Genomic DNA, 72,089 nt, shown 5'->3' with positions numbered 1-72,089 from the left:
GGCATGCAGGAGGTGGCCAATTGATTTTCTCCCTCATCTGTTTCTGTTTCTCTCTCCCTCTAAAAAATATCGATAAAGAAAAAAAAATAGCCTTGGCCGGTTTTGCTCAGTGATTAGAGCATTGGCCCGCAGACCAGAGAGATCCGGGTTCAGTTCCTGCTAAGGGCGTGTACCTTGGTTGCAGTTTGTCCCCGCCCTGGCTGGGTCGTGTGGGTGGCGACCACTAGATGTGTCTCTTTCACATTGATGTTTCTCTCTCTCTCTCTCCCTCCCTCTTTCCCTCCCACTCGATCTGAAGATAAATGCAAAAATGTCCTCGGGTGAGGATTACGAGAAAAAAAATTAAAAATGACAATGAAGTAAATTATCTGCTAGCACACAAGAAAATTATTATTCTCCCACATACTATATTATAATGCCACACTGACATTTGACAGACTCCTTTGAAAATGGAATTTTACCAATGGCTTAATTTTTATCTTTATTGACAGATAAGAATGTTTAATTGTTGGTATTCAAGATCCATTATAAATTTGTTCCCTAGCCCAGACACTTTTATTCTTTTGACACAAACTGTGGCCAAAAAGATCTCTCAACACAAACTCAACTACTCTTTCAGAAAAGTGTGTATTCTTGAGAATTCACAAGACGGTGTATGTATCTGTGTTTAAATCTTGATTCATGTCTTTCGAGAATTTTTAGAAAATATTCTATCATTGTCTCTTGGAATATACCGCTCTTCGATTTGCTGACATTTCCTCATGAGACTCCTATTTGGTCTATGATGGACATCACCTTCTCTCTGCTGCGTCTCTTAAACAATCTTTAAATTTTTTTTTTTTACTATAAATTATTTTAAACATAAAATAAATTATAGAAAACAATATAATTCACACCAGTAAGTCAACTTTGTCAAAACAGCATTTTGCCATATATGCTGAAGTTATACATATTTTTGAGAGATACAAAATTACAGATGTAATTAAAATCTCCTGAATACCTTTTCTGAATCTATTTTCCTTCTTGCCTCTCCCAAGTTAATGATTCATTTAAAAATATTTTTGTATAAAAATATGTCCTAAAATTTCATGTCAAAGTTAAATATTTCAGATACACCAATTTTCTTCATGTCGATTGCTTTTGATTTTAGTATATTGTTTAAGAAATTCTTAATTTAAGGTCATAAATAAATAAAGCTATCCTTTTTCTGACATTTAAAAAGTTTTTTTCTTTTGACATTTATGTACTTAAGCCATTGAAATCTATGTTCATGTAGAACGAGGTAAGGAAACACTGCTAATTGTTTGCGTATAAATGAGCATCAGTTCAAGCACACTCTGTTAAACAGTTTCTTCTTTTCCCACTAACCTGCATGATCAAGCCCATCCCATATCGAATCCCTCTTGGACCAACTTCTGGCCTTTGTTCTGTTTCACTAGCTTATTTTTCTCATTCTGAGGCAGTATCATTGTTTTAGTTGTTACGGTGTTCGATGAGTTGTTGATACCTGGTAGGACATGTTTTCCTTTAAAATTATTCTGTTTTCTTTCCCCCATAACAGAGGACATTTACCTTTTTTGGGTTTTAAAGGTTTCACAGCAATGAAGGTTAGCGAGGGTATAAACATGAATAAATATCAGTCTGTAGTTTGGTCATTTATCTGCTATTAGAAAAAAATTAGGCAAATAGCAATATTTTGCCTAGTTTTATAAGCTGATTGATTTTATAAGAACAGTCACCATGCATGAAATCCTCTGGGGCTTTTTATTCCCATAGTTGAGTCTTTTAACAGATAACGCACTGGGGCTAGTGGCAGGGGATCAATTTCCCAATAAAGTTCATTTAATTTATATTCATCATCGTACTTAATCACACATTTCTTTATTGGCCGTGTGTGCAAAATCACTGCAGGGGCAGGTTTCCTGCTCGGGCTTCTGCAGGTGTACCGTGTTCACACCGGGGTCTGCTCCCTGTTTATATTTCCTCTTTTATTCTGAGTCGCAGTATTTCCATGACCATTTCCATCACTGCTTTTAATCTCTAATTAACTTCTTTGAAGATATGGATATACTTTCTTTCAATTAGGATGATTACAATGGCAATTTAACAAATTTAAATGGTGATACTGAATTGACTTGAAAATTCCATGAGCAAAGAGGCAATATTTCAGTTGAGTTGAATGTTAAGCAAGAGTTTCTGATCAATACAGTCCACATACCACATGTACAACCTCTAAAAACTTAGAAATTATGAGAACATAATGAGATTTTAGCAAAAATTATAATTAATCTTACATTTCAAATTCATGAAATATGTGCAAATAGTTGTAATTGTTCTGTTTTAATCCTCACCTGAGGACATTTTTTTCTGTTGATTTTTAGAGAGAGCAGAAGGGAAGGGGGGGGGTAGGGAGGAGAGAGAAACTGAGAAACATCAATGTGAGAGAGACATTATCAATTGGTTGCCTCCCACTTGTGCCCCTACCAGGGCTGGGATCGAGCCTGCAACCCAGGTATGTACCCTTGACTGGGAATCTGAGCCCCAGACCCTTTGGTTTGTGGGCTGATGCTCTAACCACTGTACCACACCAGCTAGGGCAGTTGTAATTGTTTTAATTGCCAAACAGACTCAGAGTGCTTCATAGACCGTGAAGAACTGCCCAGGGTCTGAAGAAAACCCTTTGAAAAGCGTAGTCTGTCCTGAAGCACTTACTTTGGTGTTGAAAAGTTTGTACTGTGTTTCAGGGAAGTAGAATTTCAACATCTGAAGTCATGTAAGTTGGCAGAAGAGTTGTACTAAGCCAGCTGGAGCCAGATCTACATTCTGACATGCGTTACCTTAAATTTCTCTGTCACCCTGGAAATCCCCTTGATGTATCATCATACTATCCATGTGCTTTCAGTGAACAACAGCCATTTATCCCAGGAGAGTCATTTTTGTGATCTGAGAAGTTTGTGTAGATATTTGAATCATATTTTTAATTTTTGAGAGTAATCATGCTCCTAGTTTCAAAATTTTTTAAATTACCAAAAGGTTGAAAACACACCACCACCCACACAGTTTCCATGACCTTCTCACACCCAAATCCCACTCCCTGAAAGCAACCACTTTAAATTTTAGCTTTTGTTCCACTGATATTTACCTCCATATGTTTATATATTTCTTGCTTTCTCCTAATTCACCAATTTTAAGCATTTTTTAATTCAATTGTTTGTAATAGCAGATAATTTTGCTCTCTTACATCCTTCCTCCACCTCTTTTTTCCAGTATGGTATGATCACAAGATTTAGTTGAATTCATGTAGTGTTTCTCTTTACTGGACCAAGTAGGGCACAGTGACTTTTCTTGTATACCCCGCCCCCATGCCACCCCCACAGGAATTTAATGTCTTATGTTTTTATTTGCTTGGCATTCTTCAAATCTTTTATTCCAAATTGTTTTTTCAGTTCAGTCTTTCTAGTCCTCCTATAACTCAGTGTTCACAGCCAGGATTGATGCTCTACAAAGCAAAACACAACTTTCCTCTTCCATCACACTGTATTCCTGTTGTAGCCTCTTGGACATTTCCTAGGCTTATTTTCCAGTTCTCCAAGTGGTGTCTTTAATTCTGCTATTGTTAATTGCTCAGAGCTCCTTATTTGTTCTTACAATTCAATACAAATGGAATCCAGTTCCTTGACTGTGGATGTACCTCGGAGGATGGCCTCCTGCCTGGCCCCCACCTGTGCTCACGCTCTCTCTCCTTTAAGCTGGGGGTGGGGCTGTCCCTGTACTTGCTGGTGGTCCTAGGTCTCCCATTCTCCGGTGGGTGTGAGCACTCAGAGGCTCGTTGAAAGCTCCGTGTGCATAGTGGGTCTCTGTGACCACGTGGGCAGCTTCACTGAAGGGCTGTGGGGTGTTCAGTTGTCATTTATTTGTTGTTGTTGGTCCCCCAAAGTTAGTATGTTTGGGCCAGTTTTTGAGCGGAGACATGGGGTTTTATTGCTTCACATATACTTTCTCCGCGTTGAGTTGCCAGAATCGCTCAGGCCTTTTTAAGCACCGGTTTGCATTCCTGCGCCTTTCAGTGCTGCGGGGCGAAGCGACCTGTTGCCCACAGACCTCCCTGCACCTGTCGTGCGCTGGTGTTTCTGCGCTCCGACGACCCCTCCCCTCTTCACCTCTGATGTACAGGGTTTTAGGGAACATGCACTGATTCTAGAATCATCAAAATTTTTGTTTCTTTTCCAGTTTTATTTTTGGGCTTATTTAAAAGCAAGGGGTCAAAAGGTATTTTCTTTGCCATTTTGTAGCCGGTGGTGAGATTAGTCTTGTCTGAGCTGATGCCGCCTCCTTCCACCTCTGAACTGTCCAGAGCCCAGCGCGGGGTGTTCTCGGCCGGGGCGAGGCGCACGCTGCTCGCGGGTACAGGTCCGGCTGCTCCGCTGACTAAGCCAGACACCCCGTGGCTGCCAGTAGCTCGGGGACCGGTCCGGGCTCCACCCAATCACGGAAACGCCGTTCCTGGGCTCTCGCGATTTGGGGAGATTTGACTTATTCTTAGGCAACTGGCAGGACTATTAACCGAAAAGATGGACCCCGGAGGCCACTCTCCAAGTGGCAGTGAACTCGTTACACGACGCAAGTGAAAGCTGTGTGACCGCTGCTCCGGCGGGACCGCTCTCGGAGCGGGAGGGGGCGCCCGGGCGCCGCTCACCCCACGCTGCCTTCCCACCTGGGTCTTGGACTAGATCACAGTGTCTCAAGGTCTTCAAGAAGCCAATAACCACTTTAAAAAATCACTTGAATTTGAGCACTTAGCTATCTATATTTATATCTATACCTAGCTCTTTATTTCTGTATCTATGTCTGTATATTTGACCTTGTTAGGAACTAAAGATATACATATATAAGTGAATTTTCTAGTTAACTCTAATATTATTTATGGATTGCTATATATTTTCTTATTTTCCAAAAAGACTTTATGTATACTAAAAGGCACACATGATCACTAATCTCTCAGTGCCTTAGTTTTTAATTATCTGTTAATGCCCTTACATTTACGAGAAGTGGATCACACTGTCAGCCTTGACCCTGGTACCAAAGCAAGAGAGGAAAGGTGATCAGTTATATGATTCATAGCGCCCATAACTTAAAAAAAAAAAAAAAAAGATTCATATAGCCCATAACTTTGTTTTTATTGAGTTTTTTAGAGTGAGAGAAAGGGAGAGAGAGATAGAAATATCCATGTGACAGAGAAACATGATCCGCTGCCTCCTACATGCCCCCTCCTGGGGACCGATCTCACATCCGGGTCATGTGCCCTGACTGGGAATCTGACTGGGACCTCTCAGTCCATGGGACGATGCTCATGAGCCACACCAGCCAGGCTAGAGCCCATAACTTAATCAAGAGACAGTATTATTCCTTGTAATAAAAAGAGAGATGTGTCCCCAGGTCCTAATATTTATTATTTCCACCCAGTTTCTCATAGTTAATGAAGCAACAGGTTTTATTGGGCAGTGTCTTGTCATCTCCTTCAGTCACATAAATAAGTCAGAGCAATCTGGGGCAGCAGCAAACCTGCAGAAGGCAGGACACTGGTCAGTAACACACTATCTTCATGGCCTGCTTAGTCTGGGAGTAGCTTTGAGAATGTCTTAGGAATGAGCAGATAGCTTATCTTCTAGGCCTCAGTTATCTCGCCTTGAAAACGAAAGGCAGGCCTGGGGTGGAGCGTGGCATATGGTAAACACTCCGTGTCTATTTCATAAGAGAAGGAGCGATGTCCTTTATTTCAGCCATTTTTTAGTAACAAGCTTATATAATGGGCAATACACTTTCTGCCTTTTTGCTTTGTGGGTTCAAAATATAATTTAACAATTTTCCTGATGACTCGGTTTCACTGAAATGAACATCAGTGATGACCTCAAGGGATGCTGAGGTGCCTAAGCCTGTTTGCTCCCCAACTCTGATGTAGAATGTTGTTCTTTTATTCTGATGTATGTTTTTGAAGTTCTCACTTCTGCATCCAAAGCAGTTGTCAGGTTTATTTTTTGTTGTTGCCAGTGTACCTACTTCTACCAGCCTTCTTTCTTCTCTCTGTATAGTTGCTTTTCTTCTGATTTTTTTTTTTTTAAATTCTCACCTGAGGACATTTTTCTGCCCTTTGTTCAGATAGAGTGGGAGGGAGAGAGAGGAAGAGAGAGAGAGAGAGAGAGAGAGAGAGAAAGAAACATCGATGTGAAAGGGACAAATCGAGTAGCCGCCACCCACACGACCAACCAGGGCCAGGGACAAACTGCAACAGAGGTATGCGGCCTTAGTGGGAACCGAACCCGGGTCTCTCTGGACCCCAGGCCGACGCTCTAACCGCTGAACCAAACCGGCCAGGGCCTTTTCTTCTGATATTGAAAAAGAAGTTGCCCTGGCCGGTTTGGCTCAACGGTTAGAGCGTCGGCCTGAGGTCTAGAGACACCCGGGTTTGGTTCCTGCTAAGGGCCCATACCTCGGTTGCAGTTTGTCCCCAGTCCTGGTTGGTTGTGTGGGTGGCAGCCACTCGATGTGTCCCTTTCATGTTGATGTCTCTCTCCCTCCCTCCCTCCCTCCCTGCCTGCCATTCTCTCCCTCCCACTCTATCTGAACAAAAAAATGGAAAAATGTCCTCGGGTGAGGATAAAAAAAAAGAAAAGAAAAAGAAGTTGGTTAATTAGGATGTAAGAATTGTATATAAAAAAAAATAGAAGTAAATAAGCCCCGAGTGATGGCCAGAGAGATTCTATGAGTAAAATGCACAAGATTTTGTGCATATGTACTTTCGTAAGATTCCTTTGGAGGCTTAGATCACTTGTTATCTTCCTTTTTTTTTCTTGGCTGTGTTTTGGATAGTTTAATTTGCCAGATAAATAGATGATCTTGGGACAAATGAAATATTAATCTACACAGGATACAATGTCATGCTGAGTAAGGTGTCAGCGGAGAGCTTTCTTACAAAATATTTCATGAGAAAGAGATTGCAGAAGTGTAGCTGGGAAAGTCACCTTGTTATATACATTATAAATCAGTTAAGCAAGAATTCCAGGTGAGGGGGGACCAGATAAACCAGACTGTCACATTGAGTCATCCAAGTATATTGCCAAGAGGTATTGAAGGCCCTGGGCTTGGAGCTTGAACATCCTAGATACCCATCTGTCCCCACCTGAAACATCACCTGCTTGCCCTTGGAAAGAAAGTTTGGTGGTTAGTCAAAGCCTTTCTTTATCATTTTCGCATTCCATGGGTGGAGTGAGAACATTCCTCTCTCCTCTGAAATTTGGGCAGTTGTATCCAATTTCGCTTAGTGATTTTATTGTTTACCCTAAACATTTTTAGGTACCTAGAGACATTTGGGACTAGCACAACAAAATGCATGGACACGATATGACCTTAAGGGCTTCATTTCTTAGCAGCATGAACAAGGTTAACTGAGGTCAGTTTAGTTTAAGTGGATCACAGCAGTGCAGTAAACTTGAGAAGTAAGATTTCCAAGAGAATAAGGGATCTATAGTCTGTAAAGAAGAAGCAAATCCTTGAGATATTATTTTCTCGCAAAATACAGTGTGGCCCAGCGTGACATAGTAAAGAATGCATTGAGAGTATTTTTAAATGTTATAAAATTTAGTCCCCAGTCTCTACCTATGTGGGCTTATTCTTCCCATTTTAATCAGATAATCATTTGCTAGCAATTAAACTTGTTGATACTGCTGCCAAATGATCAATGAAATCGAATGTTTCAAACACTGATCCACTTATTCCTTTAAAAACAAAATTTATTTTTTACTCCTGAAAATTTTTCCCCACACGTCCATCACCTTGGTCTTTATCAAATTCTTCCAAAAAAACCACAAAAACCCTTCTTTCCTGTAAAAACGTGCTTCATGGTGGGTGATCATTGCATTGTCAACTGGCTTGCACAATTTACTTTAAGGTCATGTTAAATCTACATTATTCAAACTATAGATAAATTGCTTAAAATGAGGTCAGAGGTAGCCCAAAGGAAGTAACCTTCTTCAGTGAGCCACCTGAGCCCACTCCCAGAATTCAGTGACCTACACACACAAGCCATGTTCACAATCAATTCAAATGCCCTCCGGTGAACCAGCCGCCTGCGGCTTTCTTTCTAACCTCATCATTCAGAGAGGTTGGGAGCCATCAGGACTGGCCGTCCTGGTGAATGGCAGCCAGGCTCACACTGAGGATGGGAGTTAGGGAAGGGACCGGATCTTTGCTCATGGACAGTGTGAGGTAAAGAAAGCCCTGCTAACCACTGTACCTAAGGTGGGGCAGGAGGAAGTTCTTGTCAGGAAAATTGCAACCTTCTTATACACTTTTCTCTCTTCCTCACATGCTGGAACTTGTACGTTTGCCACCTGGAATTTGCTAAACTCCACTTATGTAAATTGTCCTTTTAAGAAGATTAAAATATACAGAGAACTAGAAGTTGTAAGTGTAGGGAGACTATCTTGGTGGTTTCCCAGCCTATCTGATAATCCTATTCAAACATAAAGAATTGATAACCATTTTCCCAAAATTAATTTCTGTTGTTAAATTTATTCATATTTATTTCTCTTTTATGTGGAGCACTAGGAAAAATATTAAGATGTTTACAATGATCTCTATTGATGGGCAAACAATCAATGCACAAACCTGTTTCCAAATTAATGCAGATTAAAAGGCAGCCTATTCAAAGTTCTCATTTTGAACAATTTATTCTGATAGCCATTTGGGGGGAAAATGCCCCCCCAAAACCCAACACAGTTAATAATAAGGAGCACATCAACCACTACTGAGACTAATCCTGAAGAAGGGTCAATATTTTTCTGCCCTTTGGTGTATCTTCTAAATTTTAGAAAGACATAATTTCTAGATTATAAGCTTTTTGTACACCTAACAATATCACAGAGATGATTTTAATAAATTAATTTCTGTTGAATTGATTGTGAGCTGAAATGATAATGTGCTCTATAAGATAAGCATTTTGATTTATTATCACTGAAGACTGTGTTTGAATTTATTATCTAGCCCTGGACAGTAACGCCTTGTTTCTGTGCCATGTGGGATGTGGCTGTGTGGTGTACATGTTAGACATGAACTAGTATTTGTCTAACCATCTGAGGAGAGTTGTTTTCCCAGCTGAGGTATCTTTCCCTTAGGAAGGTATAGATAGGATAATTGTTTGCAAATCAGATGATGCTTTGCTGCATTTAAAAGTTTATTAGGTTAAAATAATTTGAAATAAACAGTGCTCAAAACAATGACTTTTCTCTCTGTGGCAGATAGTGTTTTCCAAAGATATCTAAAGATAACTCGAATCCCACATTATCTTCTACAATGCGATCTTGATACTCACTCATCAAGAGATAGAGTTTATTTCTCTATGTTCTTAAATTTGGATAAGCCTTGTAACTGCTTTGACCATAAAATACAGTGGAAGTGATGCTGTGCTAGTCCCTGGTGTAGCCCTTAACTGTGTTTGATTTATTATCCACCCTGGATAGTAAGAAACTGGTTTTGCACTATGCTTACTTTTGACACGCTACCCCTCAGAGCTTCTGTGCTATATATGAGAAGCCCAAGTCAGAGTCACCTGGGCAAGCCATGTGCTGTGCTCTAGTCCACAGCCTGGTGGCGTCCCCGCAGTCGCTGTGACTGTCAGCATGTGAGTGAGCCCACTAAGATGTCCAGCACAACGGACCCTTCAGATCACTAAGTTCCCAGGTGACCTCTGACCACCACTGCATGAGAAATCCCAAGGAGGATCCACCCAGCTGAGCCCGGCCAATCCGCAGAACCATAGACAGTACGTTACCTTATGAAATGGTGGATAGACATTATAGAAATGGATTACACTTGACATATGAAAACCACATTAGCCCATTTAAAACATTTTCTTTTGAAGTTGAGCTCCAAGGGCTACGTGTAGCATTCCTTATTGCTAGACTATACATTCCTCCAGGTAAGGAAATGTGACTCTTAGCTTTGACTCTCTAGCGTTCAGTAGAGTTTCATACTTAGTATGCTGGTGCTCTAGTTCCTAGCCCGGCGACCTCCCAGCGGTCACCGTGACTGTCAGCATGTGCGTGAGCCCGCTAAGGTGTCCAGCACTGTTCAGTAAACAGTTGTCAAGGAAATACCTCTTCCCTCTCACATTATACTCAGTCCGATTTTCCTACTCATTGAAATCCTTCTTCACTTGCAATGAGTTATTTTATAAATTGAATTCATAATTTTATCCCATGATTGCCAAAGAATGTGCTTCTGATAAGATGACAAGTTTCAACACATATTTGGGAGGTGATTAGTAATGTTAAAACTTATATAAGGTTTTATGAATGTTATACACACACACACACACACACACATCTTTATATAGGTCTTTATACATAGAACAGTCTAAACATTCTTTAATTTTTGACCCCATTGACTCAAACAAGGATAAAAACGTTTATTTTTATATCTAAACTAAGTGATAAGACTATAGATTTGCTATTTATCTTCTTCTGATAATCTCAAATATTTTATTTTATTTATTTATTTAAAAATATGTTTATATTGACTTTTTTAGAGAGAAAAATTGAAACATCGATGTGAGAGAGAAACATCATTGTCTGCCTCCTGCATGCCCCAAACTGTGGATCGAGCCTGCAACCTGGGCATGTGCCCTGACTGGGAATTGAACCGGGACCTCTCAGTCCATGGGACGATGCTCAGTCCACTGAGCCACACCAGCTGGGCATATTCTCAAATATTTTAAAGGCCTGTTAGTAAACAATTAAAATGATAACTTGTATTTACTTATTCATAAAAGAAAGTCTGCTTAATAGGGCTATTTATCCAGACTTTGTTAGTATTTTCTTTCGAGGAGTTACTACAGTTTAATGTTAGTCATACAGCAACAGTGAAACATTCCTGAGGTAGATTCCACGTGGTGAGCCTGGGCTTTACAGTCCCCGTGAGTCTGGATTTTAGAGTAAGCTCCACCCCTCACTGCCAGGTGATTACAGTCCAATTGCTCAACCTCTCTGCTCAATTTTCTGAAATCTCATAGAGATTACAAGGTGCTTGCACTATGTCTAGGGTATAGTAGATAATCAACGAAATCCCTTTGCCCCTCTGTTGGACGCAGGATCAGTCCAGTTCTAGAATGAACAAGTTCCCTTTCACATAGCATCCATCTCGTCGGTGATAATAGATGTGTCAGAGAAAGTAGTTGCCCTAAGCTCGAAGTCTTCCTGATTATAATAATCACATCGGTGAGCTAATTCTTGACTCTCCTGTTCTCTTTATTCTAGTTTCAGTCCTTATTCTACTATTTAGGCATCCCTGTTTGATTTCAGCTTTCTTTCTTTCCTTCCTCCTCCCTCCCTCCCTCCCTCCCTCCCTCCCTCCCTCCCTCCCTCCCTCCCTCCGTCCCTCCCTTCCACAAATACTGTTAATACATAGTGGGCACCATTGTCTTCTCTGGAGAAAAAACAGTAAATAGTACATCTCTGTTCTTATGGAGTTTGCATCCCAGCAAGGGAGACAGACAATAATACGTAAACATGAAATGCAGTCTATTGTAAGATCGTGAAGAAACAAAGCCGGGTTTGGGAGTAGAAAGTGAGGGAGGGTATCACTCAGGGTGGCAGTGGCGGCCTCTCACGGAGTGGCTGAAGTGAGCCACACCAATACCCTAGAGCTCAAAAGAGCCAACACTTCACAAAGGCCCGCTTTGTGTTATGCTCACTTATCACAAAGAAATCCTCCCAGCCCCACCAGGAATGGGAGCTCTCTGCAGGTGGATGGAACCATAACTCCCTAGGTGGTCATATTCCACCAAGACTACTTTTGAGGTGGAGAAATCAGCCTGCAAAGTGAGAGAGAAGAAAGTGCTGTAGAGCGATGAGCCCCTAACAGCTTCCCAGACTGTTTCTCGCCTTGTGGGTGCGGCTTCATTCCCGCCCTTGGGTTCCGTAAGATTCCTGTGCAACCTTTCAATCGATCTTTCCCGCTTTGCATTGAGGTAGTTCAAACTGGACTTGATGAAATCAAAAAGTCTTGACCAATTATTGCCTCTTCAATGCCTGAGGGATATATATATATATATATATGGTGGTTAATTTTAGGTGTCAACTTGACTGGGCTAAGGGATGTCCAGATAGCTGGTAAAACATTATTTCTGGTGTGTCTCTGAGAATGGGTCTGGAAGAGATTAGCATTTGATTCAGTAGACAGACTGAAGAGATAGAGCACCCTCACTAATGTGGGCGAGGTGGGAGGGCATCATCCAATCTACTGGGGGCCTGAAGGAAACAAAAATCCAAAAGAGCAAATTCTCTCCCTCTGCCTGATCCCAGACATCCATCTTCTGTGCTTAGCTCCTGGTTCTTGAACCTTCAGACTCTGGAATGTAAACCAGCGACCTGTAACACGTCTTGTTACAGGCTTTGGCTCACGTGGCTATGGAGGCTGAATATATGTATACAGGAGTGGGAAAAATGAGTTTACAGTTGTGAGGATATGAAACACAGAATTTACTCCTGTATTATTGTTCATTAATGTGTAATTTTCCATAAGAACAACTGTAAACCTACTTTTGCCCACCATATATATACACTATTCATATTCTATTGGTTCTGATTCTCTGGGGAACCAGAGAATAAGCCGATCCCTCCACCCCACTGCTTTTCTCCAGAGATGCCTCAACACTGCCTGCACCTTTGTGTCTCGTCCATGTGTTTATTAGCTGTGCACACAACTTTTCGCAAAATTCCTCCTTCACCTTTTACTTCTCTCTCTTTTCCATTTCTATGATTTTTGTAGTCTTTTTCAACACCTTTTCTTTCCATTAACTTTACATGTTGCCTTTTTATTGAGTGTCTGTGACAATTTCTCACAACTCCTCTCCTCTCACTTCTTACGTTGGAAAAAATCCTAAGATCACAGAGCAGAGGGATTTTGCTCAATTGGGCAAATCTGCGTCTGTCAGCAGCCTGGTAGGCTCTCCTGTTCGCGGGCTCGGTTTCCTGCTCCCACGACGCTGATCGGGTCGGAACCTACAGCCGGCCCAGCGCGAACACTGCGGCCAGAGGGAAGGTTCTGACGTGCGCTCTGGAGGCCCTGCTGCCAGACCTTTCGCGTGCACCGGCCTCCGAAAGCACTTCAGAGTGTCCTGTCCCAAAGCTGGGTCTCTCCGCTGGGCTCCTGTTGGCCGAGGCGTGGAACCATGACCAGAAATCGCGAGCAACACTTCCCCGGGTGACAGCTTTCCTCCGGAGTTCTTCCTGTCCCCAGGCCACTCGACCCACGAAGTTCTACCCGGGGCAGGTGGTTGCTCACGTGTGGGGATGACTCTCTCTACAGGGGCCTGCAGGGGTTCGTGCTGAGATTCCTGGGGGGCTGCAGTGAACAGCGAGCGGGAGGCACCCGTGTGCAGCTTTGGCAGTTGGCCTCGCCCCTTCTCCTGGGAGCCATGGGACAGGGTTCATCCCCCTCACAGAGATGTCTAAACTCGAGAACTTTGACCCAGCCCTAGATTCTAGAATGTACGCAGAGGCATACATGCTAATGTAGTTCTAGGAAGTGCTCAGGGTTTGTGGTTCCCCCAAGTGAACGCAGTTCTCCATCTCAGGTACATTTTCAGGGACATGTGTTGAGTGCTAGGTCTGCCCTAGGTACTGGGCTAAGAACTGTAGACACGGTAACACATTTAACTCTCACTATGAATGTTTGAGGTGTGAAGACTCATTAGGATTCCCATTCTAAAGATGAGGATGTGGCGCCCAGCCAGTGTGGCTCACAGGTTGAGCATTGACCCATAGACCGAGAGGTCGCTGGTTCGATTCCCGTCAGGGCACATGCCCAGGTTGTGGGCCTGATCCCCAGTGGGGGGCATGCAGGAGGCAGCCAGTCCATGTTTCTGTCTCTCTCTCCCTCTCCCTTCCTCTCTCTAAAAATCAATAATAAAAAAAGGAAGATGAGGATATGGCTTGGCATATCTAAGGCTGCACAACCAAGAAAGTGAGGGGATTTAGACTTAGACCGTGCAATTCCACAGTCATCTTGACCACTATGCTATGCTGTCTCCTCGAAAGCAGAAAATATAAATTATTTACACACAAATGAACCCTTGACAATGGTCTTGTGGCCCAGAAGGCAATAAGTCTACGTTCTGTATGTCATTCTATTTTGTGGGTGCTTCCTGTCCCGGGGCCACCCTTCCTCCCAGCGCCCCAGGTATACTTTCACTACTTTCCCAATTGTCTGTCACCCGAATTTCCAATTTGACAGGGCTCTCGAGAATCTTATATTTTGTGCCATCCCAAGTTATTTCACAACTCTTTCCTTTTCCTTCCCAAGAAGGAACACGAGGTCCCGTGGTGACTTTGGCCCAGAATCCTTCCCTTGTACTTAGACTGAGCCTATCAGTAGGTCTCCCCACAGTCCATCCACACTGCACAAATGGCCGGTGATGCAGTAATGGCATGGCTCTTTGGCAGCTCAAAAGATGGTCTTGCTAGAAAATAAATATATTTCCCCCCTCCCCCACCCCTCAGTGACTCCTATGTCACTGCTTCCTGTTAGAAGACTTTGGAAGCCCTTGGCACCGTTCAACAGCATCATGGGGATATTTTTGGTTTTGTTTTTTTTTCAAATGTCATTTATGGTAGATGCAATGTCTACTTGATTAATTTGCATGCTATAGGTCTTGTATATTTAATCTGGTAAGAGAATGCCTACTTTTTTTCTTCTTCTGAAGTTGAAATAAAAAATGGGTCATGGAACTCTTACCCATTAAGAACTGTCAATTAGGAAAATGCCCTTCTTGCTGGAGTTTGATGCAGTGACTTTTATTTTATTTTATTATTTTTTTAACCTCACCTGAGGACATTTTTGCATTTATCTACAGATAAAGCAGGAGGGAGAGAGGGAAGAAGAGAGAGAAACATCAGTGTGAGAGAGACACATTGACTGGTTGCCACCCGGGGACAAACTGCAACCAAGGTACATGCCCTTAGCGGAAACCGAACCTGGGTCTCTCTGGTCCGCGGGCCAACGCACTAACCACTGAGCCAAAATGGTCAGGGCTGATGCAGTGACTTTTAATGTATTCTAGTTGATGGGACTGGTTTGTTCAATTGGTTCGAACATCATTCAAATGAGGCCAGGGGTGTACATCCCATCTCTGTAGGTCCATGAGTGCATCCTCCACTGGGTGTCCCGTGCTCCCTGTTTATCTGCACAAGGGTGGTGGGGCCCAGACATTCCTACTCCAAACACACACCTCGCCTGTTGGGTGTAAGGGACTATATATTCTATTTAGTTGATAGTGTCAAACATCTTGCTTACTGGGGTACTTAGGGGAAGAGCAGTAAATTCAAAGGAAACTGCCGTCTGAATAATGATAGTATGAGTATGACTTGTCCATTTGGAAGATACACAGGACATGCATGGAAGCAGAAACAGTTTGGTGAGCGAGGCAGTGAAGTCACTGTGAGGTGACTCTTTCTTCAGTGTCTTGATTACATTCCCTATAGGTGTGTGTGTGTGTGTGTGTGGGGGGTGTTCCTTGGTTCACATACATATTTAAGGGAAAACTGTTGAAGGTCTCTTTGTCAGAAAGGACTGAAGCAATTGTTATTACAGCAGATTCCGGGCAACAGAATGCCGCTAAATGCCTCCCTTTTTGGTTTTTGGACAGTTGCTCAAGTTTCAATCTTTGAAAAGCTGGAGGTGTGGACATAGAGTATGTTAAAGAATGTGTGCCGTGTAAGCACAGACGGCATTGTGATGTGGATTCTTTCTTAGCGTTCACTCAGGACAGACATACGTGCTAGGGACGCAGTGGCTGTGCCGCTGTCACCTCTGTGGTTCAGCTGCCAACTCATGTTCCTGTTTCATTCGTTCCAAACCGGTCTACACAGCTGTTCATTTAAGAAATGATTACTTGTATGTTTCCCACAGTCAAAATCTGCTCCATTTCGTGTTCTACCTAGTGGCAGTAACAGTGCTTTCCTGTCTTCAGTTTGGGTTTAATTCTTTTTCAAGCTTTTTTACCCTTTGGCACGTTTCTTAAACTCGTAACCTTGTGATGTCTCTTTTTAGAACACCCAAGAAGCAGGGATTGAAAAAGTTCCAAAGCTAGAAAATCCTGCCTCCAAGACCTTCCCCACCAGGAGTAAGTAGTTGCACTCGGTGCTGCTGTAAAGGACCAAAGTGCAGGCCCCAAAACTTCAAAGGACCAAAACTATTACTCAAGACAGACCTTTCAGATAACATCAGTGGGCCAGTCTCACAGATACTTATTTGCAATGCTTAAAATTAAAAAAAGGAAAAATTACAGTAGTGATATAGTTCAGAAAATAAGTGAGTCTGTGGGCAGAGGGTACAACTTGTCAGTAACTATAAAAGATGCTGCACAAACACCCTCACTTCCTTTCTTCTACTGCTGTTTCTCAGCTCTTCCAGCAGGTGTCACTATAATCACAGAACAAACATTCCACAGCTTGGTATGTTACCTTTATTTTTCTAGCATAATAATTTAAAGTATTTACACACTGCACACTCACTGTTTTACACAGATACTTATTCATATACCAATGAACCACATCTAAAGACTCGACACACTGAAGGATTTCCAAGCATAGAAAGGGGACAAAAAATGTTATGAGTCTTTTAAAGACAGCCATGTTGAGCATCTGTGAAAACCAGTGTTTCCCTCCAAGTTTGAGGCTCCCCAGACCTTGGAACAGCTGCAGCCTATCCTTGTGTTGGTGACCCAAAACTCTTCTGGTTATGGAGGATTTCAAGAACCAACATGTGCAAGTAGCATTTTCTCTAGAAATCCTAGAAAAGAAACAGGAGAAAGTAAAGCTGGCCCTTCTTTAGAGAAAAACCTGCAATTCTGAAACAATTATCTGTGAGGACTGTAAATGTTGTACAGGGACACTGGTTATTAAGAAAAACTAGCTAACCACACTGGTACTAGTCCTAGATTTGTAGGATGCTTTTAAGCATCCTTTCCAGTTAAGTGATATGGCAAATTGGCTCGATTTTCTTTTCCCAACTACTACTAGAGGTGGTTGTTTTGCTTTCCCTACAAATGACAAAGGTATATTAATCATACACACTCCAAACCAAGATACTATAGACATTTCTACTTTACTTGTATACTATTTGCACAAACATAGTGGTTAGAAGTACCCTATTTTCTCTCCTTTCTTCTACTCAATCCCAAAACAAAATTACTAAGTAGCTATAGTGTCTGAACCTGCCTGGCACATGGTTCCATAGGGGACCAAAAGCAGCCACGGCTCAGAGCTGATGGTAGTAGGCAGGTCCCTAATCCAGTTTTTATAAAGGAATGGCAGGTTGAGTTTTAACTCTCTGGTGTTGAATATTATTAAGCAGGATGTCTTCATTATTTTCCCAGACTGGCCAGATTAGTCCCTCATATGCCAGAAAGTAGAGAGGTGTGCCAGCTCTGGGCGAACCCAGTTCCATGCTGTGACTGGTGGTACATCAGCTCATGGAAGAGCAGAGCATCACAGAATGCCGTCCTCTTTCCCTGCCGGTCTGGGCCCCTGGCAGTGCTCGGCAATGGCCAGCTGAAATTACTAGGTCTAATGTTTGTTAATTCTTGTTTACATTAATGTAAACTTAGGGTGAAGTGCAAGTTCTTGGAGCCACATATTTCGGATGGAGCTATGTAAGCCTACCTATCGTGTTTACTTGCTCAGCGACTGACGGCCTGTTCTCATTTTGCAGAGGGTGCCAACAATGGACTTGAAGGGGTAAGGTATGTGTTTTACTTTATGGGGATTTTACCAAGTTACATGAGCAACTGACTAGATAGTATTTGCCTACAGTTAAGAGGGAGAACATCTGATCAAAAAGAGCCCACCTAGGTTAGCACCGTGAGCCGCATGCGGGTCGGGCCGAGAGGCCGTCACTGACCCTGGTCCATCCCATCGTGCACAGACTCGTCGGAAGGTGAGCGTGGTGCAGAGGGCAAGGAGGAGTGGAAACCTTTGTGGTGGGATCTGGGCCTCAGCAAAGAATCTTAACGGTGCCGAGCGCCTGGGCTCACTGGGGGTGGAGACAAGGAGCCGTATGCTTCTGGGCCCAGAGAGCCGAGGAGGAAGGCCAAGAACACGGCCTTGCACAAATCAGAGAACAGCAAGGCACCATCATTAAATTTATGTTTTTGCATTTTGTTTGTTCGATGCAAAATAGTTAAAAGAGGAAAAAAACACAACAGTTTAGACAGGGACATGGGAAGAAAAAGACTGAGAGCTACGGGAGTCTATCAAAATGCCTGGTATTTATCTATGAAATTGCCATCACTAGCCCCTTCTGACCTATAAAAACAGCAGTTTCATATAGTTCAACTTACTATACCAGAAGTGCTCAGATACAACCACCATGGTTTAATGAGGGTCCACTCGCCCACCCTCTGGGAAGGGACAGCTGTTCGGGAGGGTGAGGCTTCCTCGACACCAGCATTCACAGAGCCACAGCACCTGTGACGTGCAAGGCGTTACGATCCTTCCAACGCGCGCGAGGAGGCTCCCGCAGGAAGCTGGTGGGCCCCACGCCATGGGCATCAGTAGCGGTGGGCCATGAGGGACAGCCAGGGACAGCCACAGACATCATCACTGGTCATATTCAAAGGGCCGCTGAGTATGGTGTGTGTATATGTACTATACATACTAACCAGGTACACACATAAATATTTAATATATAAAAAATAAAGTGCTTTCTAACAGGTCCCCAGCCAGGGACATTATAAAACATTTCACAAAACTGCAAAATAAAATCGATACAATCAAAGAACACTACATCCAACATACTAAAAACAGTCAAACACAATATGTACAATCTGGTGGGTGTCCCCGGACAAACATCCTGTCATATACATGGTATATACATATATACTCTTTTACTCAATATATTATGACAATATATATTTTTAAATTTTGTTATAGACAAAGGAAAATAAAAGACAACCCCTACAAAAACACAATAAGGATCAAGCACGTGAGTCCTAGACTGAGCGCCGAAGGGCCGCCTCCGCCGGGCGCCCCCCGACCACTGCTCGGGAAAATGTGCCAGCGCTCCTTCCTCGGGTGCAGCGCCCCCACGTCCTCCAAGGCACTGTGGGCTGCCGCGGTGAAGTTGGCGTCACCAGTGGTGAGCAGGTCAAAGACACAGGACTGGAAGTAGATGTCCTTCACTGGCATCTTCTCGTGGCACTGAGCATTGGCAGTCTCCAGGGTGTAGCCGGGCCAGGCCTGTGCGAGGGAGGAGTGAGGCAGGGTGTGCCCCAGGATGGCAGACACCTGGCCCTGCCCATCATCGATGCGCTCGCTCAGGGGACAGCCGTTCACACACAGCTGCAGGTCCTGGCTCTCCTCGTAGGACATGGCCAGGTCTTCGGGCATGCGGATGGCGAGGGTCAGGTAGCGCCCCAGCTGCCGCACAAACACCGTGGTCCCGATGTAGCGGGCGTGCATCTCCACATAGCGGCCACTCTCCCTTTCCACGATACGCAGGCTCTTGGTGTCGCCATCCCCACCGCTGGTGCTGCCGTCCACAAAGGCAGCCGGCAGGTCATCTGTCACAGCTTGGTACACTTTCTGATCGGTACACTCCCGGTGGGCTTTGAAGATGATCGTGATCTGTGGGAAGGAGCGTGTACAGTTTAACACAGGGGAGGGAAGCATACACCGAGAGCTTTCCTCCATCCTGGAGCTGACCAGCTGGAGAAAGACCCTCTGAACTCAGCCCCCTTGCCCCGCTTCACAAGTGAATGGCGCTGGCATGAGTGATGCGCATCAGGAAGAAATTGTCTCTGCTGAGAGAGAACAGGGTTGCTGTTGGGGTGGAGACAGTTTTATTGATCACTTATATCTTTTCCCTTTCCAAAAACAGATGAGCAGTGAGTGGTATGGCTGAGAAAAAATATTCCTTTCTAAGTTATGCAGAAATTTTAAGGGGTTTAATTAACAGTATACTTGCCACAACTTTGGTTCCTAAAAAGTTTCTTCATTGGACTGTAAAGTATCCCATGACGAATCACTACCAACTCACTCATACACACTGAAGGGACGCAGCGGAGCTGAGCAGGGGCCGTCCCAGCAGCAGCGACCAGTCATGTGCCCCAGGAAGACTTCTCTAAGTCTCCTCATCAAGTGCTTCACATGACTGGCTAATCCCTGTGACAGGGAAATCACTTGGCAAACATGCTCCCAAGCACTGGCAGGGAGTGAGTACCCTAAACCTAGTTACAACAAATGTTTTCCCCAAACAGCACATGGCCCTTCAGCTTCTCAGAATTTTTTCCCTCAGACAATTCATGGAGAAAAAACTACTAATACAAAAGCTTTCCTTTAGTGAACCCACTTTCTTTTCTTAATGAGAACAATTGTATTTTTTAAAAAAACTGAACCTCTGAGCACCTTGGCCCCCAGCACACTCAACGTCTCTGGTGCAGGTGGCGGAAGGAAGAGGACTATGAACAGACAGGGCCTCCTGGGTCACACAAGGTGGGAAAACTGTCCCGAAGGAAAAAGACTACATTTGAGATTTGTGTTATTGTCAGTAACTGAGGTAACAGCTTATTTTTCTTTCTTTTTGGAGGAAAAAAAAAAGGTATCAGGTGACTTCAGTCAAGGAGGAAGGTAGACAGGCCAAACACTCTACAAATTACTCTGGATGGAGGAAACCACCTCCTGCAAGGGAACTAATCAAAACAATAGACCCTTGTTAAAAAGGCCAGAAAATGCCCTGGCCCCCTCCCCACCCTCCCTCTCTCTACAAGTCCTCACCACCACCCTCAAGTTTATGTCTGAAGTTTTTTCCTCAACTCGGCCAGCATTTGCTCACACTATTTAATTCCACATGTTCCCCTTGGTGTTACTTGACTGGAATTTTCCAGCCATTTCATTTTACTTCAGCCAGTTGTAAAGCCAGATCTGAACCAGCTGCACTGCAGCAACTGGTTAAATTCATATCCGTTGTTTGCAGCTGCAACTAGAGGCCAGACAATGTACTATGAAAATGCTTGGATTTCTCCCTCCTAATTACCCTGAGCCACAATTTAATTTCACTACCAGCCTTCTCGCATTTCAACACCTTCTTAACAACCCAAAGGAGGTGTACCAGAGATGATCTCAGGAAATTTGTTGTGCATGCAACCATAGGACCTTCCAGGGTGAAGGGGACTTTGAGCTAGATAGCTAATGGGACTATAAAATAGATTTATTTGGTGGCTCTAAAGACAGTTTGACAAGTTTTTTTTTTTAAAGGCAAGCTAGGATCCCTTGGAGGTGAAAAGATTAATTCAAATAAATTCTGCACCTGAAAGAGTTGAAAGTTAATACAAATGGCTAAAATAAGAGTCAGTAATAGACTTCATATAATCACTATCTTCATTTTCAACTAGAACATTCCCAAAGATTCAATGAACTCTTCTGCAACAGCTAAGTAATTTGTCTTTCTAATCTAGCAAACCTCAAATTTAAACCGACTTGGCATTATTTGCAAGAATTAAGTACCTTTTGTTCACCTTAGAAAAAAGAAAGAGGAATTAGTTTTGCTGGGACAACAAAGAGGAGAGATCCAATTCCACCGAGGTTTCCAGGAAGGCACGCGTGGGTCGTACTGGGATGAGTGGGATCGTCCCACATGTCTTACCAAGTCTCTGCTGTTTTCAACCCAGGACTCATTTCAAACCCTCACACATTACTGTCCCTGCTCTGCTGTGACACACCTTGAGAAGATTAAGTACAATTCAAAGCTTAACCTCTGCACTAGTATGTACACTTACAAAGTATTCCAGTTTACCTAACAGATTTTTATCTGTCCAATTTCCTGGGAGTGATTTTCTCTGTGAGATAATGACGCTGATATTTCTCTCGTTTCACTTTGGGGTGAGGTAATTCTCACAGAGCCTATGTACAGAATTAGCCCATGAATCAAAATGCTGAGGGTGATGAATCGATCTCAAGGCATGAGAGGGGCTTCCTGAGCTATCCTCTGTAGTTTAAGTATGGACCTAGAGATACCATCAGTGTAAATGTAGAAAACACTAGGTAACAGTTTCACATGACTTAAGTTTTGTAATGTAATTTCATTCCTCATATAATTACAACACAAACTCTCGAACAGCAAGCACTCAGCCGTAAAGGGCCAGAAATGCCATTTCAGATCGTCTCCCTCTTCAGAAAAACAATATTTATTCATTCTTAATAATTCTTATCTTTAAAACATTCAAAATTTAATCAGAATTCTTGGGAATTTCAAATGTTCTGTATTTCCAACTGGCAGCTATCAGACCTTTGTAAAACCAGAATATTCAAAATTATACTCCAAAGCTCTCAAACACCAGCCAGGCTGCTTGCTTTCCTCCCTCTATGAACAGATCCATATGCTGTAATAACTCAATTTGGCACATCTGTTCTGTGCCACACCATTTATTATTGATGGGTGGCATTTCTGTGCATTTAAAACATCAATGGCTTTTGTTAAACCTCCCCCACCCAGTCCCTCTCAAACCCCACCTCAGACAAACTACTCCAGTTCTCCTCATTCATTTTTAATGTTCACTCCCTGAGATCTTTACCACCCACAAGGTCTATTAGGAAGAAAGATAGCAGCTACAAATCAACCTTTCCACACATGAAAGCAATAAGGGCTTAAGGTTTGCTGTGAAATATCAAAATTTAGAGACATCTGCCTCTCCTTTCCACCAGGAAAAATAAAAAAGAAAATACATTAAAAGAAAATGAGGGAGCTGACAAAAAGGAAAACCCAGGCACCGTCTCGCTAAGATCCAGACGTATCTTCCCCAAGCTCAGCAGCCTTCTGAAGTGCTGTGCACAGGTTTTCAAACAGCAGGACTCCCCAAAGGCTGTGCACTGAACTATCTGTGCTTATTGCATTTTGGAAGAAACATTCACCAGTGGTTAATCAGGCCGGGGTTTGGCACTGCAAGTGCAGGACCTCACTGGAACCCTCAAATACCAGAGCTGGACTTTTAGATCAAGGAATGACTCCTCTTGGATGAATGGGCCAGTGAACTAAAGAGAAATCGTCTTGGAACATGGGGAAACAATGTTGATGTGTACCTTGTTAAAATTCTGCTTGTGATAAAGGAACCTAAATGAATTTTATTTTATATAGTTAGTATGTCCACTTCACCAGATCCTGAGTACATTACAGGTTGAAAAAATAGGTGACTAAGGGAAGATACGAGGCCACCTGCTCACAGCCCCTTTCCGCTCACACAGGTAAGCGGAGTGAGCAGAACAGAGACCATTCCAACAAGAGCACACACTTCCAAGAAATGCGCATGCTCCACCTCCTAAACACCTAGTCCTGACTCCTGAAGTCAAAGCCTAGAAAACCTGGAAGCACCAAAAAAGGAAGTAGAGGCCAAGGGAAGTAGAGGCCTTTGAAAGCTCCTCCAGTCCAGTGTTTTCTCTGGTCCCCTCAAGCCCCCACAAGCACCACTGCCTGAGGGAGACAGGAAGCTGAAGCTGGGCTGGGCTGAGCCACCCATCTAGGCTGGGAGGCAGGTGCCTGCCCTTTGATTACAAAAGATGGGAGAACTCTGTGTCTCTCCCATTTTTAGGAGCAGGGTGGAAAAACAGCATATTCATCTAGAATACACCTTTCTGTTTGAATAATTTCAAACAAAACCAAGGAGAGTATATGTACCATATTTAATTAAAAATGTTGGGTTGGTTAGTAACTGATATCACTGATAATTTTCCTTAAAATTAAAGAAAAAACATCTGCTAGGAAGGTGTTAAGTCCATGAACTGAAATGCACATTTACAATCACTACTCAGCCTATATATCAACTATGCACTACAAGAAGACTGAATGTAAGACCTACAAACGTGTATTTTGTTAAATAATTTTACTGGACTAGGAGAATATACTAACAGGAAGACAGTACATGTGTTTAAGAGGAGGGTGGTAGACTAAAAATCTTACCCTAGACTCCTTTTAGGGCTTGAATGAAACTAAGAATCTGCTACCTTCAAAAGAGAGATCAAAACAGGTTTCTCTCCCCTCATAGTCTCTTTCCACAGCTCTCTCCTCTAGGAACACTTGCAGGAATCCAGAGAAATGGAATGGATCAGCCTTATTTATTCTTCAGTGTTGCCCCAGGTAATACATGCAGGAACAAGGGCTGCCTTGATGATGGAGGGGTTCTTGGCAGCAGATGGAGAAAGAAGAAACCAAACCAGAGGGAAGGACGCCCACGCTGAGGCTGCTGGGGTGGTCCAGGGAGAAGCACTCTTGGGCTCAGAGGCTGGGAAGAGCTTGCCAGAGTGAAAGGAAAGCAAGTCCAGGGATGACACATGAAAGGGTCAGGCACAAAAATGCCGACTTCCAAAGGGTAGTTTCTGTACACTAGAACAAGGAAGGCTGGAATATGAATAGGCTCAGAGGCAGGGCAATTGGCCAGCTTCCTTGTACAGACCAGAGCAAGGCTATGCTGAGCGTGAGGAAGAAAGGCCTCTAGTCCTTAAAGTCTTAGCCATGCAGAGACCTCCACAGGGGACTACTTGTTTGTCTGTCCTGTTCAGACTCTGCATTACAAGGAGCCCAGCAAATGTAGGACCTCACTACCTTCTGGATGTGAAAGTTAGGCATGTGTGGGCAGTGTTACAGGCCCAGGCTGCCACTGGGTTTCAGACCAGAGGCTAAAAATATTTTGAAAGGGGAGAGCCAGGGCCCGAGGCATAACTGTAGGGGTAGGAATCTGCCCTAGCAGGTCTGGCTCTCGCCTGCAGGGCTCTCACTCCTCATGGGGTATGTGGGCAGGGCCCCAGATCCCAGGCCCCAGCGGGTCCCTGGGCAAATGTTCTGGGCTTAGGTTCAGCACAGCTGTTTCCCAAACCAGGAGGATTAGGAAATCACAGCCTCTTTGATCATTTTTCAGTTTTGGGAGGTGATTAAAAAAGTAAAAGGGCTTGAAGGTCTTCATAATACACTCACACTCTGTCACTTCTAGGTTCCAGCTCCCAGGGCTATTAAAAAAAAGCCCACTCAGGAACAAGGTGGCCAGAGGTCGTGACCATATATTTCAAGAAGCCAGTTAACTGGAATGCTACACAAACAATACCCTTCTGTCTTCATATTCCTGAGGTAAAGAGGGGAAGACACATGACATAAGTGCACGCGTGCACATATACATGTGCGCACTCACACACATCCTGAAGTGGAAAGATTAACCGTGACCCTGTTTCAGGGTTTATGAAAGTTAGTGTTCAAATGCTGTCCTATCAGTTCTACCACAGTATATACATCCTGTGTGCCAACACCGAAAGAACCCAGCAGAATTAGCCAAACGTTCTTTTGACTTCATGTCTTAAAATAACCAGCTCACTAGGACATAAAAAACTCCTCTGTCCACAACCAGTTCCACCTGAAGTCCTTCCGAGACCCAACAGCCCCGTGTTTTCATGGTAAGGCTGTCCGGTTCAATTCTGTACCTTAGACGTGTTGCTCTTCCTGTTAGTTACCACTTACAAGTCGAGCAGTTTAAGTCCTTAAGTTACCTCACCCACACCACCACCACATTCCGAAGAGTGGAAGAGCCAGTTCTGCGGCAGTCAAAACAAACAGCCGAGGCTGGGGCGGCATGCTTCCCGGTCCCCGTCCCCGTCCCCGCGGCAGGTGACCACGCTGTGTCCGCACCGCACGCTTGGCTCGCGTTAACTGAGGCCAGCGAAAAGGACAACCATCCAATGTTTCCTTCTCGCCCCTTCCTCTCAAGATGTTGACTCGAAGAGAATATAACAGGGCAGAGAGAGACATTTGGAAGTGTGACAGGAAAACAAGTTCTGACTCTCGGCTGTGTATCAGACTTGGCCGGGTGCCTCTGGTTGGAACTACGGAGGAGCGTGGGTTGTTCAAGCTGCAGAAGCCCACGGCACTGAGCGGAGCCTGCCTAGCCCCGCAGGCAGGTGTTGGGTTAACTTCACCTACAAAAGGGGGATTCTGAAGGTCCTCTCCTCCTTCCAACAACCTTTCAAAAGTGGCAGGCAGGGTTCTGGACCCTAATAGGTTGTAGGGGTGTGAGGAAATGTGGGTAAACATGAGTGGCTACTTTGACTTAGCAGGATGGAAAGAGAGGCTGTCAAATTCCAGGAGTAAAAAAAGTGACCCATCACAAGTGACCAAGGTGGAGGAGTGTGCTCTGGGTATAGCAACCCACCTCTCTGGCCCTTCTTGACACCTGCAACAACTTGCTAAGTAGCTTGTGGAACCAGCTTATGAATGCAGGCCACCAATGTTCAAAAAAAAAAAAAAACAAAACCCTGCAAATGGCTGGTTTTACACACAAAGTCCACAATTCTCCACCAACTGCTGCACATTTTAGTTATGTGTTATGTGCTTAGACTGAGGCAGAGAATGCATTGATCTCTGCACTTCCCCTACACAGGAGGTCCTATTTCATGCTTGCTGGCTGAAATGCAGAACTAAATTAATTATGCATTTTATCAGAGAAATGATTATACTGAGCAGGGAGCTACAACAGCAAACTTCTTTCCCATCTGTTCCCCAATATACCTCAACTAGTCTCATAACTTTTTTGGGTCATTTCTGCAAAACAAGGAGGACCATGACAAAGAGCAAATCTTAAAAGAAATGATAAGAATTATCTGTCATAACAAAACAAAGAGCAATCTCAGATTTTAAAGCTGTTTCTGAGCAGTTGTGCTCTCTGGAAGGAAACGCCATGTGTCCTCTCTGAAAATGCTGCATGCCAGAATAGCGTTCATATATCTAAAACACAACCCTGCCTATGGGAGGGTGCAGCATCTTTCTTAGTCCACAGTGTAGCTCACATTGTGTCTGTAAAGATCCAAACAACAAAATGGGTTACAAGAACTTGGCTACAGTCCTGGCTCCTCTTGACCAGTGATTAGAGCATCCACCTGAGACCCAAAGCGTTGTGGATTTGATTCCTAGTCAAGGGCACATACCTCGGTTGCAGGTCTGATCCCCACCTATGTTTGGGGTTCATATGGGAGACAACCAGTTGATGTGTCTCTCTCACATCTCTCTCTCTCTCTCACTTTTACTCTCTCTAAAAATCAATGGAAAAAATATCCTATCCTCAGATGAGGATTAACAAAACAGAAACAACTTTGCCACAAAAACAATAAAAAGCCTTAGGAGGCCTGGGGTCAAGAGAGAACAGATTTCCAAACCCTGATCCAGAGTTATGCTTAAAATTACAGAGGAAAGACTTGGCAATGCAGGCACATCTCTCTGATTTTGTGACCATCAGAATGATCCACAACAATGGCTTACATGCCCATTATTGTTGTGGAACAACAGCTACATGCTGAGAGGCAACAGAAAGAAAGAGACCCAACGCATGATCTAGGACCCTACAAGAAAATAAGGGAACGCTGTGGGTTGACAGTGTGAGGAAGACGGCAAGCAAGAATGAATCAAATGAACTAAGTCTTCCTTCTTCATCTGTTATCAACCAGTGGAAGTTTTCACAATTTCTAGAAAGAGCTAAAGAATTAGGAATAATTAGTAACTTTTAAATATATATAGAGAAACCTGACGGGTAGGGCCTCTTCCCATGCTTTGCACAGCTGAATGCTAATGTCCATGGCGGGAGTAAGAACTAGAGTGTCCACTTACCTGGCCAACAATCATCTGGCTTGGTCAAGCACAAAAAACACCTCTTTTCAAATGTAAACTGCCTGAAGGTAAACCACCTTCTCTCACTAAAAGATGAAGTGCAGAAAAATCTGTAGCAGAATATCTATAAAAGGACTTGCTGTCATCCCCAGTTTACCTTCCAACTTGTAATTTTATTTTACTGAATTAGGAGGATGAGATAAGAAAGCTACAGAGATAGAAAATGACATGATTACATTAAAAGTAAAAATTAAGCAAAGATATCCAAATTACTTGTAAAAAATAATTTTAAAAAGTACTGCCATTGTTCAGATGTGCAATAAATGCATTCCTGAAATTTTTTGGAAAAGGAATAATTTTAAATACACTCAGGACTGGTGATTTTAATACTATATTAGGAATATTGCATAGCTGCAAAGTGCAGAATCCTTTCGTAAAATAATTTATATCAAAATCACTTTCTGTAATCACAGCATATACAAATCTTTACTGAGTCCACTTAAATAGAGACAGAGAAGTCAGTCCATAGGAGTTGAGACTGAGGAGCTGGCAAAGAGAAAGTGGAAGAGGAGGTACAGAAGTCAAGCACTGCCACAGATGATCTGTTTGTTTATTTGTGAGGCCTGGGAGAGCTACTGACTTGTGTTCTCTCTGGAGCCTAGTGTGAGCTACTCTTCTCCCCAAACAAAAACTGCTTTTCTTTCCCAGGTAGCCAACCCTGCCAGTTCTAAGTCTGTCCTCTCCTCTCCCCCAGTGCCTGCAGGTCTGAAGCACCTCTCGCAGCCAGAGGGAAGATGGCCCAGAGCTGATGTGAATCTCAGCCCAGGTATGTAGCTGTGCCAGATACTCCTGCAGCCTCAGGGGTGGAGAGATGAAAAACCAGCCCTGGCCTTGGAACTCACTACCTGGCAAGGTGGCCAACCACACAGACTGCTCCAGAGAGGGAGCCTAACAGGCTGGCAGAGGGCATAACAAAAACCTGGAAGCCCCAAGAAAGCACACCTGTGCTCACCATAACAGATGGGGAGATGGGGCCACTGTCCAGCACTGCGGGCCTAGCTGTCCTGAACTCACTGCCTACGTGTGGAAAAAGAAAAAGGCTTAGCTAATAAATGGTCCCTGGATGAATTCATTTTTCTTTCATTTTGTTGTTTAGATTCCCCACCCCTTAGTTTTATTATTTTTGTGATGAGGGAAAGGTGGATGGTTAGGGTCAGGTAGTGCTCACAAACATCAGCTTGAAGATGGCTTGCTCAGGAAGCCAGGTTCCTAGGACAAGGAGTTGGTTTAGGGACCTCACTGTCCAAACACCCAGGTCTAGTGCTAGTCAGTGCTGAAGGCAGGGAAAGAAACAGATGCTTCCATACGATTTCAGTATCACAGCTGGCCAGCCTCGTCAATACCATTGGTCAGTCTTTAAAGCTAGCAACACTGAGCACATGGTTCGTTACAAATGCTTGACCATGAGGGGGGGACAGTATTTGCAATGTGCAGTGCTAGGTTATCCATGCTGGTCTCGGTATGTGCCTAAGGTTTCAGTGAAACTGAGACTGCACAGACATCAAGGGGGAAAAAAAAAACCATCTTTTTTAAACTTATTTCATAAGTACGTTTTGCCTCATATTGTTTTTATGTTTATTACCATTATTTTTTCATTGTTTAGACTTTTTTACAGGTTTTACTTTGGCACTGGGTAGGTAAAAGAAAATTTACTACAAGATTTTAGGCCTTTTCTTGGTTTCATCAGCACAGGTCATACCAGCATTGAGACAGACCTTCAACAGTAACCTTCCAGATGCTTCTGGGAGCTTTGGCGAGTTACAACAAGAAGGAAAAAACCAACTACTAGAGGTCGTGAAGCCATTGAGTAATTTGTTGCTGAACAGCATGGTCACCAGATGTGGGGAAATACTTTCCAATAGTGCAATTAAAGACCAAGCATTCTCACCATCAGCTTGAATTTATGTCAGAAGACAAGACCCCTTTTTAGAATGGGTAAAACCTTTGATCCTTAAACTGCAAGAGAAAACAAAGATGTACCTTTTATTTATTTATTTGCAAAAAACTATGATAGATCAACCACAACTGAACTGGAATGATCTAAATAAAGTACTTCAGTGTCAATTATTCCATGGAACCAACGTGTTCCCGTACACACAGCACTTATTCATCTCGATATAGTATTGTCTGAAGGCTGTCTCTCAAAGTCCTCAACTATTTGCACAATCAATGATGATTTTCTCCATTCCCAATGAAACTGCCTTCTCGAATTCCCAGTGTTATGTTTTCCCAAACACTACTCTCAGGTTCTGTGACCTGACTCTGCTGCATTGATGGATTTTTGGTCATGACTTGTCTTAAAACTTCATAATTATATAACTTTACATCATAACATAATATACATATTTTAATATAGAGGTAGAAAAATTACTTTCATGCTTATAAAAGCCAGAGAAAGAAAGTTTATTCAAGATGTAGAATTTAGAAAGGCCAGCTTGGGCTTGTACTAGGACTAAAGTGTAAAGATGTTTGAGTTCCCCTAAGATGTCTACACCACTCTTAATAGTCTTCTTTGTTCAGAGCAATGACTTCTAATCTTAGATTTGTGACACCCCTGGGTGCCTCCAGATATCTCCGGAGGTGTTGTAAAACTCCCTCCACGAAATGCCAAGTCAAATAATTTAAATTCACTTTAAAAATGTGCCACACATGTTTGGAGGCAAGGGAGGGTGTCTTTGAATCAAAAGAAGAGTCATAAGTATTACAAAAGCTTGATCCTTGTCAATTATATCTTAGTCTAAACCAACTGGTGAATAGATAAAACAAACAAAGGAAATTAAACATGAGATAGTCTACATATGTGATTTTATGGATGGGGAGATGGAAGGAGCTGGTTATTTGGGACACTATTATTGTGGAAAACCCTCTTGACTTCTTTATTTGCTAATGAATAAATTAGCCCTGACTGGCAATTGAAAACCCAGTTCACAACTCCTGCCCACCTACTTACACTAAGACAGCAATTTTCAACCACAAGAATTTTTAAAACATGCAATACCTGCCTATTTAGTCAGGGGCACTGACCTTAGACTGTCAAATTAAAAAATGACAATAGCCAACACAACAACAGAGATCGAGTATGAATGAAACAAAATTATACCTATTTTTTTGGTCAGATCAGCAAAAAATACACTATGATTTTTGGTGTGCTGCAGAATTTTAGTAATTAGTTTACGCATGCCATGAGATGAAAAACGTTGAAAATGGCTGCACTAAAGTATTGGTTCCTTAAAGTTGACTCAGAGGATTCAGTATTAGTTTCTTTAAAACCAACCGACTGACCAATCAACCAACCAACCAGAACCACAGACACTAGCAGCTAGGCAGGGTAAGTTTAACTTCATTTTCTCAGTTTTCTCCTTGGCTTCTCACTTAAATTGTTCACCTGAGGTTACTTGGGGTTATATATCACTGCTCTGCAATATCCAAGTCTAACTTCCATGGTCACCACAGGATAGTAACTGAAAGACTTTTAGGTCTGCCACTGGGAGGCTGGCTTATCGACATTACCTTTTACTATAGCTTCCCAGTTTCTAATAAAATATGTTTCCTGATGGGTTATTGCCCTCAAGCTTCTCAGCTTTCTTTATTCAGAATACCTACATTAGTCAAATCGAGTCATACACATATGCACTAAAAAAGACATCACTGAAAAAATCAGTTTTTCATGAAATAGGCCTGCCTTTTCCCAAGAGAACTCAATGTTACTGTTTACTTTTTATTTTTCATATAATTGCCTATTTAAATTTAGACCCACATTTTTCATAAGCCCTAGAATTCCAGCTAGAAATTCCTTACTAATTTTCATGTAATCCTGCATCCACCCTGTTAACACTGCTTGCCAAGAAGACCAAGCAAAGTTCCTTTTAAACTAGGTCTTTTGTATCACACTTTCAAAGTTGTCTGAAGAGTCAGACACCTGAAAGGTATCAGTAAGAAGAAAAAAGATATTCTTACCTTATTTGTAGCAGTAGCACTGGATCCAGGGACCACGGGCACATTCGTCACTTGAACCGAAAGGTAATTATTATCTATGAGTGGCCAGGCCCCTTCCACTTTGCACGTCTGGAAGTGATCCTTGAAAGTTCTAAGGTGAGGATCTCCGAACAAGCCACAAAAAAGGTAATTAGGAGGGTTCTGGTCCCCTCCCCTGTGTTCTCTGGCTCCTGCATGGCTGTGATAGTTACAAGGGTCATGGGTCACTTCTGGGTTGGTAGAGGATGTGGGTCCGTCCTTGGAACAGTTCCTCTGGCTCATGAGGTCACTGATACCCAATACAGCAGAATGGTATACCAGGTTGCCACGGCAGGCTTTTGAAGTTCGCTGGGTACAGCCAGCATAGGCACGCAGAGCCTTGCAAAACTCAGAGTCAAAGCCGTCAATGGCGGAATTCAGGTGTGAAGTCAGGGACACAAAGTCTGTGGTACATTTCTGGATTCGACACTGGGCTGGTTGTTGGCAGTCACCTATGGGAAAAGAAGATAAGACCACACATTTTTTTAAACACTTCATAACTTCCTGAGCTACATGAGAAAATAACATTCTCCTCTGGGGACTGTTTGTTCTATTTCATATACTCCTATTTTAAGACGGCCTTCAGAAATAGAATTGCATGGTGTTTCTGTCTCTCACAAATTAAGCCACTGGGAGAAAAGCTGCATGCACTTAATAAACTTAAAACTTTCAAGCATGGGCCATTGTAAATGAAAATGAGTCTAGTGAAGTGTTCTTAGGTTAACGTTACAAGGGAATCATAAATGGCATATTTTATCAACTTTGCTGTTGTTTATGGATTTTGAGAGATAGTCCTTTGCTCTAAGGCCAAGAAAAAGATGTGAACTGTTTCGAGCTTGAAAACTGCATAAGTAATTTGCTTTGGAGAACACTGTCTATGCACAAAACCACAATGAAAGCTTCCACAACTCAGGTAGGGGAAACCCCTAAATTATAGCATGATTGGTTAAAACACCTTTATCTGATTCTAGTACAGCTAACAGAGGAAGAACAAGAAAAAAAATCCAGACACTAAGTTATTCTGCATTTTCTGAACGATGTTTGTCAACAAACTGTATATAAACTGTCACTTCATCTCCTGGTTTTTGCAAAGTGTAAATGTTCTCTTAAAAAAATAGAGTGATACATTTGACCAAGCTTTGTAATCACTTCTCCCTTGACATCTATCACTCAGGGATCCCAGCTCCCAAACAGTTCACCAGAAGTACACTAAATCAAAAAGAACACTGAAATCACACTGCAGAAACAGATGATTCTCACTCTGTTTTTTCAGAATTTGCAGAGTATATATAAATGATTTTTACCTTAAATCAACAATTCATATAAACTTAATGACCGAAGCAATGTAGTGTAATGAAGTAATGGAAAACCAAGTATTACTGCCCTACTATTCAAAAAAGTCAATTTTTAAATGATGTTTGCCACTAGCTTCTCACATAAAAATTTATAAAACCTCTCAAAGCACAAAAAATCATAAGAATTGCCATGTCATGTGCAACAGTTTTTTAATTCTGTTCCAGAAAGTGGGGACACACTAGAATTACTGAAAAGAATAATCCTTTCTTTTATCATCTACCTCAAATTTTACAGACATGAACTGCAACATGTATTTGTGTTATACAGTCTTTATAGGTGTCTAAACTATGAAGACTCAATCTTTTCAAGTCTAATGTTCCTCATCTGAGAAATGAGGACGTTGTTCTAAACTAAACTTTGTGACCTTTTTCAGGCATCAAATATCTTATTCTAGGTGGGAGAAAACAGTCAGTAGAGTACTAGTAAATATGTAATTATTTGAAGATGTGAGCATAACAAACTTCAGGATAATATCAAGATTTAAGACTTTATCTGATAAAGATTTATTAAAAATGGTTTTCAAATAAAGATAATTTAAAAAGATATTTTAATCTTTTCAATAGTAAACTGCTTTTAAATCTAAATTAAATAGCCTGTAATCTCTGTTTTTGGCTTCAGCTAGGGAGGAAAGGGTAGGCGATGACCACTTCTCAAGATATCTCCCTAACCATTTTCTTACATTTCAAAGACCAAAAGGGGAAAAAATGTTGTAGTCTTCATTGGATATTCACTTTAACTTGAGTAAAAGGGAAGATCAAAATATTAATCACAAAAACATCTTGTGTTTAGCCTATTTCATGTTTGCTTATTACAAATTTAACAAAAGCAGCTCTGATATTTATAGAACTTCTTTCTCCAAAGCAGATTATCATTTTGAACTATTTTGACTCAAAAATGCAAAAACAAACAAACAAACAAAATTCAACCCCCCCCCCCCCCCCTAAACCATTTGGCAGATGGGAAAAATCAAGGCAAAGAGATTTTAAGGCCTAGTCCTGGCTGATCACACACAGCTGCATAAAGACCAGGAAGTGGTGCCTTTCCTCCAATCCTGTTTTCCTCCCTCCACACATCATGACCCCTAAATTCCTGACTCTCAAATGGTACTTGATATCTTAAAATAAATTAAAAAAAAAAAAAAGACTTAAGTAACTATTGTATCAATTTTTTCCCTTTTAAATCAGATTCATAGCAAGCAGAAAGCAAGAAAATAAAAACTGGGCCCAAATCACTCAGTAATGAACAGTCCTCAGACTACAAATAAATGACAGTACAAGAACTTTCCGCTAAACTTGCAGTGCCTACTTGTTCTTTTAATGGTCTATAAAATCTATCTAAGCATACATTTACTTATAATTATTTCAAATAGTCATAAAATATCAAAAGTAAGAACAGCATGGAAATGCAGATGCAATTGTTCAGAAGGGAAGAGAAGCAGAATTTATATTCCCTTTTCTGTTCCTTTCTCGTTCCTTATTCACAGCAGGTAGGTGCTGATTCCTTTAAGAAATTTCACATGAAACAGAACTCCTTGGGTTCTTTTGTTTGGATTGGTTTCTAACAGCCTTTTGGAGTAGAGATGGTGGGAGGGAAAGCAGCTAACTGAAGAGGGCATTTGGGTCAGCAGTTTCAGCCCCATCGCAGGCTCCTGTAGAATGACTAATTTGCAGCATACACCCAGAAATATCCAGGCTTCATGAATTTATAATGACAATGCACACTTTGCCTGTTACAGGCGGTAAAGTAAGCCTCCTGTCAAAATGCCAAGACAATGCGGAGCAGAAACAATCTCAAGGATGTAGCCAAGAAGGCCATGAAGTGTATGAGTAAGCAAGTAACTCCCATATTGAATCTCCAATCATGAACTGTAGAGGTTTAAGAGAGAAAGCAAAAAAAAAAAAAAAGCAAATAGAAGTACTCTTCATTTCTCAAGGGCAGAATTCAAAATCTGCAGTTACAGATCTCTGTTTTTTTTTAGCCAGATCATCTATGATAGGTGTGATAGTATCTTCATTCCAGTTAATGAAAAGTGCTAAGGGATTTTCAGGTCTAGAGCTTTCCTTAACAATTCATACAAAGACCTCGCCATTTAGGATAGTTTCTTCAATGCCAGGGCTGCACGTGTGAATTTGCAGCACAATCACCAGTTTGTAATAAAAGAAACAAGATATGCTGAGGCTGAATTAAGTGAAATATGGAGCCATATGGGGCGCTGAGGGGAATTATATGGATCCAGGCATAAAACATATGGTAGCCCATCTGCAAAGAGCACTTTGCTAGGCTCCCTGCTTCTGAGAAACACTCCCTGCATTTCAATAGCACTGCTCTTCAAAGAAATCTCTCAAAAGAAGCCCTCTTTTCTATAACCAGATTAATTGCTCCACTCCGACAAGCTGTCCACAGAAATCACTCACCACAGCAACTCTGGGCAGAATCTGATGGTGACTTTAGTGAGGGCATATTAACATGCTGAGGAGTTTCACATTCCAAGTTCTTGAACTAAAGCACCTGAATTTTCTAAACCTTTAAACCAACTTCTCAGTTCTTTCATGCGCCAGCAAAGAAATCTTCAAGGACCACATTCCAACCCTGTCATGGGACCCTGTAGCAACTAAGGGAAACAATATCCAAGGGGTCAAGAGGGACACAGTCCTGCCCAGCACTTCGACTTCCATTTCAAGAAACCTATGCTTGAACACTATGGACACATTTTTCACACAAAACACTCCTGAATATATCTTTCATGTCATAAAAAATCTCCCATGTAACTGTAAACAGATTGACATTACTTTCTAAGGTTCTAAAGTAACTAACTGAAAAGCCTTAATCATTTTAAAACTTGCCACTATACTCTTTAAGACTTCAGTTTGTTTTTTCAAATGACAGTGTTAAAACGCAGCTTTTATATCATAAAGCAAAGTTACACAAAGTAAATTAAGCCCGCTCCTCAAATGCCACATTTCCCCCCATTACTTAAAAGACCTCCAGGATTTCTAGCACTGGCTGGTATGACTTAATAAATAAAAACTACTCCCCGCATTTGGGTGGCATTAAAATTCAGGACTCTCCAGATCAGAGCACCATGACTGCTGTCATACAAATACAGGACAAAAAGATCTGGAAGAAAAATTTATCTAATGCTCTAGTTGTTCTCAAATAAAAGATAATTTATCTTTCCATTTGGCATTTTAAAAATTCTTTGTCTAGACAAACTCCTAGAGGTGGTCTTGTTTATAGAGCATCCTAGATATCCCCTCCCCCCAGCTTTATTGAGATAGTATAACTGATATTTAACCTTGTATTAATGAAAGGATTTAAAACAGAAAAACAGTGTCCCAAGGTAGAAGGTTCCTTTTCAGGCTTTCTTCGTTAAGAACAGATTCCTCACTGCTGCTTCCATAGGGGAAGCCCCGACCTCCAGAAAGCAGCGTATCTGTCAACCCCTCCTGGAACACGCGGCTAGTCACAAAGCACGAGCTTTTCCAAAGAGCTGAATTAAAAGCAGCTTTCTCAAATACTAAAGAAAGTCCTGTTTAAAGAAGTTTAAGTTACTTTGAAATTAACCTCCGAGTTTACAAACTCTGGTGAAAGTCTTTCCATCTGGTGCGATTCCTTCGCCTCGCCGCCACCCCCAACGCCAGAGCAGCAGTACAAGGCTCCTTGTCTCCCTCCGAGGAGGCGGCGGCAACCTGATCCCAGCCTGACTTTCAGTAAACACCAATGCAGAGAGCAATAAAGCATCCGGAACATTTGTCTCGGGCGCGCAGCCCGCCACCCCCGCCCCCTAAATCTTTGATAAGCGGCTGTTGGAGGGGAGATTTATCAACGGTCCGAGCCGAAGGCGGGGAAGGCCAGAGCGAGGGAGGGGAAGAGGCCTCCTCTGCTCCTGGGCGCGCCGCACGGGTGTTTCCCTGCCGCTGCGCCGCGAGCCAGGGCCAAGGTGCATGTCAGGGGCTCGCGAGGCCTTTCCTGTCGCGACACACAGCCCCTCCGCCACGACTAGCGCCTTCAGAACCTGGGGTGTTTGGGAACAAAGCACTTGGCCCTGGGGCAGTCTCCCTCGCGCACGCGCCCCGTACCTGCGTGGAGCAGCCCGAGGCTGAGCAGCAGCAGCAGCAACAGTGCCAGGGGAGGCGGGCAGAGCCGGGGGCGGCGGCGGCGCTGCTCAGCCCCGGAGACGGCGGCGGAGGCAGCGGCGCAGGAAGGTGCTGCTCTTAAGCCCATGCCCGTCCATGCAGGTCTCGTGGGCTTCGGCGAGGGCGGCGGCACAGGCGCCGTGGCGGGTCCGGAGCCGTGGCTGCGGCATGGGCCGGGGGACGCGCCTCGCTTCTTCTTCTTCCTCCTTCAGGCCCGCGTCGGGGACGGGCGGCCGCCACCGCCGCAGCAAGCAGCGCGCCGCGGGCGGAGCAAGTCGGCGGCGACGGCAACGGGGCGCAGCAGCATCGCAGCGGCCGGAGGGAGAGAGGGCGGGAGAGAAGACACAAAGACCATGAGCGAGTGCCGAATCCGGCCGCAAGCGCGCGGGCGCCCCGGCCCCGGCCAGCGTGGGCTTTGCGGGCGTGGAGCGAGGGCGTGGATCAACGGAGGCGCGCCCAGTCGAACCGAACAGCGGCCAGCCGCCCGGATACCTCTGCGCCGCGGCCCCCGGGTCAATCAATCTCAGCCTCTCACTGTCGCTCCGCCCGCCCTCCACCCACCAATCCACGTCGTTTCCACCCCCGCTTCGCCCCGCCCTCCCAACCCATTGGCTGCGAGCGCAAGTCCGCTGGACCCAGCCGGCGGCTAGCAGAGCCCAAAGCACCCGCCCTCCGCGCTTTCCACCTCCTCCTTCCTCCACCCGCCTCCTCCGGCCTCCTCCTGCCTCCTGCCAGTTCAGTGTAATTCGAGTTCCGTGTCCGCCTGCTGCGGGTCCTGTCGGCCTCGCCCGGGCCCAGCCTCTCTCTCGCTCTCTTCTTCTCTCTCATCCACCCTTTCCGCGATTTACTGTTTCCTCGAACCAAATAGAAACAGGCGACAGCCACTCTCTCTGGCCGCCCTTACAAAGGAACCGGCCTTTGACCTCTCCTTGAATTAATGTTATTGGATTCAACTTCCCTCCAAGTTTTTTCCTTCTTCTTTTTAATCACCCCACTATGTCTCTCCACTACCATCCAGCTCTTTGGAGGAAGCGGGCGCTTTTAGCCAGAGCCATGCGGCAAGTCCCTTCGCGGCTAATCACATCTGCAGAACCGCGTTTAGAACCTATTGCAGAGGTTTGGTAAAGTTAGCATCCAGCCGCTTTGGAAATCCGAATGTGACCCGCGGTTCCGAACGGGATCAGATGGGCTGGGGAGGTACCGCCAGCTCCCGGCGGAATTCGCAGGCAGCTGTGGGAGACTCCGGTGTTCTTGTTCCTTGGGCATTTCCCTTCCTGAAAGCAGCTGGGAGGGGTCTGAGAGTTGGAGAACTTCAACGTGTTCGGTTACAGTGTAATTAGATTAATGAGGATAGCTTTTAATGCAGTGTACAGTAATTATGCCATGATTTGTTGTTGCTCAGTGGTTTTTCCACAAATTTTCATAATCTAATAGATTAATTCAATGACAGGTCATAGTTCCTACTTCTGCGATTGGATGGGTTCAAAATGAGGGGAAAAACTGTCAGAAAAGAGGTTGATAATAGATTCCAATTTGTTATCAGTAGGTGTGAAGTGGTATCTAATCTTTAGAATGGCCTCAAAGGCTGGGAGCCACTTCCTACTGCCCTTGCCTTTGCCATTCCCCAAACAGTTCAAGGTTGCCATTTTAAATTCACTTACAGTACATTCAAATTGAAGTAGGTAACTCCACCCATTCATTACCTAGAACCCCCAGTTAGGAATTTCATATCAACTGACCAGGATAATTGAGGGCAAACCTATCACTCCAGCTTACTTATTAGACACATTATGAATTGTACAAACTATGAGATCCCTAATGAAGGATGCCTATCTTTTCATTGTAACTTTTCATTACTTATTATATACTATGACAACATAAGTGGTAAACACACCTTTCACTGTCCATGATATAATCCAAGCCTTGCACACATCCATAATATGATAAATAATAGCTTCAGCGTTGCCTGGAGAAATGACTTTTTGGGGTGAGTTATCTGATATGATTTTTAGATAATACTATGGGGTAAATACCAGTAGGCCAAAAGTTTAGTCTCTTGCCATTACTACATATTATCAATTAAATAAAATTAATGAAATATTGGTAAACGTCCTTTAAAAGCAATCTAATGTGAACAATGTTTTTCAAAGTATTTTGCTAACAAAGACTAAGTAAAATGTTTCCTTTTCTTTAAACCAAGATTTAATTCCACCGCTATGAAAGAAGCATCCCACTTAATTGAACATACTTCAAAACACACAACCAAGAGATAAGGATAAAATTCAGTTTAGTTTGTGTCTTTTCACCCGCGACTTTCTATGATTTTTCCCCCTTCCTCATCGCCTCCCCCCCTCCCCGCCCCCATCCAGTTCCTTAAGTACTTGGGTGCTCTCGATTTTCTTATCAATAGAGGGCGCCCTCCAGTCACTGCAAATGCTGGTGTGAAGTGGAACTGCTCTAGAGGAAATACTTCATTTCTTCTAAGGTGCTTTATTGCTCTTCTGTTGTAAAATTTGACAAGCTCAAGATTTATAAGCCTAACAATTCACTTTTTATTGCTGCATAAGTGTCCAGCCGGCTAGAGGAAAATGTTAATTTTCACAATTAAACCGCATGTTGGTTCCTATTTTCAAAACATTAGTTTAGTTGACACACTCGCTGGGTAAATTCAGCCTGCTAGCAAGATCCCGAAACCGCTTGGAAAGCGAGAGCGTGGTGAATGGTCGCTTATAGAGCATCCACTTCTCCAGCTCCAATGCTGCAAGTTAAGCAGGATTTTAAGACTCCACAAAGAAAATTCTGGGGAGGGAGCTGGGACACAAACAAATTGATGACTTATAAAAGTTTTACATTTTAATATGAAAAAATATCGTGACGTGACAGCTTGTACAACTCACAAATCCACCCTGCTTCTTGCTCTTGTAGTCTTTCTCCCTTCGTCTTTGTTTTCAAGAAGGAAAGATGAGGCCAGAACAGTACAATTAGGGGACTCAGCAAAGCAACGGTATGAACGTGTAAGTGGGTAGAAATAAAACACATGCCAGCAAAATGAGTAGATTCTAAACAAGATGCAGGTTATTTTTCCTGTACCCCCCACCCTCCCCCTTTAATATACTTCTATTTCCAGAATTCTGACACTAGGGTCTCTGCTTAACAGATCAACTGGGGCAGAAGAATCAGGACGCAGACCCAGGGTGTGCAACCCATTCTGCAGTAAGGGCTCCCCTGCCGCTCCCCAGAACGCAGTGTACGAAAAGCAGGGGCTGAAATAGCCCGGGAGTCAGACAGCCAGCAGCAAGCAGCTCGTGGATTGTACTTACATCATTCTTAACCCTTCCGCTCCTGGAGGGGGCAAGGCGGGATCAAGGGTCCGCCGAGCTCTGGAACACGCAGGACCTGAATGTGAGAGAAGAGCCCCAGAGCCCGGCGTAAGCGCTGCGCCCCCGGAAGAAGAGGGCCCCGGGCGTGCGTGAGGCTCATCACCCGAGCGTACACAACGGCCCTGGCGATCCCTGCGGGCTCCGCCGCGGCTCGCACTGCTCGAAGCGGCAGGTGCAAAAAGCATTTGGGAGCCGCTTGCCAGCGCGCGGAGGTAATGCGCTTCCTGTCCATTTATCTCAGGAAACCAGCGCTGCCTTCCCTTCGAAACAAAATTAACCTCTCATTAGCCAGCCACTCACTCCCGAAAAGGCCTTAAAAGCTTTACCAGCTCGCTAATGTATTTAGGCTTTTCTTCCAGGCAAACGCAACCACGGCCGTTGACTGTCATCAGTCCCTGGGGTTCCTCTGGGTTGCCCCCTGGAGCCAACCTCCAACCTCCCCGCAGCCTCGAGTCCGGGAAACTCTGGTCAACCCGGATCCCTGTGTGTAGTACTGGGCAGACCCTGAACGGACTTCATACCAGAAGCATCCAAAACAAGTTCCCGCTAATTCCACGCGCGCTCTTCATATCAAAACCTCAGCTCCCTTGTTCTCAAGGAGAGAAACTTCCATGGCTAGCTGTCCCCGAGTCGTGGCTGCTGACTGCTCTTAGGAGCGCCAGTCCTGTCCGCAGCGGGTGCGGGAAGCACTGATCAGGGGCATGGGGATAGTGTAAGCTAGAATCTAGCTGATTCCAGGAGTGGAGAATCAAATGTGGTTCTAGATCTGCAAGTGGCAAAGAGGGGCCTTTTTGAGCAGCTGGGGTTTTCTCACCCTGGTCCCCTGCCGTCCTGAGGCTGGCAGATTTATACCACACAGGTGGACGGAGACCTAAACAAAACAGTCCCGGCCGCTGCCTGCCGTTGCCCCCCTCCCCCCACGTCCCCCTGGCCCACCGCAAACTTCAACAAAATAAACAACTCACCACAGGCATTCCCTTGTCTGTAGCGCGACGCTTGCCAGCTGGGAAAATAAGCCGCAAGCCACGCGGCCGGGGCGTAGAGGGAGGGCAGCGCGGCGCCCGCCTCTCCGCTCCAGGTGGGGGCAGCGGTACTGGGGGCAGGAGGGAGGCTCCGCCTTGGGGGCTGCTCTCCCGGCTCCCCTACAAGGAGTGAGCGCCGAGCAAGAGTCTGCACCCTTCCAGCCAGCGCGAACTCTCTGACACCTAGGGGAGGGGACAGGGAAGCAAATCCCTCAATTCCATCCTTTCTCTCCCTTACAGTGTCAAATACCAGTCCTTGGAGCCTCCACCCTACCCCTCCCACACCACACCGCCCCCTGCCGGCTCTACCCGGATCTTTCCAGCTCCGGCTGAGGTGTGGCGAGTAACAGCGTCCCAGATCCCCAGCCTCCAGGTCCTGACTCAGGCCTCTCTCACCATCCCTTCACCTCACCAAACCCTGCACAAAGACGCCTTTCACGCTTCCAGCGCCACCCTCCGCGCCTCCCTCCAGACCAGCCCATTGCCTTTGCCCACTCGCGGCACCACCGATTCCCTGTGATCGTGCCAGCCTTCGCCGGGGCAAGAAGGCACCGGACGCACGCAGGCTGTTCCCACTCCGCACCTCAGTACGGGCACGGATACGGTCCTTCGCCCCGGTCCCACCCCTTTCTCTAGCTGTCCATCAGCAGCCACAACATGCATCCTTTCTTCTCCATAAATGATCTTTGAGGATCTTCCTAGTGTGTCTAAATGGGGATAGGCAGGAGGCTGGAATGGTACTCTGGACTTTCCCGAAATAAGGAATCCAGCGATCCTTTCTGCCCACCCAAGGTGCCAACGGGGTTTGAGTTTACAGTTTAAGAAAGCCCAGGATAACGAGTCAGGAATTATGAGGGGAGAGAGGATTGAAAGACATTTAAGACACAGTCCAGGAAGCGTGTTATACAGAACAAGCCCACGAAATGTTCGAGGAACAACAGTCACTTGGACAAAAGTAGAAGGAGCAGAGGGCGAGAGGAAAGCGATTAGCTTTCTTCCCTAGGCTGATCTTCCAAAATTGAAAATAAGCATCATGGGTATTCAGTTGTAGCTATTGTTCCATGAGCGCACTGCATGGGACGAGCAGGCAGGCTGCTTCTTTTTATACGGGCAAATGTTCAAGCATCTTCACTTAGGTCTTTCACTTTTTGCCTTCTTAGGAGTTATCTCTGACCCTCTCCAGCTTTTCTTTGGTTTCTCTCGCTCCCACTCTTTCCTATAGTTTCTCGGCCTAACGCTAGAGGCAGCATAGGGCAGGGTAAAGAGGGTGCAGAGAGAATCCAGCAAGAAGGGTCTCCTGACTTAATATCTTGGGAGCTTGAGGTCACAATCAAGAAAGGTTGTTAGGGGCAATGGTCCAGTTCCTTTCGGTTCTGAAATTATTTGACAAGAGTGGCTTCCTCTTATCCTTTGTAGACCCCTCCAAATATGTTATTTTTATTTTATTTTTTAGAGAGAGAGGAAAGAGAGAAGATAGAAACATTGATGTGCAACAGACACATCCATTGGCTGCTTCCTTCATGCACCACACTGGGGATCAAGCCCACAACCCAGGCATGTGCCCTGACCGAGAATCAAGGGGACCTCTCAGTCCATGGGACAACGCTCAATCCACTGAACCACACCGCAGGCTATAGAATACCTTTTAAAGTGGTTTCCCACTTGCTTTATCTTCTCCAAGTTCCAATCAAATTGAAACACACACACACACACACACACACACACACACACACACCCCCTTTGAAAAGCCACTCCGGCAATCTGCAGAGCTGTGATTCGATTTAGAACCTAAAGGCAGTCTCTTGATTTTCTTCTCCCTTCCACCAACACAAAGACAAGCTGCCATATAAAATAATGATGAACAAGAGTTCAAAGCAAGCCTAAAGCTGGCCCAGAGGATGTTTTCTAATGCAGCCCTAGTTCTTCACCACTCTCTTGCTGAGCTGTCTCTGAACAGGTAAATAGTAGGCAAAAGCTACCAGAATCCCTTTTCTCACCATCCCTTCCCATAAAAATTGGGCAGTGGAACCTGGATGATAACTTGTCAAGCATCATGTAAATGAATTCATCAAATCAATACATTTAATTTTTCCTTAGCATTATGATACTTCCAAGGAATTTTGATTCACTGCTCATTTTTAAATCTTGAGCCTTAGTTCTCCCTCTGGACAACCTTCACTGTTTTCTGTGGAATCTTTTCTGAAACCAAGGCAGAAAGGTTGATATTTCATAATAAAGTATTCATTTTAAACTACAAGTCTCTTGCTTCTTCAATTTCAAGAAAAGAATTTCAGAAATGCTTAGCTTTCATAACAATGCATGCTTTAAAAAATTACCCATTAAAGAGAATTCTTAAGTACACTTTCATTGGGAAAAAAAAATGTTTCTTCAAACAATAGTGGTGCAAAAATATTTTGAGTTTCTCTTATTCTGTTGCTTTCATTTGTGTCAATCTACATTACCTCTACCCCAATATGACATTGATATATCCTAGAAACGTTTATATTTTTAATTAGGCCCAGGATGTTCTATTTGTAAAAAGATATGGCTTATTTTTTTTCCTCCAAAAATTCTTCATCTTGCTCAATGCTTCACAACTTTTTCCCCTTATCTCATTTTAATCTTCTTTCTTTTCTCATACCAACCAAAATAAAGATGAGGATAGAAAAGAAACAAGAAATCACTTTTCAGTAAAATTGACTTAGTATTTCTATATTGACTGCAAAGAAACCTTCTGATGATACAGTGTGTATTTACGCCATCTTTTGAATTTCCACGTAAAGGTGATAGGGACCTCAGCTTTTAAAATATTTAGCTAATATATACATCGACTCTCCAGCTGTCAAGGTCACAGTTTGCTTACTTTTGATGTTTCTAAGTTTCTCCTTTTGTAAATTAGGGGAGTCAACTCAATTGTCAAGCAGCATATGGATCTGTTTTCTAGTGTTTCTTTCTTTTTTTTTAATCCTCACCTGAGGACATTTTTGCATTTATCTTCAGATAGAGCGGGAGGGAGAGAGGGAGAGAGAGAGAGACATCCACGTGAGAGAGACACATCGAGTAGTTGCTACCCACACGACCCCAAAGGAGTCAGGGATGGGACAAACTGCAGCTGAGGTAGTACCCTTAGCAGGAACCAAACCCAGGCCTCTTTGGTCCACATGCCAATGCTCTAACTGCTGAGCCAAACCGGCCAGGGCTTCTAGTGTTTCTTTTTTATTTTCTTGCACGTTCTATTGAAATTCTTCTCTAGTTTTAGAGGGATGCACAATATAATAATCCCTTTATTTACTTATATTGTCAGATATTATTATTGCTAACAAATTACACTATTTTAAGTATTAGTAGTACTAATAATAAGATTAATAAGGAATGAAATATGTATAAAATAATAGTAGGAGAAAATGCTACCTTTTTTTTTGCTTTGTTTTATAGGATCAGTGTTTAAATTGAGTAATAACATAAAGGATTTAAGACTTTCTTCTACTTTTAAAAGGTGAGAATTTGCTTTGCTTTCTTTTCCTCTGTACAAAAATGTAAGACAGCTATCTTGAACCATCGGCTCAGATGATGGTTAAGGTAAATATTCTGGTAAATTGTAAAATTTAAAAATGATACCTCTGGACAGATAGCTAATAATAAGGACAATTTAAAAAAGGAATATCCTTTAGAAAATGAAAACTATTACATTCTATCAGCAATGAAAGCCTGATTTTTCTAGAGAAACCCTGCATTTCTAAAGTATTCCTACATATGTATACAACAAAATAGGTAAATGAATGCATATTACATTAATAAAGTTAATATGAAAAAATATTGATAAGAAAGAAAATAGACAATAATCTCCTTGAAATGCCAGGGGAAAAACTACTGTTTTGTGTGCTTGCTATTAAAAAACTCTTGTCATGATTCTTTTAGCCATTCAGTACAGTGTAAAATAGTAGAGCATGAAACTGCCCTTTTCCCTATTGTATTTATTGATTATTTCAATTGCAGTAATTTTACACTCCACCCACTATCTTTTCTAGATCTTGTGCTAAGTTTTCAGAGGCAAAATATATATCACTAAAATAATCACTTTATTATATTACGTTTGCTCTATAAAAAATAAACTTCAAAAAAACTGGAAAAGAAACTCTCTAGAGAGGTAAATAACTGTGAAGTTACTCTTCTGTGAAACAATTTAGACCTACCGTGATCATTTATAGTTTCCCTTGGAGGCAAAATCTTTATTCCCACACTCATCTGTATATACAGCGGCAAGAACATTATTAAAACATGACAGAATGGAATATGCCACAATCTTTAAAATTCCATGAAATCTAAGATGTTTGGGAAATTGGATACCCTTGATTCTAATAGCCAATACCACCAACTAAGAGTTTAAATAATAAAAAAACTAGGTGTATTATAATATATGGATGATATATGTTTATATCTTACTAATGTTAGAGAAAATTCCACGGAGATATATTTTAACCCAACTTAATAAATTGAAACAATAATGGGACCAAGAAAGCACAAAAATAATTAGTATTCTTCTTTTTCTTCCCCTCCTATGTTTCATCATCCTATCATTTCAAATTGTCCAAGCCACATAAAGAGGCTCAGGTAATGTTTATGTCAGAAGCAAGGTTAGATTCAGGCCTGAGAATGCACCCAGAGATGAAAACAGGGCATGTTCATCAGAAGCTTGAGTGAAACAAATCTGGCTGAATTTGAGAGTGGGACTTGTTTCAAAAGAAGGGTAATACAGCATAGGAGTAGGAAAGGATTCTCAGAGGTCAGGCTCTTGCTGTTGAATTGTTAATGTGCTCTTCAGCTGTCCCAGCTGGGACTGTCCATCAACAAAGAATGTGAGGAATGCATGACTGGTGCAGGGCTCTATGTGAAATAGATGAAGTTTCCTTTTTCCTGTCCCCTCTGGGGGGCCCCCTGAGGGAGATGGGGGTGCATGCCCCCCAGACACCCTGGTAAGCAGTCAGCATGCAGGATACTTACTTGCTCCTTGTTACAGAAAGGATCTGATATTGACCTATTCTCAGATATGAATTATTTGTTTTGATTCTTTAACTAAGCAAATTTTTGAGCACCCACTAATGAGCCTGGCAATCTTCTAAGTACTGGGGATACTGCTGTAAACAATTCAGACAGAGACTCTTAAGAATGTACATTCTGATGGTAGAAGAATAAACAGGTCAACAAGTCAATAAACAAAATAACTGTAATAATGCTATAAAGTTTAAGGAATAGGGGCCTATGGTAGAGAATAACAAAGATGAGAAAAGAAAACACCATTAACGGGAAGGTCTTTCCAAGATATCATGCTAAGGCCTGTGAAATGGGGAAAGGGTTGCAGACAGACGTTAAGGTTTAAAAGTATTGTCAATAGTTCAGGAAAAAATAAATAAAAAACAAAGAAAGAAAATCAGTGAATCACTGAAGTAATAATTGGTAAAAATTTATTGCACATAAATTTTTAGAAGATACTTGGCAAACCAGAAACACTCAAAAACAGACCAAAGGAGGCTCAGAGGTATGTTGTTATTAAGCAGTTTATGTAGTATGAAGGCAGTGACTGTTTATTCCTCACAGTGATTGGTTAAATGAAAGACAATTGCTTAGTAGTTACTTTATGTCAATTTAAATTTCTGCTTATGTTTTTCAGAGGCATAAGCAAGAAATGACCCAGGTCAGGTTAGCCCCCCTTGTCTTAAAAAATAAGCTAAATTAAGCTTTGCTTGTATGACTAAACTGTTGTTTTCTGTTCGGGGAATTTGCAAGTCTGGTCTCCATTTGTGTTTGTTTTTAACAGTATGAACAATATTGGAGTATGCAAGGAACAGAAAAAACTATGGCAGAAAGCACCTGCCTGGAGCATTTTTAGCAATCTAAGGCTGAGTTCTTTAATTCCCAGTTGGTGTTTGAATGGAGGAGACTTTTTGGTTGTTTCCAAACCTCAGAAAGGCAAGAAAAGGAAATAGCATTAAAAAATTATTATTAGGAGGGACACCTGGTGTTTAGCTCTCAGGGGGAATCTAATTGCACTCTCACAACCTTTCTGTGAAGCACAGATTATTGTTCTCTTTTTATAGAGAAGAAAATTTAGGTTGAAAGATTTAAAAACTTGCTTAAAGATATATAAGAAATGGTTAGTAGAAATGGTTAGTAAAAGACTGTTATTCTGATTTGAAAGTCCAGTTGTTTCTTAGACTTCATTGCTCTATATTATTTATTGGAAAGTTCTGGCATTAGAATGCACAGAGATTCATCATATAGGTTTTGAGCCAATGATAAATAAAACAAGTGTAATTAATAGGGGAATTGAAAATGAACTGGTCGGGGAAAAAAACACCTTAGAATTATTTTTAGAACTTTTAAATTAAATCTGTGGTCTTCTAGCCTAATCAAGACTTTCTTCTCAATAGTACAGAGAGCTGAAGAGTCTCTTATTTCCTCAACTTACATTCTGCTACTCTCTACAGCTCTTGTTAAGACTTGAATGGACATTCTTGACTTGATGAAATGCTCAGTAGCCTATGGCTTGATCGTGGGAGTACAGGTTTTGATACATACTCCTTCAATGGGAGGCCTCCAAGTTTCTAATGAATTCACAAGCAGAATTATCTTATGGACATACTCTTACCTATTTCACAACTTAGATTGCGCAATTTCCTTATTTAGGGCTGTGTGCCTATGGTAATGCCTAAGTGGTGTGCGTGGTGCCAGGTACACAGTAATACTAATGGTTTCCTACCACATTCAGAGCTGGGGAAGAGAAGTAGGAGTAATGATGTGGAAAAAGTCCAATAGAATCATAATGGAAAATAATACAATTCATCAGTGCACAGCTTCATTACTGCACTACTAATTACTTTAAACAGATAGCCAGTGTTATTATATCCACTTATTCATTCAGTGGATATAATCGAGCTATTTTGCCAATCAATCTTTCAACAAATATTTATTGAACTACCTACTATGTGCCAATACTCTTCTAGGCTCTAGGGATATATCAATGGAAGGAAAAGAGTTAGGAACCAAGATATACATCAATGAATTAAAAACAAAAATCTTTCTTCCTCCTACAGGGAGAGACAGACAATAAACATAAACATGAGGATATTCTAGAGTATAGTAAAAGGAGTAAAGTGCTTTGTGAAAGGTAGAGCATGATAGTTGGATGTGGAATGGTTCTCTGTATAATTTTTAAAAGGGTGTTAAGGTGGGCTTCACTGAGAAGGGGACATTTGAGCAAGCACTTGGAGGAGATGATTGAGTGACCTATGTAGGTATCTGAAGGAAGGCAGGTCAAGGCAGGGGCAACAGCCAGTGCAAAGATTTGGGGGTGGGAGCATGAAGAGGAAAGAGGCCAATTTTGTCAGAATAGAGTGACCAGGGGCGAGTGGTAGGTTATATATAAGCTTAGAGACATTATGAGGTTCAGATCACAGACAAATTTCAGGCCAGTGTAAGGATTCTGACTGAATCTGGGAATCTATGGAGAATTTAAAGCAGAGGAATGACATGATCTGAATTTTAGGAGTTCACTCATGTAGCTTGTTGAGAATATAAGGCAAAGGTGGAAGCTGAGAATATAGTGGGTGGTTATTTTAATAAGCTATGTAAGAGATCACAGTGGCTCAGACCAATGATAGAGGAATTTTTTATTTGATGTTTGAATAAAAAGGATTTCTTGATAGATCAGATGGGGATGTCTGAGAGAAAAAGAGACAAGGATCACTCTAAGGCTTTTGGCCTGAGCCATCATCCAGATGGATTGCCATCAATTGAGCTAAGAGTTAGAACAGGTTTTTGGTGTCTGAAAGACAAAATGCAACAGACGATTAAGGAGATGATTTTATTCAGTCTGTTGCAATAGAGAGAACGTCCATTAATGAGGACCATCTCAAAGAAAAAGAAAGGGGCCTTGGGAGAGAGGCAGGTAGGCAAGGGAGTCATCTGCTCGTCTTGTGGGGGTTCTGGGGAAGGATGGAGAGAGCTCTTATCTGAGTCACTGAGGAAGGGTGAAGGTGAGTTATCTTGGAACACTTGAGGGGGAGGCGGAGCTTTGTGGTTAGCCATTTCTTAGAATACAAAACGGCGAGAACAGAGGGCTCCTGTAAATCTAAACCTTGTCTGAGGAGAAAAGCAAGAATTTAGTGTTGGATTTAATAAGTTTAGGTTTGAATTTATTTCTGTTCAACTTCCTAGTGCAAATCCCTTCAACATTTCCTTTCCTGATATTAAGATGTTTGCTTTTTCCATCCCTGAATCCTTACATTGTATGTAAAACTATGTGATTTGAAGAATCAATTTCATTTATTTGCAGATGAAGTCTGAATTATTTTCTTATTTCTTATATAAATATTTTTGTTTTTAACAATGTTCTTATTACTAAATAATCTATTTTTAATTATATGGAGCCAGATTTTTCTTCCTCTGACACTTCAAATACTCCATGTCTCCGTGATAGGATTCAGGAATCATGAAAGGCTGCTGGGTGCCCTCCAAGATCGATTTCACATGCACACCTACCTAGATATCATTATTTTCTGCATTGTGCAGATGAGGAAATTTAGAAGATGAGATACCTTACCAAGTCATGCTTTTCTCTGTGGACAGAAGAAAGTTGAAGAAGTAGAATTTAAACCCAGGTCTATGACTCTAAAGTCTCAACCATTACACCTACTACTACTTTCCATTTCTATATTATTCAGGAATTTCATAATTTTTGCTTTGCCTTCTTTTTTCCCCTGTAACTTTTGCAGTGAAGGGATTTCTTTCCTAACCTTTTATTTATTCTTCTCTTCTGAGTGGTCTAATTTGTGTCTCTTTTATTACATAATACTGCTAGAATGAACTTCATTGTACTAAATGAAAACAATAAAATGAAATTCACTGAGCTGTGTTAAGTACTATGTTTAATGAAGAATACAATGTATCAAAAAATGCTTGTGTTAGGGCCACATTACCAACACCGTTCGTTGTTTTTCTCATGCTCTTTGGTGTTCTGTTCTCGAAGTGTTTAAAGTACTTACTGCTTCCTGTGTGAGCCACCTCACATTTTCCTCTATTGAACAAACTCTTTCTATTGTTTTTAACCCATTTTCCAACTTCTCAGGCTTGTATTTTATCTTAATGCCAATTTTCAAAAACTTTGCATTCTCCTAATGATTTATACATTTGATTAGTATTAAAATCTTTAGTCCAAGCTTTTAATGAAATTGTTGACTGATGCTGGCTTCTAAAGGACTTCTGTAGAATTAGTAGCATTTCTTCCCATCAGGATATCTTACATTTTTAACTTATTTCTGAGCTTGGATTTTTGTTTTGCTTTTTTTTGGCCAAATGGCATTTTTAAAAAAAGAAATGTTGTTTAACCAATAATTTAATTTTAGTTTCTTCCATCTCTTGTCACAGAAGAAATTACACACTTAGTATTGGCTTGAGTAATTCCCAGGTAGAGTATTTTGAGTACAGGTACTTTTTGCTGTTTTGCCTTTCTAGCTGCCAACATTCTAATTGCCCCCAAGGATTGCCTGCAAAGGTTAACTCACTTTGGAAAAGTAACACTGTGTGGACCTACCTGCAATACTAATAACCTGGTGGCTTCAGGAATGCCGTTTCAGCCATGGATCCTGGAGCTGGTCAATACTGACTAATTCATTAAGTGAGTCAATAAAGAAATTATGAAGCTGGCTGTATGCTATAGCTAAATCCTTGAGAAAAAGACAATTCAAAATTTGGTATATCACTGACTTCACTTCCCAAATTGACCTTTTGAACATTTACCACAAGGACTATGAATATTGGTATATCCTTTGGTTTTTCTATACTTCTTGGCTTGGCACTCCATGTTAACTCACTGATTTTCTTAAATTGTCAAGACTGATATCAATCAAATCCCATTTTCCAATGTGAAACTTCTAGTTTCTGCCAGAATAGATTTATTACGAGTAAGTCTTCAAGTCAATCTTTCTTTTCTATTTTCTTAAAAATAACTCAATAAAATAGAGCTCGAAAGGAAATTTTTCTTTTTTTGGTTATCTTTCAAAGAATGTTTCTAATCAGGAGGGTTAAAAAAATAATCTGACATTTTATTTATTTATTTTTTTATCCTCACCCGAGGACATTTTTGCATTTATCTCCAGATGGAGCAGGAAGAAGAGAGGGAGGAAGAGAGAGAGAAACATCGATGTGAGAGAGACACATCGACTGGTTGCCACCCACACCACCCCAGCTGAGGTGGGGGACAAACTGCAACCGAGGTACATGCCCTTAGTAGGAACCGAACCCAGGTCTCTCTGGTCCACAGGCTGACGCTCTAACCACTGAGCGAAGCCAGCCACAGATAATCTGATGTTTTAAATTAAAAGGTAGAAAGAACTCTGTTGTGGACCTTTTATTACTGCCCTTCGTTCTGAGAATAGCAGGTAATTGACAGAAGTCTTGGAACTTCCCAATCATCCATCCTCCCATTTCTGGGTTGACATGTACGCTGTTTGCATGTTCATGCTATAATTTAGAGCTGTAAGAATCCATGCTATTTTGAGGTGAATTGTGCCACAACTGTTTTAGGATTAAAAAAAAAAAAGAGACTTTTAATGATATTAGAACTGTATGAATTCTTTTTTTGTTTTTGTTTTTGGTATGTGCCCTTAGCGGGAACTGAACCCGGGACTCTCTGGTCCACAGGCCGATGCTCCAACCGCTGAGCCAAACTGGCCAGGTCAGAACTGTGTGAATTCTTAAATGATTCATAGAAGAGTGCTAAGCTTGGTAGTTTTTAATATCTACACTATTGACAATTAATAATTATACATTATTTTTTATTTCTTGGACATTAACAAAAGTTCTGTTTATTGAATAAGCAAGTATTTATATAGGGAAAATAGAGACTTTCTGGTTTAATATTTTAAACACATATTATTAATGAAACTACTTAAATAACCATCTCTTGAATGATGTACATAAAAAGGAAATAAATAATATCACATCAGAAATATATATAACTGATGAAGTAATATATCTGTCGACTTTTTGGTATGCAGATGAGCCTGAAGGAGAAATATTATTCAGAAAAATGCTTACTGAGAAACACTTGGTTCTGGAAGAGCAATTCACTTTATTTTCTCTATAGGACTCAACTCTCCTCACTTTAGTAGCATATCTTTTTATTAGTTTGCATTATAGGGAAGACAGTAAATTAGACAATAGACAAATAAAGAAGATAATAATAGATCACAGTAGGTATCAGGAAGAATCTAAGTAGGCTTTTGTTCCAGAAAGGTACTGGGAGGGACTGAATAGATGAGAAAGGCACCTTACCTGAGTAGAGACATGAAAATTGAAGCTTCACCGTAAAAACAGCCAAGGAAAAAGCACCACAGGCAGAAGGAATAGAGAGTGAATTCACTCTCATAAGAAAACTCTCAGTGTTCAGGGGCAATGGTGCCTCCGGAGGGTGAGAAATGAGAAGAGCAAAGGGTAGGAGTTGAGAGGGGAGACGTACACAGCACCAGACCACGTAGGGACTTAGTAAAAGACTCCGATTTCTTTCCAAATGCAAGTGACGGGCATGACAGTGATAAAATCTGATTTATGTTTTAAAAGATCATCCTGACTGCCTGAACATTACAAATTCCTGTAACCATTTCTCACAGAAATGTTTGCATTGCTCCCCTTGGTCCCAGCCCCTCTAAATATGCTCTAGTTTTTTTTTTTTTTTACACATTCTTCTCCAGAAAGGAGCCCAGAGACAAAGGTGGTGTTTTGAGTGTGAACTGATCATTTCAGAAGAAAAGTGAAATAATGACCTCTCTTATCTGGGATGGTCTTCTATTAATGTAGCTAAAGATTAAGATTTCCTGCAAGGTTATAAAACATATAAAGAAGCCTGTTAGAAACAAAAGTATAAAAGCTCTGAGGGCATAAACAGTGGTTCTCAACCTTACATGCCCATTAGAGTCAACTGGGGAGTTTTGAAAAAAATCCCTGGTGTCCAGACAACATCCCAGACCAGTAAAATCAGAATCTTTGAAGGTAATCTTCTAAATATCCCCAGGTGGTTTCATTATGTACCCACGGCTGAAAACCATGACAGAACGGCAAGCCCTGTGCTCCCCCAACTTTAAGGTGCCTAGGAACCCTCTGAGGATCTTATGAAAATGCATATTCTGATTCCATGGGTCTAGGGCAGGGCCCCAGAATCAGATTTTCTTTCTTTTTCTTTTCTTTTTTTAGGTTTTGTCTTTTATTTTTTAAATTTTTTTACTGAATTAATTTATTTTTGTTACAGATGTTTCTCCTCCCCTCCCAACTGATTCCCCCCCCTCCTCCCTCCCCACCCTGTCCCCAGCTTTGTTGTCCATGACCTTTGTTCATGCATACATGCATATAAATTCTGTGGTTTATCTCTCCCCCACCACCCCCTCTTCTGGGGATAGTCAGTCTGTAGCTTCCAGGTGATAACTCTGCTTCTGGTTTAATAACCACCAGGGGCTAGCCTCAAAATTTGCATAGCATGATCCGGAATTACTTGGAAGGCGTGTTAAAACACAGGTTGCTAGACCCCACCCTCAGGGATTCTGATTCAGTAGAGGTAGGCGGAGGCCTGAGAATATGCATTTCTGCCAAGGTCTCAGATTTTGCTGATGCTGCTGGTCCAGCGACCACACTTTGAGATCCACTGCGCTCTCTAATGAGGAAGAAACACATGAACTGTAGGCTCTGATGTTTGGAGCATAGTCTTTCTGATTTTGACTTTCATTACTAAGAAAGATTTTCTCCCTTTTCATTCTTCCTTGAATTTTATCTAGTCACACTGTTACGCACATTCACCACAGGAAAATGCTATTTGAATTATTTCTGTGCCATAGAATGTGAGTTTGATGAGGACAGGGACCTTATTTGTCTTACTCATAACCATAATCCCAGGGTCTAGAAAAGTGCCCAGCACAAAGTAAGAAGTAAATGATGACTTACTGAACAAATTAAAAATGAAGTAAAAGAGAAGGCTTTAGATACCGGAATAGTTATTTTCAAATATTAAAAGAATTATAACTGGAAAGAAGTTTAGATTTGAATGGCCTTAAGGGCTATCACTAAAACCCAAAGGGGAACCTTGTAAGAGGTAAATAGATAAGAAATTCACAAAATTGAAAGGAGCCATTCAGTTTTGAGCATTCAGAAGGTTTGGTTTCAATGATCACTGTTGTCCTATTCAATCTCATGACTCTCAGAGAATAAAAATGGAGGAGGGCTGCTAAGGACAGGGGCACTGTCAATAATGAGAAGAAAGAGCAGACAGCCCTACAGCAATGGAGAAGGGCAGAAACATCTCAAAAGGTAGACACAAGATCTGAAAAGGACAGCAGAGCCTGCATTTTGGTGTGTGTTAGAGCAAATAGCTCTATGCTCATCAATAGGTCTTAAAGTCACCACTGCATCATTGCACAATATCACAATATTTTCATAGTAATATATTTTTTTCTTAAAAGTATGACATGTTCGCTGTCATTTTTTACTTTGTAAAAATATTGTAAATGTTGCATATTTATTTGCCTATACTATTTTAATGGCTTTTGAGTGTACCTTATATAAATAATCATTTATGAAACCAATTGTTTATGAATATCCTTATAGTAAAATCTTTATGCACCTTTATGGTTATATGATAAAGATAAATTTCAAGTAATAAAAATATTAGTTTAAAGGGTATTCAAGTATTTCAGGCTTTAATAATGACTATTTATAATGATATACTTGAGTCATTAATATTTTTTGTTTAAGGAGTCAGGCAAGTTTGCAATTTCTTATGAAAAGAATTCCACCCAAGATACTTAAAAGTATATATAAAATTATAAAATCAACTTTCCAAAAAAAGTCAGTCACCCAGAAATATTCTCTCACCAAGTGTTCTAAGTCAAAATGCTACTCTCTTTGTCTAAATGTGTGTACACAGATTCATATGGCTTGAATGGAAATGTAGTTAATACTATAGATAATCTACATACAATCTCATTGGCCTGTTGGCACTGCCTACTCCATCAGTAGAAATGCATTGTCATAATTAAGCTTAAGTCTTTTCTAGTAACAAAAAAGAGATCAGGGTGCTAAAAGATTTCACTCATAGATCTGTACAGTGTCCATGTATTGAACTGATGTTCCAATCTCCACTTCATTTGATATTGAGACTTATTCATGAGGTTTCCAGTTAGCATATTTCATCAGAAGGGTTCAGTGGAAATTCTGGAGGAAGGCTTGGGGCCTTAAGTAATTAGTGAGAGAATTGTACCAATTAAATACAAAGGTAATTTCTGTAAGGTAGCTCTACCTCACTTTGGCCACTCAGCTGCTGTTGTTGTTATATGCTGTATGTTATCATTAAACTGTTTATCAATGAGCTCAATGCTTATAGCTAATTTGGGCAATTAGTTACTGGAATGGTTGATGGAGGCTCTAACAGAGAATTAGAATCTGACTAATCAACATGTTCACAGCAGTTTAATTATAGTTTACCATTGCTACCACCAGTTACATTGTCAGAACTTTGGAGGGGGACTTCTTAAGCTGATTAAGGAGTCTCCCGGGTAATGATGAGATCATCATTGGTCTCTTTTAGTCCTCAAATCTTCTGTTACATTGAATTATCTAAGTTCTTTACTCCACCTATTTAGTCCTTAGCTAAAATTTGTTTTTACTTTATGTCATCTCCTAAGTTTGGCCTCCCCACCAGCCCCTTAACAATTATAGTCCTATATCACATTCTCATTACCTCTTGCTTGAATTATCAACTTATACAATGTTTATTGGGAATGGAGTTGAAAAGAACTAATAATTATTGAGGACTTTCTGTGATCTAGGCATCATACAGGCATGTATCAAACATTTTTCATTTTCATGGCAACCATGACAGTTATATTACGATTCCTATTTTACATATGGGGACACTGAGATGCTGAGATGTTCTATGCTGCAGACAGGGAGCTGGTGTGAACCTAGTTGTGCTTTGCTGCTCTCTCCACAGCACCACACATTGCCTTCACAATTAGTTCGAGTACCTACTATGTTCCAGAAATTAAACTGAGTAGGCTCTGTGAATATGAAATTAATAAGACAATGTCTTTCCCAGGAGAGCTCATATTTCAGAAGGGAAGCAGGCCTGCACACAAGACAATTTGGGAACACAGGTACATTTGGAAAGGGGTATAATGAGCAGACTCACAGAAAATAAGGAGGATGATTTTGAGGATGAGAAATCATTCATGGAACAGTGAAGAAAACAGGAAGCGGGTTCTCAGTAAGCTCGGAGAAAAGCAGAGGAAACTAAACACTGTATGAAATGGAGAAGAAAAATAATCCTATGATTCCTTTTTTTGCTGAAACCTGTGTTTCAAAATAACACTGAATGGCAGACATATGATCCAGCGGGATATAGCACGCAGTCAATCACAACTGGAGCTGGGGTTTCTCTTTCTACCTCTACATTGTCTTGGTTGACTTTGATCCCAGGAGGGCTCTCCCCTCATGATCAGCAGAAGCTGTTCATCTTTTTGCATTCCTATAGTCAAACCCCAAGAAAAAGAGTGAAAACCTTTGTCTCTGGATTCCTTGAAGTATCTGTCTCTAATTGGGTCAGGTGCCCATCCATTCATATGAGGTGCCAAGCAATTCATATGGCCCAGGGTAATGTGCCATGCTGATTGGTTTAGGTTTATGTCACACAAACCCTAAACTCTCTGTGGAGGCTCACCTGGAGCCCATGTGCTGAGAGGGTGGGAGAACCAGCATCGAGGTACTATTACCAGGAGAAACATGAGTGGGTGCCGGGTGGTGAAAACAGCTATTCATGGATGTCACTGTTCTCCACACATGTGGCTTTTCTAGTGTTCCTTTTTCATTTCAGATCCAGTTGAATGCATCAGTGCCTTCTTAATTCAATTCCATCCACCAATCAAATACTGGGTTTTACGCCTGGACTGCATTAGTGTGTGGAGGAGCAGAGCTGAAAAGACACAGATACACTTTCAAAAAACTCATAGGCAAGAAAACATTTAAACTCCCCTTTCTATAAAGAACTAATTTATATTTTCTTGTATTTTTTTGACATAATAAGAACTTTTGGCCTCATCAGTATTGTCTGCGTTAGGTGGTAGGCTCATAGAAGATCGGAACCTGCTCTAGCTTGTTTTATACAAGTTCTCAGCTTTTCAGACAACTGCTTTCCAGTGAAGAGTCTTCCAATGGACGTTGCTTTTCCAAGGGCCGAAAGAGTATTGAGAATTCATGAATTTATCTGTTTAGCTTCAAGTAGTGTCACACCTATTGGTGACCGATCAAAGTAATGGGAAAGAACTCAATGACCTTCGTGAACTGCATTACAATTTAACCACCTCTGTTCTCAAAGCACCAAAATACCTATTTTTTCTTTCATCTGCCATATAAATTGTTGGATTTTATGTATTTTTGTGACGCAACTTATTTTGTTATGAAAATTTAAAAAATGCTTCCATCAATGCAGGTACCTTGTGGCATGACCTCCTGACAAAACCCAATCAAAATTTATTTTTTATTAAAAAATTTATTTTGTATTAAATAAAATTCAGGAGATATTTTAGAACCAAGGATTATGTCTGTTTTAACATTGATAACCTGCTCATTTATGAAGTAGTCAAGAATGTCACTTGTTTACTATGTGAGTTAAATAATGCAAGCTCCCCCCAAAAATGTATTTTTTGTTTATTATTCACAGCTCCTTGGGTACAGGTCTTCGTAATTAGTTCTTTCTTTCCTTCTTTCCAATATTTATCATACTTTGATGGTTTCTTGTCCTTCCTTCCAATTTATCCATTTCCTTCTATGTTGGCCTCTGCACTTGACGATACCTACCTTTTTATTTCTTTTGGTTTTTTTCCTTCTTTTTCTCTCATTTTGTGTCTGTTAGTATCATTTGTAGAAGTATACATATATACATGCATTATCAAGCTTTATCTGGTTATAACAAAAACATTACATTTAATAAGACAAGGGTGGATGTCACCATTTCACAAAGTGGGAGAAGAATTGAACCGTATGATGTGAGGTCTCATAATTAGTTCCCCAGGTGGCGGTAGAAACAAGCTCTCCCTGATATATAGTTCTAATAAAGGTAATTAAAAGTATTTGCTTTTTATGTTTATGCCCATGCTCTCGGTACATAAATGTTCATGAATAGTATTTCTTCTTAATGAATTTTTCCTTTTATTATTATATAGATTTCTTCTTTATCTTGGTTAATGACTTTTGATCTTATTTTGCCTGATACTATTGTTACTCAAGGATTTTTCAAGACTAGTATTTTGATAATCTCTCTGTTCCTTTCTCTTTATTTTCAATTATTTAGTTTGGTTCTGTTTTAATTAGGTTTTTTAAAAGCAGAGAATAGGTTAAAATTAAATAAAAATTAGTTGACAATTGCTATAATTTAAACTATTGGGGTATTTGGTGGCAATTTATGTGTTTGGGATTATTTCTACTCTCTTACTTTGTATTTTGTGGTTATTGTTCTTTATATATCTTTTCACCTTTCTTGCTTTCTTTAGATTGATACAATTTTCTTTATTCTGTTATTTGAAATATGGAGTTTGTGAGTACAGGGTGGGGCAAAAGTAGGTTTACAGTTATTGTTCAATTATTATTATTTTATTTTCTATATGAACCACTTTTCTATATAAACCTGCTCTTACCCCACCCTGTATTAATATGTGAGGTGAGATATCAAGGGTAGGAAGAGATGGTATTTGCAAAGAAGAGACATCACAATTTGGGGGTTAAGATAATAGACTGTAGAGTCTAAGCATGTTGGCTACTCTGTGATGCTAAAGGGCACTAGATCTCTCTAAATTACACAAGATTCATCAGCAGCTGATATAGAATTCCTGTTATAGAGGAAACTTTTCATTTCTGTTCAAAAAAGACCTTGATAAGTCACTTGATATAGATGATGAAACCCTTAAGTTGTGAATAATCATATTGATCCAAGGAAAAGTAATGGGATAGTAAATTTCTCTGTAGGAGAAAAAAATACTTTTTGTTCTTTGCCGCTGTATGGAGCATGGTGGTGTGAGGCCAAGACATGAAGGAGAACTAAACACTGAAAATTCTTCAGTGATGCTGTAGCCGAAGGATACAAAGAATAAAATACATAATGTCAAGTAGCTTCTTTTCCTGAACTATAATTCTGTCCCATTTCCACAGCCCCCAAACTTCTGTCCATACCACTAAACTTGTTAATGGCTTATATGAGATTTTTGTGTATTTATTATAATTTTTAATGGAAATAGGTTGGCGAGGCAGCCCATTGACTGAATGAAAACAGCAGAACTGGTAGAATGAGCCAGAGTAAGGAAGAAAACAGACAATCCTTGGGTATTTGTAGAAATTCCATGCAGGGCTTCAGATGTCTGAAGGGATTTGAGCCTATTATATGAATTAGGAGATCTGGCAAGTCTACAAGTGGTTACAGAATGAAGTGGGGGTGGGAGATAAAGTGAGCAAGGCTCTTTTTTTAAGCAGGAGGAGGTGAAAGATCAACTTTGGCACCTGTAGGATCAGCTTCAGAGCATGCTGATCATCTGATCATCTGTAGACTAATGCTAACCACAGCATTTACAGTAGATTCTCATTATTCACAGAAGTAGCATTCTATAAAATTGCCTTAAACACCAAGTTAATAAATACTGAACTAGGGAAAAAGAGAGGTAGTTTTCTGTGAGACTCTGGTCACAACATTGACCAGTGTTGTGATTGATCAATATATAACCTTCTTTTATGTGTGTTTCTGTTGCAAGGCACCTGATTTAATATATAATATTGATTCATTAACACACAACTCATGGCCTTCAGTACTATAACTCATGCCTGAAGAAAGCTTATCTAACACATGTACTTTCTCTGTAAGGCTCATCATGCTTTCTTGTGCTTGGGAACACTAGATAGAACTTGATTACTTAGCTTGGGGGCTATTTTAAAAAGCAAAATAACTAACAAAAAGCATAACATGTGAAAAACGTGGCACTAAATAGAGCACAAAAAGGATACTTGTTTATAATAGGAGGTGAAACAAGAAGGCAGAGTGTTTCCTGATTTCACCTCAACTGGGAATGTGGCCATTAAATGACTCAAATTTCTTGCTGCTCCGTGCATGTCCGTGAATGACTGTGAGAGCACAGCAAATACTAATTTGGGAGTTACAAAAGATTTTAGCATGCAGGTGAATTTTCATGTATGGAATCCATAAATAATGAGGACTGACTGCATCCACATGTACCTAGGACTTGGCAGCCACAGCAAAATCTTCAGTTCTATTTCTAATATTACAAATGCAAGGGAAAAAAATAGAATATGATCTTTAATTATATACTTCTATTTAAAACATGGTTAGAGAAAATTACACTAGCAACTCTGCTTCTTTTAGAGGTTTTGCTTTCATGCAAAATGTGCATCTACTTTAGAAAACTGATGGAACAAATTTCAAAAAATTTAAAGCTCAGTAGTTTACAGCCCTTTGAGTTCTTTCTGAGTGAAAATTGTAGAAAAATTTGGAGTAAATTGATCCATTAAAATCAATTTCACTCCCTATTCCCTAAAGCCCCAATTGCCTTTTAAATTTGAGCACTTAACAACATCTGTGAAACTACAGTAACTACTAACAGAGTACATAAAATTTTGCAATTACCATAGATTCTTTCTTCGTACCATCAGTTTCCAAAGTAAGTCAAACAGTTATCTAACTCAACAATTCAAACTACGTCGACTAAATCAAAAATATAAAATTCACATTAAAAAACAATTTAAAGAATTAGTGATTAAAAAAACAACAACAACTAATTTCAGGTATTTAACTTCAGAAAAAGAATCATATTTCTTAAAACTTTGGCAACCAGAGTCTATCAACTTTTCTGGCATCTCTGTCTCTCCTTCCCTTTTACTATTCTTGGGCAACCAAGATGCATCCAGTATAAAGATTATTTCCAGCATCAGAGAACACTCTTATTTTTTGAAAAGTATTTCTATGTGATATCATTAGGGTACGCTGCAAGGAAGGATGTAATAAGGCCTCTTTACACAGTGTCAGCATAAGAATAAGACTGTTGAGCCCAAGGCAATTGAATAGTGACTGCCTTTTGAGGGTTGGAAATGAAGTTCCTAGGTCGGGCCACGTGGGCAGCTGTCTGAGAGTGGTAGTAAACAGAATTGTAATCTGTCTAAAGCTTTAAAAAGCTCAGAATTATAGGCATCTAATTGGTGATCAGAATTTGTCTACCAGGGATGTGGAAGGAAAGAACTTGGTGGAATGGCTGGTGCCTTTCCCTTAGGGTTACCAGCTCACTCTGTAAGGTTTGTGCCTTCTTTTGTCTAATGGAGCCATAATCTCTCTCACTCTTTTTTTAAATAGGCATGTCCCAATTTTTTTTTTTTCTTCCATTTTTTGGTTTTAGAAAGAGAAGAAGGGAGAGGGAGAGAGAGCTAAAAACATCGATGAGAGAGAACATCGATTGGCTGCCTCCTGCATGGCCCCCAATGGGGATTGAGCCCACAGCTGGGCATGTGCCCTGACCAGAAATCAAACTGGCGACCTCTTGGTGCATGGATCAATGCTCAACCACTGGGCCACACTGGTTGGACTGGAGCCATAATTTCTTGCTTTCTTGGTCTTTCTTTTCCCTAAGGAATGGATACCTTTACTTTTGTAGTTCCAAGATTAGAAAAATACTCTGATATAATATAGATAATAAAGCTACCCTAACTGGACCATTTGGGAGCTTAATTTTATAATTGTGGCCTTATTAGCATCGAAGCTTGACCTGAATAAACTAAATGTAGTATCTAATACTCTTGTCTGCACATGATTAAAAGTATAAGCAGTAAATATTTGTTGACATGAATTGAAGTGAACACAATATATGGCTTAAAACAAAACAACTTATTTGGAAACACTTGAGTCTCAGGTCAAAATGGCAAGCAGATACAGCACCAAGCCAGTGGCTGGAGGGTATTTGAAAATAGGATCTCAATACTGCGACGTCCAGCATACTGGGGTTAACTTGAGACAATGCAATGCATGTGCATGACGATGTCAAAGAGGCCATAGAAACCTTCCTGAGAGCCTGTATAATGACAAGGTGTTTCACGTGAAGAGAGCACTGGGCCTGTCCATGAGGCAGATCTTGCCTGAAGAGCAGTGAGCAAAATGTGAGGAGACTAAATTCTACCTTGAACCAGATCTGAAAGAGGTTAGTCCAGAAAGAAAAGAAAGAAATAATCATGTAATCAAGATCTGTGGGTGCAGCTGTCCTCAGTATTTTAATGATGTTGGTTAAACCTGAAATATAGAATTTAAAACCATCTAAGCTACAAGTATATTACTTTAAATAAATGTCTATTATGAAAAAGAACTATTTTTTTTGTTTATTTACCACTATTCGGACTATTAGATACTAGACTGAGTGATCAATGAAGCATTAACTATATAGCAGGTTAGATACTACTTGATTTAGGATTTTTGATCTGTTGGGAGGTAGGAACACACATGGCAGAGTCTTCTGGAGATCCTTTCAGTATAATGTGACTGTAAGATCTTATTTGATACATGGAGATATATATACAGTGATACCTCGGTTCTCGAACATAATTCGTTCCAGGAGGACGGTCGAGAACCAAATTGTTCGAGAACCGAAGCAATGAAACCCAATAGGAAATAATGGAAACTGGATTAATTCGTTCCAAGCCCCAGAAAATGCCTATTTACTGGCCTAATTTGTATATAATATGTAGAAAAACATAAGTCTCAACAAGAAATAAAAGTGTACAGTATGTCTAAGGGTTAAATTCAGTGTAAAGCGTGACTCTCTCCACAAAGCGGGACTCTCTCTCTGCACTCACCCTGATGACGCAAGCAAGGTGCGCTGGGCCGAATGAACGCCATTCGGCTCAACTCGGCTCATCTCGGAAGTTCGAGTTCCAAATATTTGTTCGGATTCCAAGACAAAAGTTTCTCGAATCTCCTGGTCGAATACCGATTTGGTCGAGAACCGAGGCGTTCGAGAACCGAGGTATCACTGTGTATATATCAAGTGAGTTTGATCAGAGGTAAAAATTGATATAAAATAAACAAGGAGCCTCGGCCAGTTTGGCTCAGTGGTTGGAGTGTTAGCCTGCAGACCAGAGACTCCCGGGTTTGGTTCCCACTAGGGGCATGTACCAAAAAACAAAAAAACAAAAAACAAGGACACAAATGATTAACTCTTTTACCTTATTGTTTACCTAACTTCTTTGTTTCCAGCCTAGGATGTGGCTTTTTGATTATTCTTAAGGATTCTGGTTGGAGCCTGCCAAAACTAACTGGATCAAAGGCCATAGGGGTTGTTAACAAATAGTAAAATACATGGTTTGACTTGGTTAGAAATTGCTTAGAACATTAATTGCACTCATATCATTTAACTACATTGTCTACCTCCCTGTTTTATTTCAATCTCCATTTGGTTGTCAATAAAGAGAAAGCACCCTGCAGTACAGTTTATTTTCTACTTGCCTGACTTCTCTTAATGCCTTCTGTTTGTCTTTGAAAGATAAGTGCAGAAATTTGCAATGATTTAAAGGAATAGAGAAACTTCCAGGCCAGATTCTATACTTCCCTTATGTGACCTAGAAAGAGGGCAAACCCATTAACACAGGATTTGATTTTCTAATAGAAGCACAGGACTTATCGAAGCAGACATTTGTAAGCAGTCCATTTACTCATGGTAGGCATCACTCTAGCTAGGACCCTCACACACAAATGGCAAGAATAGTTTAAGTTGCTTACTTGCAATCACATATGATCTACCTTTCCTGACCCATAGTTTCAATTATTTACAGAAAGATGATGATCAAGGAAAGGGAGGGATACAATGTACCATATCACTGAGTACTTACCATATGACAGATCATTATGTTAGACTAGTCTAACCACATTATCATAGTTGATCCTTCCAACAATTTATGGAAGTAAATACTATTCACATTTTACAGTGAAAGGTTGAAAGTAAAAAATGTGTTATTTTCCAAAAATAATATGGTTAGTAAGTGCAGATGGTTGCTGTATCTGGGCTCAAAATAAAAACAAAAACATGGCATAAAGAGGGTCTAGGAAGGAAGCAGAGGGTACACCACCTATGAGGAATCAAACCTGCTTGAAGTTCTATTGGGAAGTTCAGTCTCTTCTTTGGCAGAATAAGATGTGTACAATGATCAGTGTCCTTGTTTTTTTTTTTTTACTAAATTCATTCCCCTCTCACAACAGGGGAAGTTTTTGTTCATTTAAAGGTCATGTTTTTAAAGCTATTGACCTAGAGTTGTCATCACATTCTTCCTACTTCAAATAGTATGAGTGGTAAGATAAATATATTCTCCATCATTTTACTGCTAACCAGATTGACTCTTCAAACAAAGGGAAAGAGCTAACTCATGAAAAATAGTATATAATACCTTGTAATATACTTGTCTCCACGATGGAAACTTTCTCCCTAAAACATACATGAGTTAAAGTATCTCCACTCTGGAATAGAAGTAGCCCATATGATAAGGCAGGAGTTTAATGACATAAAAAATAGAGTAATGAAAGACATTAAATACAATGTGTACACAGAAAAGGCATAAGGCAGCTGAGTTCAGGAGAGTGAAAGAAGTGGTGAGAAGTGAAAATCTCCCTTTGGATTGTTTCCCCAAGACATACTAGAAGAAAAGGAGCCCAACAGAGAGGGCTTCTCTAAATGTGGAGCCATTTCTCCAACCAAGGTTGGTCTTCCTATTTCATGTTTCTTGGTGGTCAAGTTTCATGTTACAGAGCACTTCTAGGCTGTGTGGTTTCCCTGCAGTGACCACTCAGAAACCAGACACTACAGATTCAGTGGAGCAGTTCATGCAAATGTGGAAGTAGAGACGATCACAGAGCAGTTGGGGCACTAGTGGGCCATGAGGGTCACGCAGGCATGGGATTAACCTAAGGCTTCAGCAAACTTGGGGAACTAATCAATGGTACCTGTAAAGGCAGCTGTGGAGTAGTCTAGGCAGTAATTTATATCTTGGAAGGAAGGAAGCAATTAGACATTCTGGGAAGGTACACAGGTTTGTGTCCAATCAGCAGGGTTGGACAAAGTCATCCTTTCTAGCCAACTAGAGGAAGAGAAAACAAAGAGGAGAATATCTGAGAGGTTTTTATGAAGTCAGCTTCCAAGACAAACATCACTTTTGCTTACATTCTGTTGACTAGAACTTCAGCCACATGGCCACACTTACTTGGTGGGAGGCCGGGAAATGTAGTCTAGCTGTGGACCTAGAAAGAAGAGGTAAACGTGGGTTCTGAAGGGCATCTGACATATTTGTTACATATTTAAGAAAAGGAGGTCTAGAGAAATCAAGTGCCTTACTAAAAGTCATACAGCTTAGAGTCTAATTTCTCCCTACACTGATGTGCTTCTTATTCTTTGCCTCCCAAGCTGTCTGCAGATCTGTGGATATAAGCATCCCTACTCTGCTCCAGACATAAGGGCTGGCCTTTTTGTTTCAATTTAAAAGGAAAGGATGACATTTAGAAGATACATTTAATAGAACTAACCATATCTTACTTCATTTGGTGTTTTAAAAGAAAATCTAGAAAAATGAGAGAAGATTCAATTTACATGACATTAAAATGGAAGTTAGCAATAATTGGCTGTTTTAACTAATAAAAATACAGAACTTCTTGTTTGGCATTTAGTGAACCATTAAACCAAAAAACTCAAATCATGGCCCTTCTGTGATAATAAACTGTAGGTAGATGCTTTATTTTTCCCAGTCGTTGAAGAAAAGTAAGGCATTCTAATTTAGCAAATGTGAGTTAGACCAAGCCAAAATGTGTGACCACAAACAAATTATAAACAAAGTATTTCAAATATTATAAAATATAAAATAAATAAATTTTTTCCTGATAGTTCAGAATATTGACTGAACCTCAAAGTTGAGGTCAATGGACAAGTATTTCATGATCTAAATAGATATGCTTGATACATCTTTGCAGCATGCACTTGACAGGCAACCATATAGACTTGTGACCATCACTCAACTCTAGACTACATTAGAAGGGGCTGGACAAGTGTGAAGTGGATTCTTTGAAGAGAATTTTAGGAGTAGAGAATACTATGGCATTTCTGTTCCTCATGGATAGCCCATTCCCTTTTCCTCAAACCAAGTGAGAGGGTACTCAAAAGAACCACCTAAAAAATTAAAAGCTGTTTGCAAAATGAGGAGATCTGTGCTTACCTCTTGCCTGAAAGACTCTGCAGACAGAAATCAGGCCGGAGTGTTTCCTTTGCTGGTGAGGCAAGAATTGAGCCAGCAGTTGGTTAAGTTGTACTCTGTTAATTTGGTGGGAATCATACATTTATGAGTCTTCCTGCAGGCCAAATGGGCACATGGAAAAGACAGGTTTGATTGTCTCAGGATCCAGCCCAATGGGACTGGGACTGAGTGTTGGGGCAAGAGACACCTAGTGGAAGGCCCTGGGTCAAGGAAGTGTACTGGGCCATGGGATATCTATATTTATATCTACATCTCTATATAATCTATCTACATGTCTATCTACAATGTACCCCAGGGAGATCGTCGGCCTCCGATGCCTATCCTGACACCTTGGAAGATGTCCTTGGATTCCAGAGTCTGTTCTGCCAGGCCTTCATTTCCATAGCCCTCATCCACCTCTCTCTTCCGAGTTGTCTCTATGCTTTTTCTCCCTTTGTCTATGGAGGTGGAGAAAGTAAAAATATAGAAATTCTTCCAGATAATTCTGGTGCTATTTAAGTGCAACAAAGCAGATGATCTTTACATAAAGTTTTCTAATATTGTTTCACCAGGTTGGTTAACCTTTTAGTGTGCTTTCATTCCCTCCCCCTTTTCTTATTCAGTTTTGCTAAGCATTTGCAGTGGGTACAATTATGTTTGGAAAGTCAGTACTGGGTTTCTCTTTCTTCCTTTTATGTGAGACAGAATACAAACTGGTGATTTAGGGAGGTTTTTGGCTTCTGATATGCAATGATCTCTCTATTGTAGGGCAAGGAATTTAAAATCTGGAAAGACATTTTGTATCCTCTGCCTTGTTATCTTGCTTTTCTCCTCACAAGACCACATCCTTCAGATTGGAGGATATTAGTGAGATCCTATATATATATTTGTGACTTCCTTCTACTCAATATTGCCTGAGGGAATGGAAAAAGGAGATACATCATTCCAGGATTCTTTACTTTCTTATATATTATAGGCTCATCATTAAGATAGATATTTTTAGATTCAAAATAACACCTACAAGCAGTTGACCCACATTCAATTTGATTGAGAAAAGGCAAACTAAATCCAAGAAAAAAAATCCAATAATTTTTTTCCTTTTAAGATGAATAGTTGTGAATAGAGCTATTTAACTCTGAAATGATTTAAACTAATGAATTAAAATTGCCACTTGACATGACATAGTGAAGACTATTCACATAATTAGAATGTTCATTTCAGAAAAGGCAATTTATACATTTTCACATTAAAATAAAGAAGACTTTAGCTGAATACACTAGCTGAAAAACAAACCATCTTTCCTTCTTTTTGAAATGTTCTCATTGATAAGGAAAAGTAGGTATTTGAGATCTTCTTCCTCTTTAGTTATTTTAATAATATATCATGAAAGAATATGGAAATTGTATTCTACAGAAGTTCTTTGCACAACTTAAAAATAAAAAAAAACAAAAACAATTTACATGCCTTTTTAAAGAAGACTACTAGAAATATGTTGGAGAAGAACCAGTTTCCTCTGACTGTTAAACTCTGTACTTCGATGGACACAGAACAGAGCCACTGCACCTGTCAGCATCTGGAGGCACCATTCTCGTCACAATCCAGGAGAATGTTGTCTCGTGGAGTTGTATGGTACATTGTGTGGTGTGCAGCCCAAGCCACGTGGCTGATTGTGGAGACCCTGCCTGAGAATCTCTTTCCCATTACCTTTAGACTTCTTCTTCTACTACTACTACTACTAGGATAATCCTTCTTATGTCCAGTAAATTTTAGCTGATTCTCACTGATGTACAAACAAGTTAGGCAGGAAATCTCAAAAGGACTGTACTTCAGAGACAGCAGGGAGAGTTGTAGGAGGAGCTGGTTGGCTTATAAAAATAACTCAGGAGGCTAAGGATATGTGTGGGCCTGGCAGGAGAAGAAACAATACCACCTGTGCCAAAACAATGACAGCTGGCATTCTGCGGGTTTTTGCCATGGACATGAGTACTCAGAAATGGGCAACTTCAGTATTTTCAATTATGGGTGGCAGCTTAGATGGTTAGTTGCTGGTCAGTCTTGACCAGATCAACAGATATACACTGTTCATTATTATTTTAAGATCTGCTTTCCCCCATACCCTTTTCTCTCCACAATCCTGATATTTTATATTGAAACATGGTCAAGAATAAATTAAGTTACCTGTAGTTGCCTGAACTGATTTTTCTATTCAGCTTTCAAGATGGGATAAGGATGAGGAAAGAAAAAAGTTAAATAGACTTGCTTTGATGTTTATGAAATGGTGGTGATGTAAATTCAAAATGTAAAATATCAACCTTAAATAAACAACTTAAGATTTAATATAATACAATGTTTTCCATTTGCAGAGTGTCCAAGACAAGTAGACTTTGGGTTATGAAAATTTCATTTGTCTTATTTTTCTTCTGTGGCTCAGACTAAGTTTCCCTGCTTGTGATTTAGTTTTTGAAAGTCTTCTCTACTGGAATCTCTTCGGTAATATCAGTTCTAATGGTCTCTCCCCCATACAATGTCCCCTCAATTCTAATGGTTTCTCTCTCCCCATACTATGTTCCCTCAAAGCTTCCTGAGAAGACGAGGTGGGACTGCAGGTATATGTTTACTTCTAGGGTATAGTGGACTTACATTACTATTGCCATTTTTAGCTATAGTTCTTCATTTGAAAGTATTATACAAAAACTCTGTTTATTTTGCTTGAAAATACATGCAAGACGGGCCTTTCTGTTACTATAGATTTAACCAGTATAAAGATGAAGTAGGTCTTTTGAGTTGTTTTCACAGGGGGAGATGATACATTTTTATGGAACAGATCACCTTTATTCTCTGGTTGAACTTCTCTGTTACCAGCAGAATGTATTTGTGAGATAGCTGTCCATGCAAGTCTAGAATTCCTGGCATTAGTCTCTGAACCATTTCTTTTGACAGGTGATCTTAATTGCTTTTGGCTCAAATACTTTCAGGATTTTGGATTTCATCTAACTGCCATTCTAGCTCAGTGGTCCCGGCACTTAGAACGTAAGAACTCTGTACTACTTTAGCTATTCTTAGCTAAAGTATCTATCTATCACTGTCTGTCTCATGGTTGTTTTAATATTTTATTTTATTTTTTCCATCACCATTTATCCCTCTTGAGTTATCTCTCTCTTTTTTTTCTGTTTGGCTCAATTCCTCCATGGTTTTAAATCATTCTATGCCATTAAAAAATTTCCTTGTCCAAGTCCTAGCCCGTGCCTAAATTTGTTTATAAGAGTACATGAATTCACATATTGAGAAACTTACCAGAATTTAATTTCAGTGGTAGCCATGTAGCTCCCAGTTAGGATCAGGAAACAAGCCCAATTCTTTCCCATCTATGTTCCAGAAAAGAGAAGTAACTATACCTTCCTTAACTGAAACTTTCTCACTGCTTGACATAAGTGTTATAAATGATGCAGACACATCTGCAAACACTCCCTCCCCCCAGCTTCTTTGCATTAATTCTCTAGATTGGGAATGATACGAACTATCATATAAGAGAGAACCAGAAAATCATTAGAAATAATTATTCAGAAAATAAATCAGGCAGAAACAGCTGGGCAACAGTGACTCAGGCAACTAGGAGAAATGTAGGAGGAGAAACATTTTGGCCCAAAAGAAAACAAAATAATGATACTTATAGACACAATAGAAATGATACTTATGATACAATAGAAATTATGATAATTAGGAATTCAAATACTAAATGGTGACGAAGTGAACAGAAGCTACACAGACCATCTCCCAGAACCAAACTGGAATTACAACTGTAATACAAACAAATCGACGGAAAAAACCAACAGAAAAGCAGCTTGCGAGGACCATATAACCAGGGACACTGACTCGATCCTGGTAGGATTGTGAAGGCGCAAGACAGGGGCTTGGAGCCCACAGTCGGCAGCTCGGCAGCGGCCTTAGCTGGGAGCAGCGCCCTCGGGTTACACTCCCAGGCGGCTCCACAGCGCAGAGCCAGGACAGAGGCTAAAACAGCCACAGCCACTCACCTTGGGCTCTGGCAGAGGGAGGGCAGACTGGACTGGAACTGTGTCGGGACACTCGGGATTTGGAGGGCACTCAGAGGTTTTGCTGAGTTGCTGCCACACAGGACGGTGGCCATATTGCTCCTTCCCAGGGCTCTGGGGAGAGGCAGCAGCCCCTCCCTCGGAGATCCAACCCCACCCTGTGGGCCATTGAAGTGCTAATTAAAGCTCATTAACAACCAGCATCTGCCCCACCCTCGTGAAATCCCCTTATGCTGAGCACCTGAGGGAGTTTTTCAGTCAACTGACAACCCAAAACTCATCAAGTAACCTCAACTGCTAGCCTCCAGGCAAAAAGCTGGAGGATAACAGTACCTTTCCGGGGCTAGCAACTTTAACCAGGAAAGTAAGACTTGACAGTGGTATTTAATGTGGGTCCTCTCTCGCTCACCTAAACCCAGGAGAGGGAGCCACAAACAGCAGAACACCAACACCCACAGGGAAAACTTGACAGGCTCCAAAGTCCACTGTGATAAGCAAAATGGTGAAACACAGAAACAGAAGCCAAATGAAAGAGCAAGAGACCTCCACCGAAGATGAGATCAATGTGGAGCAATTAGGCATGTTAACAGAGCTAGAATTCAGAGCCATGATCTTGAGGAAGCTGAACAGCATGAGTAAGGACATAGAGACGCTGAAAATGAGCCAATTGGAAATTAAAAACCATCAAGAAGAGATAAAAAATGACATATCAGAAATGAAAAACACATTGGAAGGTTTAAAAAGCAGAGTAGAGGAAGCTGAGGACCGGATCAGTGAATTAGAAGACAGGGTAGAAAAAAATCAACCAAGCAGAAAACCAAAAGGAAAAAAAAAAAAAACAGGAAGACAGCTTGAGAGAACTGTGGGACAACTGGAAACGTAATAATATTTGCATCATAGGAGTCCCTGAAGAAGAAGAAAATGAGCAAGGGATAGAGAATATATTAAAAAAAATAGTGACAGAAAACTTCCCTAATTTGGTGAAGGAAGAAGGCATTCAAGTTCAAGAAGCACAGAGAGTCCTAAGTAAGAAGAAACCAAACA

The 72,089-nt window shown here is 41.3% G+C and overlaps 1 protein-coding gene across 2 annotated transcripts; it reads right to left on the bottom strand.

Moving 5' to 3' along the window:
- Positions 1-18,217: 18,217 nt before the first annotated feature.
- On the bottom strand, positions 18,218-41,861 carry RGMB (repulsive guidance molecule BMP co-receptor b). 2 transcript variants are annotated; one of them, XM_036280716.1, is made up of 5 exons: positions 41,596-41,770; positions 40,571-40,890; positions 37,194-37,456; positions 31,702-32,210; positions 18,218-19,679 (listed from the first exon to the last, which is right to left on the bottom strand). In XM_036280716.1, exons 1-5 carry the CDS (start codon positions 41,602-41,604, stop codon positions 19,011-19,013), a joined length of 1,770 nt encoding a protein of 589 aa, XP_036136609.1. In that variant the 5' UTR covers positions 41,605-41,770; the 3' UTR covers positions 18,218-19,010. The 2 variants fall into 2 exon arrangements, with proteins under 2 accessions (XP_036136609.1, XP_036136610.1); XM_036280717.1 differs by having other exon boundaries at positions 18,714-19,679; positions 40,571-40,646; positions 41,596-41,861.
- Positions 41,862-72,089: the final 30,228 nt, after the last annotated feature.

Source organism: Molossus molossus, unplaced genomic scaffold, assembly GCF_014108415.1.
Source record: "Molossus molossus isolate mMolMol1 unplaced genomic scaffold, mMolMol1.p scaffold_m16_p_3, whole genome shotgun sequence".
Taxonomy (NCBI): domain Eukaryota; kingdom Metazoa; phylum Chordata; class Mammalia; order Chiroptera; family Molossidae; genus Molossus; species Molossus molossus.
This window is presented reverse-complemented; position numbering and strand designations above follow the sequence as displayed.

Excerpts from the sequence above, each read along its gene's own strand:
- RGMB (XM_036280716.1), bottom strand. Across the intron at positions 37,457-40,570 it reads GCGGAAGGGTTAAGAATGAT|GAGGAAGAAGAAGAAGCGAG; the intron begins GTAAGTACAATC and ends GCGGGCCTGAAG. Across the intron at positions 32,211-37,193 it reads CCTCGGGCTGCTCCACGCAG|GTGACTGCCAACAACCAGCC; the intron begins GTACGGGGCGCG and ends CTTTTCCCATAG.